Genomic DNA, 72,089 nt, shown 5'->3' on the forward strand with positions numbered 1-72,089 from the left:
GTTTTCTTGTTGAGCCTTGGCTCACGGGTGCTATGTGGTGCAGGTAAAGGAAAAGAAAAGCTTACCCAGCCATAAGTGGAGAGCTTAGGTGGCGACGTGTACATATGCGGCCACTTGACCACCACGGCCAAGGTTTCTCAGAGGAACTAGGGTTAAACCCTATTTTTGTGGCTTAGGTCAGAAGATTGTAACTTTTGAGTTGTAATGACCATTTTTTAAATGTAAACATTATTATAGGATCCCATGTATAGTTTAACATTTTTAATAAAATATCCTTTCCTTTTGACCAAGATTTTAAACTTGGCCCAATAATTATATTTAGACGCACGTTTATGGCCTAAGGACCCGTTTAGTGGGCTAAGCACTATTTAAAATACACAGTGTGACGGTCTTGGATAACCAGGGCGTTACAACCTTGCTTCGAGGTTTATAGTTATTCATATAGTCATGTTCAAGGAAGATCGAATTTGTGGAAACAAATACCTTTTGATCCTTGGGACTATAGAAATAACCACCTCTTGTTTCTATAGCATAGCCAAAAAAAATGCACAGTTCCCATTTTGATTCAATTTTCCCTGATTTAGGTTTAAGAACATAAGTAGGACAGCCCCAAATGCAGAAATGGTGCAAACTAGGTTTGTTTCCATTCCACAGTTCCAGTGTCATTTTGCTAATGGTCTTAGATGGGACTACATTCAAAATGTACGTCGTCGTTTGAAGTGTATATCCCCAGAATGAGAGAGGAAGTAAAGAGTAGCTTAATATAGACCTAACCATGTCCAACAGGGTCCTATTTCTTCTTTTAGAAACACCATTTTGTTGTAGCGTTCCTGGTGCTGTGAGTTGGGATAGAATACAATGCTCCAACAAGAAATCTTTGTATTCTAAATCCAAATATTATCCACCTCGATCAGATCGAAGTGTCTTTAGAGTCTTACCTAACTGCTTCTCAGCCTCAACTTTGAATTCTTGAAACTTATCAAAGGTTTTAGATTTCCTAAGCATAAGGTAAGTATGACCATATCTTGAGTAATCGTCAATAAAAGTGACGAAATACTCATACCACCTCTTGGTTGTACATTTATTGGACCATAAACATCGTTGTGTACAAGCTTCAAAGGTTCTTTGGCTCTATTGTCTTTCGCTGAGAAAGGACGTTTGGTCATTTTTCCTTCTAGACAAGAATCACAAACCGAAAGAGTTTCAACTCTTAGTTCTCTCAAAGGTCCATCTTTTGTTAACCAGTTTGTCCTATCTAGACCTATATTACCAAGTCTAAGATGCAAAAGATATGTGTCATCCTCGTTTGAATTTTTTGTCTTTTGTTACCTTGTGATTTTTCTACTTTATATAATTATGAATTATAGAGCGTTCGTTCATTTAGTTTGAGCGTATACAATCTGTTATTATGTTTTGCATGACATATTTTGAAATCAATCTTTGAAATAACAATCACATTATTACTAAAAGAAATATCAAAAAATTGTTCATGAAACATAGATAAAGAAACTAAGTTTCTAGAAAATCTAGGAATAAAATAAACATTGTTCAAAACTAAATAATTGTTCCCAAAATTTAAACAAACTATTCCCTTTGCTCTTGCTGAAACGAGTGCTCCACTTCCAACTCACATGGTTACCTTGCCATCTGCCAGCTCCCTTGATGACTCAAGTATCTGCATGGAAGAACAAATATGGTTAGTGGCTACTGAATCTAAAACCCAGGATGACATATCATCTTCCACTACACAAGCTTCAAATACAAGCAAATCAAATTTACCTTTCTTTTTCAGCTCAGAGAGATACTTCTTCCAGTTTCTCTTCCAGTGACCTTCAACTCCACGGTGGAAACATTTTCCTTTTGGTTTATTCTTCTTGTAGTTGTTGTCACTTTTGTTTTCCTTGGCTTTGGGTGCCTTCTTTCCTTTATTGGACTCTTTTCCCTTTCCTTTGTCCTTATTATGGTTCTTCTTTTTCTTCTTGGATTTCTCCTCAAAGTCTTAAGGTTTCTCCTCCACCACATTTTCTTTAGTCTCTTTTGTAATGGATTTGTTAAGAGACTCAAATGTCTGTAGTTCATTCAACAGCTAGGTCATGTTGAATTCCAACTTATTCATAATATAGTTAGTGCTGAACACAGAAAAGACAAGAGTGAGTGATTCCAATATGATGCTTACTTGTGTATGCTCATCAATGATGGCCCCATGTATTTCTGCTTCATGCATCACATTAATCATGTGTAAAACATGTTCACGTATAGAAACACCATTCTACATCTTAGTAGTAAGAGCTGCCTGAACCCCATAGAAGCTTGAAACCTTCAAGCTTCCCCAAATCCCAATACAATAGACTTGTGGACTAGGGTTAATTAATAACCTGAACCACATAAAATATGCGTCTTATTACTGCATTTTCTTTAAGTTCTTTTCATTAATTGATAGGGAAAAAGGCAGTCAACACTTTTGTGCTTTGATTGAGAGCTTGAAGAAAGCCTTGAAGATTCAACAATGGTGACCACCAGAAGAAATGCACATAATGATGTTCTTTTTCCCACTGTCGTTGAGGGATGAGAGCCTAGCCGACCACCTCCACCAGTAGACCCGAAAGTGGCCCAAGAAAATTACGACGAGAAGACCGCGTATGATGGCGATGATGGCAAATACTATGAGAATTAATACTCTTAGTCCTTTTACATGGAGGAGTCATGTAACGTCCCAAAACTCCTAATAAGGTTTAGTACCTTGGTTAGTGTGTCGGGAGGACATAATTGGAATTATGTCATTTTAATTGAGTATATGTGATGCCCCAAATTTCCTAATAAGGTTTAGGACCTTGATTAGGAGGTCGGGAGAGCCATAATTGATTTATTATGCTATTAAATGATAATATGCATGTTTAGGTGTATTAAATATGCATGTGAACCCATTTCTGATTAATTGGGTGATTTTCATATTTTGGCCATTTCGGGCATATTTGGCATATATGTGATATGTGTTGTTGGAAAAGCTTATACAGGATCTTTATTTATTTTCATGTATATCTAATATTAAACAAATTAATACGAGATAGCCTATTACATGTTTCTAAAATTGAATTCAAAAATAAACAAATAATATCATACTTACAGTATACGCAGCGGAATTAAGAGTCCTTCCTTCAGTTTCTCTAACTTTTGTATCATTTCTGTCGCAGAGTATTATCAAGATACTGAACCGATCTTCTATTTTCTTCACAATCTTCCAATGTATCCTTAGAACCACCTAGACTAGTGTGGGAAATTCTCAACACATGAGATAGATATAGAGAGAAGAAGAGAAAATAACAAAGAGGTTTAGAAAATGACTTGTGTTTAGAGAGAATCTAAAACTATCAGAAAATCTGACTTGAGACTTATCTGTCGTCTCTAAAATCTTCTCTCTAAGCATTCCTTTTATAGACTCAATTAGGCCATTTAATTTAATTAAAAAATCAATAAAATAACAGCCATTTTGAAGCCCTAGGTCGAAATTATCATGGGCTATAGGCCCGTGAACTTTTCCATTTGATTATAAGCCCATTGGACTTAAAATCAAGGCCTGTATTATTTTCTATTGATTTAATTAATTAAATAATTATTTAAATCCTTTATAAAATTAATTATTTATAATTTGAACCTTGATTTAAATTTATTTATTAATTTAGATACCAATTTATCTTAATTAATAAATCTGCCATAATTTCTCTTTTCTTCTCAAAATTACACAACTCTGTGAAACTATCCAAAATTGACCTGGTCAACTTTGATAATTCTAATTGATGATTAAATCAATTAATTGAGACTATCTAGATGATTTCATCCAAGGTACAATGGGGACCATGGGCCTATGAAATCAAGCTCCAATAAGTTATCATAAATCTAACAAATAAATTTACTAACTTATTAATTCCTCGTGACTCCACTATAGATTTGGAATTGCACTCTTGAATTCATAGAACGCTCTATAACAAATATAGATACGCTATTAATTATCCATTGTTACAACCATAATTGTCACTCAATCCTCTATAGACGGTCTACAATGAGATAGGACTAAAATACCATTTTACCACTCATTGTATTTTATCCTTAAAACACTTAGTTCCTTGTAAATGATATTTCAGTAAACTAATTTAATTACTGAAATGAGATCTCTATCATTTAACACCTTGAACCAAACTAAAAGGAAACCATCATTTCACTTCTTCATCAGAAGCTATAGATGTTCATATCTATGATTAACACTCCCACTCAATTGTACTACCGAGTTCCCAAGATGTAAGTATGGGCTAGTCCGTAGGGTAAGCTGGTAACGAACAAGTCAAAGAACTCAAATAATACAATCAGTTAGAATACTAACCACTCAGAATTGAGATTGAATTGACCTATGGTCAACTATATGATATGACTAGAATAGATAATAACGGTATGTTTACTTATCTTATCAATTGTCAATATCGGTCATGTCCGATGTAACAAATACATCCGATCTTATCTACTTTGCTAATGTTCTAGAAAGAACATAACACTGTAATGTGTAAGTAGATCATATCGTAGATTGGCAAGTCAGTGTAAATCCGGTGCACTAACTAATCTTAGGACTAACTTATTTTGAACATATAATCATATTTATATTCCACTGTGATTACGTCACTATAAATAAGATTAGCTATATGCTATGGATTTAATAGAAGTTTATATTAAACAAATAATCATGAAAATAAAACATATGAGCAAAGTGATCGACCAAGTCAAAAAATGATTTCTATTCTTTTATTGATAATAAAATGAGATTACAAAGAATTTGGGTTTTAATTAGGGCATAAAACCCCAACAAACTCCCACTTGCACTAATTGAAACTAATGCCTTAATTCTACTAATCCCATCTCCTTGATATGCTTATCAAATGTAGCTTTTGGTAGTGTCTTTGTAAACGGATCTGCAAGATTGTCTTCAGTTGCAATCTTCATAACCTTCACATTTCCCCTGGCCACATATTCTTGAATAATTCGATACTTCCTTTCTATATGCTTACTCCTCTTGTGACTTCGAGGTTCTTTTGAGTTGGCTATCGCTCCTGTATTGTCACAAAACAACACAAGCGGTTTATCCATTTCTGGAATAACACCAAGATCTGAATAGAACTTCTTTAGCCAGACTATTTCCTTAGTTGCTTCTGAAGCGGCTATGTACTCAGCCTCCATGGTGGACTCTGAGATTGCAGACTGCTTTACGCTTCTCCAAATCACAGCTCCACCCCCAAGAGTAAACACCATTCCAGAGGTAGACTTTCTGTCATCAACATCAGTCTGAAAATCTGAATCGGTGTAGCCTGCAGGGTTTAGAACACCACCCTTGTAGACTAACATACAATCCCTAGTCCGTCTCAAATACTTCAGGATTTGCTTAACTGTTATCCAATGTTCCGGTCCTGGGTTTGACCGATACCTGCTCACTACTCCCACTGCATAGCAGATATCTGGTCTAGTACACAACATGGCATACATCAGACTTCCAACTGCAGATGCGTAAGGAACTTTTCTCATTGCATCTTCCTCTTCAGGAGTCTAGGGAGACTGCTTCTTTGAAAGATGAATTCCATGGCGGAACGGTAGACGCCCTTTCTTGGAATTTGTCGTTGACAAACGTTCAAGCACTTTATCAATGTAAGCTGCTTGAGATAGAGCTAAAAGTTTGTTCTTTCTATCCCTGATGATCTGGGAAGCAACTTAATCGGAGGTAATTCAAGTTTTAAGTTCTAAGATTTTAAAGTTTTTAAGCTTGAATTGGACTTTGTGCTTTGATGAGTTTTTGATTGATTTGAGACTTGGGTTTTGTTGGTTTTGGATGATGGGGATGTTTGGGAAATTTGATTTTTGAGTTTGGAGAAGTTTGGATAGGCTTTTGGAAGGTTTTAAAAGAGGAAAATCGGGGTTATGGCAGGTTTCCCAGGTGGGGTCGCGGCCCTGTTCTTGGGCGCCGTGGCCCGAGCATGGTGCTGAGGGTGGTGGCCTTGTGAGTTTTGGGGGTCGCGGCACTGGGTAAGGTGCATCGTGGCATTTGCCCCTGGTGTTCCTGTTTTGGCTGGGAGCCGCAGCTCAGGGTTTTGGGGCCGCGGCTCTTGAGGGTTTTTTAGGCCAAATGAGTGTTTTGATCATGGGAACTCAAACCTTAGGCCTCGAGATCGTTCCTACTACTTGGTTTAGTGTGATTCGATGTTCTGGAGGCTAGGTCTTGGTTCTGGTATTGGTTTTAGAACATGAACTCATTGGATCATCGTTTATGGTTGTGACTAGGTTATCACTAGAGGCTTGGAATCAGGATCGTGCTTGTGGCTCGTTTATTGGTAACCTGTGCTTGGACCAGAGGTAAGAAAACTGCACCCCATATGTGACAAGCATGGTTATTATTGAGGCATGTCAAGTGATTAAATGTGATGCATGACAAACATGTGATTAGGGCATGCCATGAATGTTGAATATGAGATTGATCAGAGCTTGAGTCTCTGTGTTTGTGCGTGATCATAATTATGCTACAATTGTTAAGTAAGCATGCTAAATGCCCTACGTTTGGATATTTGACATATGATATATGCCTGGTAGCATTGCTTACTTGTGCGTGGCACTGACTCATTAGTCAAAATTGGCAATGGTGTCAGTATTAACTGTGAAGCTGTGACTCATTAGTCAAGTTCGGCAGTAGTACTAGGCACTGGTCACGTGGTATTGGCTCATAAGTCAGGAACGGTCTTAGTGTGTTTAACGCAAGCTGAAAAAGATTAGATCTAATCGACATCTGCATAGAATGACTCAAATGAGCATTAATGCTAGACCGACCTCAAGTTCGATGAAAACTAAAAGCGCTTGTCTAGTCTAAAGGCTAGTTATTCAAAGCCAGAGCCAGAAAGGCTAAGGTCACCTACAAGTCACATGGCTAAGAGAGTATGGGAGCTCCAGAGTATGACTCATTAGTCACTAATACAAAGTATGACTCATTAGTCACCTATACAGGGTATGACTCATTAGTCATCCACACAGAGATAGACTTATTAGTCATCTATCCAGAGTGTGACTCATTAGTCACCTATATAGAGTGAGACTCATTAGTCTTCTATACAGAGTGTGACTCATTAGTCACCTAGACAGAGATGGACTCATTAGTCATCTACACAGAGATAGACTCATTAGTCTTCTATACAGAGTGTGACTCATTAGTCACCTATACAGGGTATGATTCATTAGTCATCTATACAGAGTGTGACTCATTAGTCACCTATGCAGAGTGTGACTCATTAGTCACCCACTCCGAGATTGACTTACTAGTCATCTATTCAAGAAGCAGGTCCCCAGAGATTGACTCATTAGTCATCTATTCACATGCAGGACCCCATAATCATTTATTTGCACCTGGTTGCATATGTGATGAAGGCTATTACTGCTAGGCATGCACATAATGATTTGATGACATGTTATTACTGTTCATGAGCTTATTGAGTTTTCTTGCTGGGCTTCAACTCACGGATGCTATGTGGTGCAGGTAAAGGAAAAAGAAAGATGGACCATCCTTGAGTTGGAGAACTTAGGTGATGATGTGTACATATGCGGCTTCTCGACCACCACGTTCGAGGGTTGAAAGAGGAACTAGGGTTTAACCCTGTTTTGCCGCTTAGATCGGCTGGTTGTAAATATTTTCTTGTAATAGACCTTTAAATTATAATTTTGGGATCCCAATGTATACAATAAACATTCAAGTGAGAATTTATATCTTAACCAAAATATTTAATCCCTAAATTGCTAATCATACCTAGATACACGATTATGGCCGAATGACTCGATTAGTGAGTTTAGCACTGTTTAAAAGGCACATCGTAAGGGTCCCTGGAGTTTAGGGTGTTACAGTATATATGTGATTATGTGAATTATATGACTTATATTATGATATGATTGCCTATGCATGTTTACGTGTATTAAATGTGCTTAAAGACCCGCTTTTGTTAAAAATGGGCATTTTCGTAATTTTGACCCATTGAGGGTATAATTGTAATTTTATATGCTATGTGTTTGAGACCACAATATTATGTGGATATATTTGCATTATTCAGCATGAGTCGATCATTTTGAGAAAATTAGCAGAAAAGTCACAACAAGGGTTAATACTAGGCTCGGGGTGAGCCTAAGGGTATTTTGGTAATTTGGAAAATTACTAGGACTTATCGGTTAATGGAATTAATTGGGAGAAATATTTGGGTTTATTGGATTAATGGATCAAATTGGGAATTTGTAATGAAATTTATGGTTAGCGAGAATTTTGGCAAAAGACTAAAACGCTCTTGGGTTTGGTCAAGGGACACTTGGATAGCTAGGGGAAAATTGATATTTTTGACTTCTAGACTAAGCTAAGTAATCAATGTGATGATAACTCTAGGGGATTCACGTATACACTTGTCTCTCTCATACTTTTCCTTCTTGAAAGGGTTTTGAAGAAAAGAAAAACTAAGTTTGGAATTTACTCTTGAGTTTGAGGATTTGGGAGAGCTGAAGACTGCAGCTAAACAATCCATCTTGTAACGCCCTGGATAGCCAAGACCGTTACACTGTGTGTTTATAAAGTGCCAAACTTGCTAATCAAGTCATTTAGTTAAGAACGTGTTACTGAAGCTATAAAGGAACTAGGGTTAAAAAATGTTTTGGTCTCAAAAGTCGCATTTTAATTAAGAAACATTATCTGTTTACACGGGATCCCAAAAATAATAAGTTTAAAGACCGTTTACAAAAGTCATAAGGTTTAGACACAATAACAAGCCATATTAAGGCAAAACAAATAGTTAGGCAATCCTTGTCCTGATCCACTCCTCGACCGTGGTGATCGAGCAGCTGGCTATGTACATTCCACCTCGAAGCTCTCCATCTCAGGCTTGGTCCAACTTGCCCTTGCCTTTACCTACACCACGTAGCACCCGTGAGCCAAGGCCTAGCAAGAAAACACAACAACAGAGCATAAGCAATCAACAGACTATTCAATATCTCACGTTGCATCACAAGTTCTCAAACATATAATCATTCCGTATAACCACGTATTCAACATGCTAAACATACCAACTCATATCATATATCAATGCACAAATGATAACTAGGGCTAGCGCTCTCAGGTTGCTCCCTCCGTTATCCCACTGACTCCGACCCGCTTAAACCGAGCTCAGTGAATATTAAGCTGTCATCGGCTACCAGTGGCCAAGCCGCGCCCTGTGCGCAAGTATTACGTACGGCACTCTTAGGCCATTTTTTCATGTCCCATGGCATAATACCATCATTGACACGATACAAATATTGGGAGCACTTAGTCCCATCACAAACATATAACCAAGTGCAGGTTTCTTACCTTTCGATTTGCTAGCTCTGATCACTTGACTCCTTGAGCACGATCCCCCTCGAGCCCTAGTGCTCACCTAAACACAACCATAGGCCAAAGTCATCATCAATCCTCAAGTCCAAAACCTAGCCTCGGGGCTAATCCCGAGCCCCCGGGAAGTCCTAGTTCCACCAAACAAGGTGGTGGAATCAAACCCCAAACCCTAGGTCAAAAGCCCTTGCAAACAACCCTAAAATCCCCTTTAGAAGATAGGGTAGCGCTACAGCGCTCATGGGAGGACGCTACAGCACTACAAACAGAAGCAAAACCCCATCAGCAAGCTTGGCCTAGCGCTACAGCGCCCAAAGGCTAGCGCTGTAGCAGTAGTCACAGGCAGGCTAACACCAGTTTTTCCCTCCTGCGATTTCCTCGAACCAACCTCAACCAAAACTCCTCCAAATCTTTCCCAAACTCAAAAACAACCTTATGACCATACTCCACTCATCCCAAGCACCCCAAATACCTAGAACTCAAGCACATGCATCCCCAAACTTAAAATTCACCATAGCCACTTCTAGACATTAAAACTCAGCAAAAACCAGTTGAACATCAAAGTCAGAGCTTAGAATTTATACCTTTGGTGGAATTTCGACCTCAAGTTGTCTCTAGACCTCCTTGACTTGCTTCTCCTCAACCCTTGGCTCCAACTTCCCTAGAATTCCCCATCAACACAGCTTAGATATCTTTGCTAGGAACCAAAACCAGAGCTGAAGAAACTTACAGAATTTACCTCAAGTGTTGATGAATCCTTGCTAAACCTCTGCCAATTCCCCAAACTTAGCTTAGAATTCTTGATGCTTAGTTCATCCCAGCTCTCCTCTGAGCTTTGCTCCACAAATCCTCAAGAAACTGATGAAGGAAGCTTAAACCGACTTTAGAAAACTCTCTCTGTTTTTCTCTCTTTCTTTTCCTTCTTTTTCAGACTTCTACACTTCTCTACAATTTCCACTAACATAAAGTCTCAGTAATTCCCATATTTAGAAAGCCAAATGACCCTAATGCCCTCCCCTTTATTCCTAACCCTTTAATCCACTTAAGGGCATTCTAGTCATTTTACCCAATTCCCGCTAACTCCTCGAGTGTTTCTAATATTTCCCGCTTAACTCCCGATACCTAATTAATCACCAATAATATTCCTCAATTTCAAGATAGGCTCCAGTATATTCGCTAAATTCCCATTTATACCCCTAAGCTCACCCCGAGCCGGGTATAAATCCCCGCCATGACTTTTCCGCTACTTTGCTCACTAAGATCATCTCGAGTCACAGATCACAGATATATCCACATAATAATGTGGTCTCGAAAATTATCACATATATCAATACAGTTATGCCCATAATGGCCAAAATTACGATTATACCCTTCTAACCTAATCAGGGCCTACATGCACACTAATACACATAGTCATGCATCCCAAATATTCAAATAGTCATATAACATGCTTTAAATCATAATCATGCATCTTAATCATTAAAGTCACACATAATTCCCTTTATGCCCTCCAGGCACACTAATCAAGGCCCTTAAGCCTTATTAGCAAATTTGGGTCGCTACACATCTTCTCCTTAAGGGTTTTGAACTTGTGTAGCTGAGGTAAGGATTTCTCAACTATTTTTGTGTTCTTCATGTTCTTGAGGAAATGTGTGGGTCTTGACTGAATTTCTAAATTCTGGGCTTCTAGAGTGTTTGTGTAAGTATATTGGTGATAGAAACTGCTTAGGTTATTGATTTAAAGCTTATATTAGGTATGAATTTTGAGTTTGGCTATTGAATTTTTGAATTGGAGAAAAGCTTGAGTTTCAAAAAACTCAAAGTGATGATTCTTGTCATTTTTGGGTCTCTGAATGTTCTGATGTTTTTTTGTGTTCTTTGGCATTTGGGTAACTTATATTGGGCTCAAAATTGCTTTGAAATGTGGTTAGAAACTTGATTTGACAACTTTTAGAGGTCTTAGGTCGGTTATGGGCGGATTTAGGTCAGAGAAATCGCATAAAAAGAAACCCAGAACTATGTGTTTGCATTGTGGCGCCCCTACGCTGAAACAAAGGATTTGAGGGCTCCTCTATTGCTTATGAGCGCAGCAACGGTAGGGGGTGGTTATAACACCCTACTACCCTAGAGCTATTATTATGTGGTTTTAAAATGTGTATTTGGCTCGCTAATCGAGGTGTTAGACCCAAAAATGTGATTAAATTAAAATAAAGACTCATTTAATAAAATTTCCATAAAAAGCTTTAAACATTCATTAAGATCATAGAAAAGTTACAGTGGGATCTCAAAACGTTGTTAAGACATACTTACAACTCAAAAGTCATTGTACAGTCGACCTAGGCGACAAAATCAGACATTTACACTGTGTTTCTCAAAACTTCCCCAGTCGTAGCGGCCAGGTAGGCCAAACATGTACACACAACTCCATGCCCTCCAACTCATGCTTGGTTAGCCTTTCCCTTGCCCTTACCTGCACCATAGAGCACATGTGAGCCAAGGCCCAGCAAGAAAACTTCACCAGCATAGCATATAACAATTCACTTCAATAAGTGCATAACTAAACAAACACAACAAAAAATCCGCACGCATCCATTACAATTTACAATAGCGGCCTAAGCCGATCAAGGTGCATTACCAGGCACCAATTTCACGGTCCTAACCAAGCGGGCGAGTACAACACCCTTAGATGGTCATGCCATGGCGACCTACATTAAACATGCTTATTCCCGATTCTGGCCCTTGCCGATCCCGACCCTTGCCGCTCAGTCACAACAAATATATAACATAATAGTTACAAACATCTACACATAACACTAAGCACAATACAAGCACAGATAATCGGGTCATGCCCTGCTCTATGTGCACAGATAGTTTTCTTACCTGAACTCCACAAGCTCTGGGTAAGCGGCCTAGATAAGATCCCCATCAAATACACGGATTAGCCCTAAGTCACAGTAATATGGAACCTTCATCAATCTTAGGTAAATAAAGACTTCCAAACCTAGTTCTAGCCCTCGGGGCCTCGAATTCTACTAAACCGGGTGGTAGGATCCTTCCCGAGCCCCTAAGTTTGAGTTCCCAAGCTTAAAATCCCTAATTGGAAAACATTCTCTATTTGAGTCGCGGCGCTCCACAGAGGCCCCGCAACCCTATACAAGTCAGAGAGCATTCCTAGGCATTTCCCTGGACACATGCCGCAATGTGCCCTACCCAGCGCCGCAGAGCTAAGGCGGTTCAGCGAACCCCCTTAGGCCTCTGAGTTCATGAGGGTCGTGATGCTCAAGATCAGCTCCGTGGCGCAACCCCGCGAACGTAGAATCCCTAGCTCTCTTCCTACATTTTCCCCTAGCTAAAATCACCAAAATTCAACTTAAACATGAATCCAACCTAAAATTGAGTCTAGGACCCTCATCAACACAACTGAAGCATCACAGTAACCCCATAAATTATTCCATACCCTCACCAAAACTCAGAATCATAACTAAAGTTTTGAACCTAAAAAAAGCACTTAAACCATAGCAGAAATCCATTAAAACTATACCAAAAAACCATACCTCAATATGAACACGACCTTCAGCTGCCTCTAATGTAACGCCCTAGATAACCAAGACCAGTACACTGTGTGTTTAAAATTGTGAAAGACTTGCTAATCAAGCCATTTAAATAAAAATGTGAATCTAAAGTCATAAACAGATTAGGTTTAAAAGATTTTGGTCATAAACAAATAATTTTCATTAAAATAAATGTTCGGTACATGGGATCCCAAATCACGGTTTAAATGACATATTTACAAGATTTCCAAAAGTTATAAATAATCAAGGCCACTCTATTGGAAAAATACACATTTTAGGTTTCCATCCCTGTACAATCCCTCGACCGTGGCGGCCGAGCAGCTGACAATGTACATCTCACCCCCAGAGCTCTCCAACCCATGGTCAATTCATCTTACCCTTGCCTTTACCTACACCACGTAGCACCCGTGAGTCGAGGCCTAGCAAGAAAACTATAACATCATAGCACAATCAATATTGATAACTAAATAATTCACAAAGCACAACCAAATGATTTACAAGACATTAATCAATTATCCGGCAATCCATAGCATTCACTTAATCAGTAATAACAGTCGATAAATCAACAATCTAACATCCATATACTCAATATATCATATTCATCAAGTTAACATCAGTACACATATCATACAATAACTAGGGTCGATGCCCTTAGGCCGCACCCTCTATTTAATCCACTGCCTTTGGCTCACTTAGGCCAAGCCCAGTGTTCAACCCACTAACTCTGGACCGTTTAAACCGAGCTCAATGATTATTAAGCTGTCCTCGGCTACCAGTGGCCGAGTCGTGTCCTGTGTGCCAATATTAATTTTAACACTCTTAGGTCGTTTATTTCATGTTCACATGGCATAATACTATCATACAATAATGCTTACAAGTACAGGGAACCCTTAGTCCTAACATAGTCACACAACCGGGTGTAGTTTTCTTACCTTTAATTCCAAGTGCTATGATTAAGAAAGACGACCCTCAGCACGATCTTGTCCTGAGCCCTAGCGTTACGATAAAGGATTCCATCAATAATAAGAGAATAAGGTTTCCAGACCAAGTTCTAGCCTTCAAGACATCGAATTCTACCAAACACGGTAGTGGAATCGATCCCGAGCACCCTAGGTTAAGTTCCTGCACCTAAAACCTCCTCAAGGACAAAAATTCCCTTAAGAGCCGCGGCCCTAAGCCCTCCATGCTGCGGCCCACCTCCCACCAGAGGCCCAGCCTCCCCACTCAGCAGACACGTGCCACGGCCCTACACTCCCCATGTCGCGACCCGCCCTTCTTTTTGGCTCCCATTTGTTCTAGAGGGCTACGTCACAGCAAGAAAAGAGCTGCGGCCCGACCCCTTCGAACCCAGAAAAATCTTCATTTTCATCCATCAAATCTCAACCAAACTAACCCAAAGTCATCCCAACAACATAATTTAACTATCACAATAATTCTAATATGTTCCCAGCAATAAAACCTAACAGAAAGCTAGCTCAAAACCTCATCCAAACTCTAATTCAACCTTTAACTTCAAAGACCCAAGAACACTTAAAACTCAAAATTTAAATGCTAAAACCATAATTCAAAGCTTACCTCAAACTCTGCTTGAATCCACCAGCTAATACTGAACTAATCTTTAAGTCTAGAGCTCCAATTCTTGTGAACCTAGCCCAAAAATCCCTTGGTTCAATGGCTAGCTTGAAGGGACTTCTTGAGAGGAAAGAGAGAGTAATTGGGGAGGAAGAGTCGGTTCAGGCAGGGCTTCTAAGCATTTCCTACCTTTTGTCTTATCTAACTTAAGTCACTTAGGTCAATCCCAAGGCTAAGGGTACCAAAAACGTCCCCAGGGGCAAAATTGTAAATTTCCCTGATATTCCCTCCTACACTCTCTAACTTTAAATATATGTCCAATTATTTATTTTCATAACCCAATAACCCAAATAAATGTCTATTACCCAAAATACCCCTTGACTCGCCCCGAGTCGGGTATCAGGTCCCGTTGTGACTTTCTCACTAACTTGCTCCCTAGGATCGCCTCGTGCCATATGCTGCAAATATATCCACATAATAATGTGGTCTCAATAGTTTATCACAAATAATTACATGTATGCCCTCAAAAGGAAAAAATTACAATTATGCCCTTACAAGCTAAACGGGGCCCACATGCTTATCTAATACTCATAAACATGCATTTCACATATCCACATAATCATAGGATCATGCATATCACATAACTACCAATTATGCCCTCCCGACACACTAATCATGGCCCTTAAGCATTAATAGTAATTTTTGGTTGTTACATCTAATCTACTCCTAGCTTTGATTTCCCCCAATTCACGGCCTCAAATCTCACACCTTCCTCTTCAAAATCCCAAAGCCTCAACCAAGTTAAAAGATAGAGAGAGAGAGAAAGAGAGAAAAAAAAAACTAACGTGAGAGAGAGAGAGAGAATAACTGAGCTGAGTATGTTTTGGGTGTTTTTAGTTATTTCCTAAGGGCTTTCAAAAATCTATCCCTTGGCACCAAAATGATCAAAGTGCCCCTAGGTCAACTCTTGCTCTTTAACGCCCCCAAGGGCAAAGTGGTCATTAGCCACGTTTCCCACTAATTCCTCAAGTAGTCCTATAAATCCCCAATTAATCCCGGCATACCCAAATAATCGCCAAATAACTACCTGTTACCCGATCAACCACAAATACGCGCTACGTTCCCAAAACACCCTTAGGCTCACCCCAACCTGAGTATTTGACCCCGTTGTGACTATTCCGCTAATCCGCTCACTAGGATCGCCTCAAGCCCAATATCGCAAATACATCCACATAATAATGTGGTCTCAGTCATAACACACACATAATTACATTTATGCCATTAACTGGCCAAAATTACAAATATGTCCTTATTAACCAGAACGAGTCCACGTGCATATTTAATATACCTAAACATGCATATCTAGTCATATTATAATATAACTCAAGCATTCAAATAATGATACACATATATCATAATTAAATCACACAATAATGCAAGTAAATCATTTATTGCCCTCCCGGCACACTAATCTTACCTAATAGCTCGGGATACCAATCCCGCATATTTAACTCGAGCTCCCAGGTTGCCTCTTCTACCTTGGTGTTTCTCCACATCACTTTCACTAAGGCAATGGTCTTGCTCCGCAAGACTTTATCCTTTCTGTCTAAAATCTGAACCGGTTACTCATCATAAGATAAATCCTTATCCAATTTCTGTTTAAAATGCACACCGTAACGGTCCCTGGAGTTTAGAGCGTTACATTCGTCGTACCCGGACGCAGGGAATAAGGAGTGGTATGAAACTCATCCAGAATCTCTCGCCTAATACCAGAATCCATTAGAACGCAAATCTGATTTTTATACGTCAATATATCTGCCTCTGAAATAGAAAAGTCTCTAGTCAATCTAGCTAAGACATTCTCCCTATGTTTCTTCATCTGAGGATCCTCCTACTGCGCTTCTCTGATTCTCTCAAGAAATGTGGACTGAAGAGTAATGTTGGCTAGTTGACCAACTACCAATTCAATTCGCGCTCTCATCATTTTTTCAGCTAACTTTTCTGATATCTGTTTTGAACAGGACAATTGTCCTACAACCCTCCGACTCAATGGGACAAATCTTACCTCTGTTGAACCGTTTTTTTTTATTATTATTATTAATAAATAAATAATAAAAGAAAAAAATCGGTTTGGAGTAAAGGAGAAAAAGTAAAAATAAATATCCCCATTATTCTCTCCACCTTCCCACTTCCCATTCTGACCACTCCCCACTTTCTCCACTTTATTTTTACTTTAACGTAAAAATTAAGTCTACAAAAGAGGGGAAAAAAAAAGAGAGAGACATTTTTGCATCAGGAAAGAAACAGAGAGAAAAAAATCAAGTCACAATATTTCTTCAAATCGCTCAAGTTTCAGAGGTAAATATCTATCCCTAAATTTCTTTTTTCTTCCTGGGCTTTCTCTTGCTCTATGATGGGAATGCACAAATTTCTTTCTCTTCATCTAACACGGAATGCACCCATTCCACCCTCAAAAAAATTGACGGATGCACTCATCCAGAAATCTATGGAATGCACTCATTCCGCCTAAAAAATAAAAATTTAATGGATGCACTCATCCAAAAATCTATGGAATGCACTCATTCCATTACAATTCTATGGAATATACCTATTCTCCTTAAATCTAAGGAATGCACTCATTCCACCACAAATCCTTGGAATGCACTCATTCTGCCCAAAAAAAAATCAATGGATGCACTCATCCTTAAATCTAAGGAATGCATTCATTCCACTACAAATCTATGGGATACACTCATTCCATTCAAAATCTATAAAATGCACTTATTCTGCTCTTAATTTTATTGGACTATTATGCTATCAAAATTATTACAAAAAATCTTAATTTTGATTAAGAAGCAGTAAAGTGAGATTGGTGATCAAATTTAATACCTCATGGGAAAGCACCAAATTGAAAAGTCCCGAAAGATTTCTCAGGAAGATTCAAAACAAAAAAAATCATAATATATAAAATCTGTCAATATCATGTTTGCAATGAAAATAAATAAAAAAATCAAATCAATTCATATATAAGAGGGTGGGTATATATATTAAGTATTTGAAATATGCGTAGAGATCTGGGCATATACAAGGGTGGGTATGTTTATATGCATATGTATATATATATATATATGTTTGTAAAAATGGCCACGGAATTTTGGGTAGAAATTTGTATATAATATCAATTTTTCTTTGACTTTCTACCCACACCCATTTATCAATATACATATATGTGATAAAAAAAATCAAATATATATGTGATGATATATAAAGAGACGTGAAAGTAAAGTCATGATTATGGAGGTGTGATTTTGGGTCCCAGTCAAGAGAAAAAAATATGGACTGTGGTGTTGGTGTTGGGTTCCTAAATCAGTTCGCATGCATATATATTCTCATATATATATATATATATATACTTAATCAAAGCAAAAAAAAAAATTCCCAATTGTTGTATACGAATATATATATATCAGACAGAAAGGCAGTATATATATCACAGTATATACATATGTGTCTTGTTATATATAAAGAAAAAAAATAAAAAGATAGTGGGTCTTACGATATGAGAAAGAAAATGATTGTACGTGCTCTGTCAAAAAATGGCAGCACTAGCTTCCCCTCACTTTATCTCTATGAAGTTATTAAATGAACTCAAATATATAATTAATAATCAAATAATATATAATAAAAATATCTTGAATTCGAAACCAAATTTAAATTCAAACTTTAAAATATTTATATTATTTGACAAATTCAAAACATAAAACAGTCAGATTTTATCTCAAAATTTTAAATTCAAATTTAAAAAAAATAAAATAAAATTTGAATTTTAAAATAATGATATTACCTGATATAAAATTTTAAATTATTCCCCATAAATTTTAGAATAATCAATTAAAATATCAGTTAAACAATTCTTTTATTTTATAAAATATAATAAGAGAATTTTAAAACTCAATTTATCACAAAACGTGATAAAATTTTAAAACCAAAATGGTACAAAATCCCAAGTGAGCTCACAAAAATCAATTCAAATGATGAAATATCATTCTGAAATTTCAAAGAGGTCATTAACCTCACAAAATCTCAAAAATGGTAATTTTACCTCAAAATTAAAAGTGCACTAAAATTCAAAGCCATAGTAAATGGTATTCCAAAAAGAGGTCATTCACTTCTTAACTTTCAAAGCATCACAAACAAACACCGGAACTACGTTTGACTTGATTCCTAAAAAATGATACGTAGGCAACTTAGTTGCTAAGACTAAGTGCAGTCGCCGATACCGCAAAATGGTATAAAAACACAAATCTCAAAATTCCATAAAAGGTCATCCACCTAGGAATTTTTCCAAATTTTCAAATGGCAAAGAATTCTTGAAAATTGTCATATACCGGAATTCTTATATTCAAATTCTAAAATATCTCAATTTGAACTACGTTGGGCTTGATTCCTCTAAAGGATACATAGGCAACTTAGTCATTAAAACTAAGTGCAGTCACATGAACTAGAAATCCCCAAAATTCTCAGTTATCAAACACAGCATTCAAAATTCCATAAAAGGTCATTCACCTCGGAATTTTTCATAACTTCCAAAACATTAAATGATTCCATGATATGGTCATCTACCGGAATTTCATAAATTTCTAAAAAAATACCATGAATTCCTATGAATGGTCATTTACCGGAATTCCTCCGCTCATTTCCCAAAAAATCTAACTAGAACTACAAGTGGCTTGATCCTTCATAAAGAAGGTATGTAGGCAGCTCAGTCAATCAAATTTACTGAGTGCAGTCGCAATTCCAAATTCCTCAAAATTTTCCCAAAATTATACATGTACTTAATATCATCATAATTGGAATAAAAAAGTTTTCATTTAAATAAAAATGGTAGTAATTAAGAGGTTATTTTTATAATCTTGGATGGGTCGAACTTAAATTAATAAACTCTTATGCTATAAAATTGGCATAGGTGAAATTGTGTTTGGCATTAATTTTAATATATTAAATTTGAAATTTTTGTCTAACATAATTTTTGGCACACCCAGTGGGACCCATTCTCCTTTTCATCTCTAACTATGATGACTATTCTTGAACTTTAAAATTTTGGTGCTAATTTTGTTTACCCTTTTCAGGAAAAAAATGGCACCACAAGTGACAATTTACTTCCACAAGTTACCAAAGACCTCTTCTAACCAAGGAGAGAAAAAGAATCGCTTCCTGTCGGCATTCTCTATTGATCGGGTACCCATTTCATGTAGTGTGCCCAAACCTGTAGAGGATGTGAAGAAAGCTACACCAGCTAGAAAGGCTGGAAAAGGACAAGTTGTGAAAGATGTCTCTAAGACTCAGCAAGCCTTCAGAGGTAAAGCTGCGAAAGGCTTTAAAAAGAGGCAAACCCGGTCAATGAAGAGGTCAATTTCAAAGGCTGTTAAGGCAGAAGGGAAGCCAACAACGAATGGTTGTCCCATAACTACCCAGAGGGAATGGGGCCAGCAATGTATCATGATTGGTTCTATCCCAATTTTCTTGCCCACTCTTGCTTCAGTGATGGTTATTTCCACAAAGGAAACCGAAGCAACACCAGCGTCTCAAACTCTGAGAGGCAGGAAGGCAACGAGAGGCAGGAAGGGGAGAACAACATCACCCTCACCAAATCCTCTTGAAACACGAGAATTGATAAGGGATATGCCGATCAAGCCCACGATCGTGATACCTGTCAACCGCCAAAGCCAACAAGGGGCATCTATTGAGAACAACGAACACCCTTTATTACGTCTAAGACTAGATGAGGGGTGTATGACGCCTTTCGCCCTCTCAAAGAAGGCTAGAAGTGACAATGTACGGGTTCCCAAAGCAAACCCTAATCCGTTCCTAAAAGAACATGGTGAATGGATGTTCCTTCAGGGATATCGACCAACAAGAATCACTTCAAATGTCGAGCCTACATCCTATACGGGACTTGTAACTCGATTGAGAGCCCGTGCCATGCGTTCAATTCCCGTTCAGGAATCGGCGAACCCCCTTGTTCAAGAAGTTTAGGAAGAGAGGAGTTGCACATCTGAACACTCTCTAGAAGACACTCCCTTTGTCGAATAGAGTAAGGGGGTGTCCGGTGACCGCATTACTCAGTTTGAAGCACTAACCATTGGCAATGTAAAAATATGCCAGTATTAGTAACTGGGGCAATCAGTAGTGAAGAAAAGATCCTGGAACTTCAAAGACTACTGGCCGAGAGGGATGAAGAAGTAGCCCGACTCTCAACGCAATTAGCTCATCAAACTAACGTGAGACAAAAAGAGAGTGAGATTGGGCAAAATTCCTCGTCTTCAGCACCTCCCGTAGGCAATACACAACCATTACCGTCTGGTGTGCAACCACCACTAGCCGGTGTTCAACCTCAACAAGATCTAAAGGCTCTTATCATGGAGAGTATTCGAGAATACCAGGCTGCAACAAGTATGCCGATTATGGGATATCATAAGCCATACCCGGCTTACTATGACCAAATCCCGTTTCCACCAAACTATGTCAGACAAAAGTTCGAAAAGTTTGATGGAATTAACGGTTCTCCCCATGAGCATTTGGCATTTTTTACTTCTGCATGTGGTGAATCTGCCCAATCAGATGCACTGTTGATTAGACAATTCGTGCAATCGCTAAAAGAGGCAGCGTTCACCTGGTACACTCAATTGCCCCTAGGATCCATAAATACCTGGGACGACATGCAAAAAGCCTTTCTGGCACAGTTTGTGAGTTCAAAAAAGACCATAAGCATCCATGACCTGGTGGAAATGAAGCAACGAGCCAGTGAAAATGCTAATGAATTCATAACGAGATGGAGAAATCTTAACCTCCAATGTCCGGAAAGGTTATCAGAACAAGTTGCAGTTTCAATGTGTGCCAAAAACCTTAACCCTGAGGTGGCAACCTTCGTGGGCACAGCAGAGCCCAAAACTTTCAATGAGCTTGTCTCGAAGGCATGTAACATTGATATACAAATTGCTCGGCAAAAGGGTGGCAAACCCTTACCGATATTTGAAAACAGAAAGCCATTAAAGAAGGGAGAATCAATGGCCACTTTTATCAATACCAGCAACAATAAAGATAAAGGGAAGGCGCGAGAGCCGCAAAAGAAATTAACTCTCAAAGAAAGGAAAGAAGTCAAATATTCATTTGACGATGATGACGTTGACCAAATTTTCGACGAGTTATTAAAGGCTAAAGCAATAAGACTTTCTGAGCCTAAACGACCCAACGAGGTTGATATGAAAAATGACCCAAATCATTGCCGGTATCATCGAATTGTGAGCCATCCACTGACAGATTGCTACATCCTCAAAAAGATTATCGAAGGCATGATCAAGAGAAAATAAATTGAAATTGACTCTTCTCTTGGAAAAGCGACGACAAATACGACTTCCTTAATGGATAATGACCAAATACCAAACGATCCCACACAAAAGGACGTAATTTCTGTGGCATTTGAAGTTGATAAGGAAGTTACAATAGTTTAAGCTCACGCAGACATGCCGAAGCTAGGAAATCCAGATATTCCTACTTTGTATGAGCTCATGACAGATCCCAATTTAGAAATTTGGGATGATTGGTATGACAGTGAAGAGGATTCGAAAAGTACATGAAAGACATGTACTCGAAGAAAATCTACAAAAATTAAAAGTCCATCTCAGAAACCATCTGGAAACTATGGAGTCAAATTCTGGAGTACACCAGAAATAAAGAATCACAAGAATAAGAGAAGGACTAGAAAGCAAAAAATTGCTTTTAAAAGGAATGAACTGGAACAACCAATACGAAATCTAGTAACTCTGGAGGAGTTTTTACCAAAAGAGTTACGTGAAAAGGCGATTGTTGGTGACGACAGTGTGTCAGATTGCTGCAAGACTTTACTGGCAGAAGAAGGTCCTGAATCTACCTTGTCCGAAAGTGAAAAAGAGGTAGATGAAATTACCTTGCAAGATATGCGGCGGAAAATTGTTGCAAAGAAGGAAAAAGAAGCGAAAAAGCTTGAAAAGGCTAAACAAGACCTTCAAAAGCCTTCATCTTCGACCAACAAAGAATTCGCTAATGACGGTTGAAGAGACAAAAGCAATGGTGAAAATGAAATGACGCGAGAAAAGTATGATATATTGGCTCATCTAAAGCGCATCCCTGCTCTCTTGAGCGCTTATGATGCACTGCAAATGTCTCCTGAGCATAGAAATGCACTTGTTGTTGCATTAACAACTCCTGAATTTTATACGGAGAAGATAGAGCCAATAAAACCTACATCACTCGAGATGCATAACCTTTGATGATAAAGACCGTCAGTTGGGAGCCGCCTTGCATAATTGGCCTCTCTACGTGACGGGTATGGTTGCTAATGTTCACGTGAGCCGCATCATGTTGGATTGTGGATCAGCTGTGAATGTACTCCCCTTAAAAACCTTGAGAGATGTTGGTTTACACCCACGTCAATTGTCTCCTTCATCATTGACAATTCAAGGTTTTAACCAAGTTGGAGAAAAAGTAAGGGGAAGTATCACATTGAAAGTTGAAATAGGCGAACTTAATTCTGAAGCCTTATTTCATGTCATTGATTTAGACACATCCTATAATGTGTTGTTAGGGCGACCTTGGCTTCATGAATATGGGGTCATTCCTTCAACACTTCACCAATGCTTTAAATTTTTCAAGGAAGGCAAAGTCAGAAGTGTCAATGCAGACCCAAATCCCTTTTACGGGGAACAGGTGAATTACACTGATGCAAAATTTTACAAGTCGACTAATGTCACGATTTTGAAAGAGAAACTTGAGGAGGGAAAATGTCATGAAAGCTCAACCTCACAGAAATCCCTGCGAGTTAAGTAACTATCCCTTGTGAAATCTCCTCAGCCTAAAGAGGAGGACTTGAAGGTATCTAATCAAAAGCGAACCTTCAAGTACATCCCTAAAAGTCAACGAGGAGTGGGGCAAAAAGCTTTGACGCCGATTGAAGATTCGATGATAGCCCTTATGACGAGCTTTACTTTACCGCTAAGGAAAATTGATCAGTCACTACCCAAAGGTAAAATGCAAATTTCAATTACTTTTGGTGAAAATAGCAGGAAAAATAAAAGGGTTGTTAATCTTAATAAAAAAGCTTCAACTTCTGTAACTCTGAAAGCCTTCAAAGTGGAAAAGAAAAAGTTTCATGTCAAGAAGCAAAAAGGAATCACAATCCATCAAAATAATGATTGTTTAAAAGCTTCTTTTGAACCAGATGAGTTAACAGAAGAGGAACAAAAAAAATTTCGCAATGACGATGTACCCACACCTTCCCCTCAGGTGTTGGTGTTTGACAGACTTGAAGCAAGCACATCTACCCCACGAGTGTCAGCATTCGAAAGGCTTATTTTCCCAAGTGCTCCACAGCCAAAGGGAACAAAAAAGCAAAAGCAGTGGGTGCCAAAACAAAAGAAACCCTTGATAATTACTATTCTTCAGGGGCATGAAACACAAGAAGATGAAGAAAATATTACTCAAGTCAATTACCTCTCTTTAGAAGAAAGTTTGACCATAGAAGATGAAGGCTCGAGCTCAAACCCTTCGGAAGATTTTATAGACATTTTTCAACCAGCACCTCAAGAATTCGAAGACGGAGGACAAGCAACAGTGGATGATTTAATAGAGATCAACCTTGGGACCGAGGATGATCCAAAGCCTGTATTTGTTAGTGCTTTATTAACCGAAGAAGAATTACCACAGTACAAACAAGTCCTTCGTGAAAACAAAGATGTATTTGCTTGGGGATATCAAGACATGCCAGGATTGGATCCAAAGGTGGCCGTACATATTTACTCTCACATCCTGTGACTTTAGTGTCAAAAGCTGACCCCTAAAGATATATTCTATCAAAGCCCATGTTGTCTGGACGACTGGCCAAATGGCCTATGATTTTGTCAAAATTTGAAATCAACTTTGTCCCACAAAAAGCAATAAAAGGGCAAGCATTGGCAGATTTTCTGGCAGCACACCCAATTCCAGACGATGTGGAGTTGCGAGAAGATCTTCCAGACGAAGAAGTTTTCACGGTTGATACTTCATCATGGCAATTATACTTTGATGGGGCAGCAAAAAATAGTGGAGCAGGTGCTGGAATTGTCTTTGTGACACCATCAGGAGGGCTGATACCTTACTCTTTCCATATTCTAGCTATATGCACCAATAATGTAGCAGAATACGAAGCGTTAGTTATCGACCTCGAAGTTGCACTCGAAATGAAAATACAATCATTGGAAGTATTTGGCGATTCTCTCTTGGTCATTAAACAAATGAGTGGTGAATTTGCAGTCAAGCACGATAATTTAATCCCTTACCATGAGAAGGCTAAATATTTGCTTGGTCAATTTCAAGATATAACTCTAAACCATATCCCTAGATCAAAAAATGGTAAAGCTGATGCGTTAGCTAATTTAGTTGCTTTGCTAACACTTCCTGAAGAAAGGGATATCCAAATTACCATAGGGGGAGCGCTATGTACTATCCCAATCCACGGAAAGAGTTGAAGAAGAAAATACAGTCAACTTGATAACTTTCCTGGACAACGCAAATGAAAACGACTGACATCAACCAATCAAAGACTACATCCAAAAAGGAGTCTTGCCAAAAGACTTGAAGAAAAGAGTGGATGTAAGAAGAAGAGCGCCTCGATTTTTGGTCTTTAATGACACATTGTACAAGCGTTCATTCGATGGGATATTGTTGAGATGTCTCTCGAAAGAGGAGGCAGCACATGCACTTAAAGAAACTCATGCCGGTACATGTGGCACCCATCAAGCTGGCCTAAAACTGTCAGCTCAATTAAAGCGGTTGGATTACTATTGGCCTAAAAGGTTCAAGATGCGATTAATTTCGCTAAATGTTGTAAGTTGTGCCAATTACATGGAGATTTCATCCACCAACCCCCTCAACCACTCCATCCTTCTATACTATCATGGCCTTTCGAAACATGGGGAATGGACGTTATTGGTTCCTTTACACCACCTTCTTCCAAAGCCCACAAATACATCCTGGCCATTACAGATTACTTCTCCAAATGGGCCGAAACTATACATTTAAAAGAAGTACGAGTAGAGGATGTCGCGGATTTTATAAGGACTCACGTAATTTATCGATACGGGGTTCCTTCAAAAATTATCTCCGACAATGCCCTTTATTTCAAATGTAAGGCAATGGTCAAATTGATGGACAAGTACAAATTTAAGCACAGTTTTTTAGCTAGTTATAACCCGTCTTCAAATGGTCAAGCAGAAGCATTTAATAAGGTGTTATGCAAAATCATGAAGAAGACAGTGACAAAGAATAAAAGGGATTGGTACGAGCACCTCCCAGAAGCTTTGTGGGCTTATAGAACTACTGTAAGAACTGCGATTGGTTGTACACCTTATAACTTGGTGTTTGGGTCTGAAGCAGTTTTACCTTTGGAGGTTCAAATACCTTCATTAAGAATTGCTACTCAACTAACGACCCCAGATGAAAATGTGCAAGTCCGTCTAGCTGAGCTTGAAGCATTAGATGAAAAACGACTTGCTGTTCAACAAAAACTCAAAATTTACCAAGCCCAGGTAGCTGAGGCATTCAACAAGAAAGTTAAATTCCAATCTTTTTCAGTTGGAGACCTAGTGCTTACTGTAAAAAGACCTGTTGTCATAACTAGAAGGATGAAAGGCAAATTTGAGGCAAAATGGGAAGGACCGTATGTTGTCACTATGGTCTTCCTAAGAGGGGCATATGAACTTTCTGATTCAGAACGCTGACGCATCTACCCATGTGTAAACGGAAAGTTCATCAAGAAGTTCTACACTTAAACAAAAGGTTCTCACCTACTGTGTAGACCGCACACTTAAAAAAAAAGGGTGTGCAATGAACTACGAAAGGCTTGATCCCACTTTGGGTACATAGGCAATCTAGTTTATAACTAGGCCCAGCCACAAAAATAAAACAACTCATATTCCCCTTAAAAAAAAAGAACTACGGAAGGCTTGATCCCATTTTGGGTACGTAGACAATCTAAAAATATTATACATAGATGCAGCCACAAAATCAAAATAACAAAAACATCCCTTTCCAAATGAAAATGTTAATGTTCACATCAAAATAACAAAGCTACTATCGGTCTCTAATACTGATTAAAAAAAAAGAAACAAAAGAAGATTATAAACAAAAAAATGATGATGACTAAGGTCTTTAATCTGACTTGAGGAATAAAGTCATAGCATTGTGGACTTTATGGAACTCTTCTTGTTGAATCTTGATTGTGTCATTCGCTCTTTCAATTTCATAGAATCGTTCCATGTCAACATCGAGTTTGGATCGCTTAATGTCTTCGTCAATCTGCAGATGAGCCTTCAAGGAGGTTTTAAGACTAGAAAGGTCTTTTTCAATGGATGCCTTTTCAATCTCATAATCAGTCCTTCTTCGTTGTAACTCTAATTCAGTGGCGATAATATCTGCTTCCTTGGCCTTAAGATTCTCCAAAGCTTTTTGCTTGTTCGATACAGACATAGACAAGCTGTCCATGGTAGCCAAATTTTCTTCGTTGCGACGAATTATATCATGGATGAGAGAGGAGTCGATATCTTTTCCATCTTCAATTACCTTGGTAGCTTCTAAACATTTTTCATTTAATCCAAATGAATTATGGACAGAACTGATAAACCAAGCAATTTCTGGTGGCTCAAAATCCATTAACTTACAAACATAACTCAATACATCAAGCTCCTTAATCACTTTAGCACTATGCTTCAAAATATCTTGTGTCGACTGAGAAGGAGATAGCAAGTGAAGTATGGTCCTCATGATACCAATTATAAAGACTTTGGTATGTTCTTCTAAGTTCGAGGTGGTGATCGCCGAAATACACATAGATGAGATAGAATTGGGTGGAGCATCATTCTCATCAGGTGCTACTTCTTCAGAAAATCCAACATTGGCATGATCAGCGGATTCGTTAAAATCAACAGGAGGTGCATCAATGTCAATATCAACATTATGAGGTCCGGTCTGAGAATTATGAGAGATCGGAAAAGTTACATCTTCGTAATGACTAGTTTCATCATGTCTGGCACGTTTTTTCTTTCTTTTAAAATGAACCTCTGAAGTATTGTCGCTATCTGATTCTACATCAGTGTAATTAGTGCCGACAAAATCATCAACCTGAGGAGTACTCTTCACAAAACTGCTTCCAGGGAAGAATAAACTTCACAGATGTCTTTGATCACATATTTCGATTCATCTTCCCTATAAGGTTGATTTGACAACATTGTATGGATATCTTTCACAGATCTTTCTAAATACGGAAGACAACTTCTCACCCACCAACGACAATACCACCACGTACATTGACCCATACAAGTAACCTTAGGGATATGAAAACGAATGCCAGTATTTCTCCTTAAAATCAAAACCCAAGCTTTGGAAATATCGCCTATCTCACATGGTGCCTCCCTGCGGATGCTTAAACAAAAGTTATCTGATGGAACACCTTGGTCAAAACCAAATTGGCGAGCAAATCTATTTGGATAGTATGGTTCCATATACATGTCATTTCCTACTCTCACAGGTAATAAAGAAGAGCGCATTGATATCAATAGCTCAAACCTTTCGTCAGAAAAATCTGCATCATCCAAATAGTCTTGATCTTCTTCTGCCGGAAAAGAGTATGGTCGATGGATAACATAGTCTTCCTCTCTCAAAATACGCCTAGCTCCATTCAATGTTCGATGTTCAGCAGGAATGCCAGCGTACTTGCTTAAATGAGGAAAATCTGCTATGAGCCCCCAGCCGTTATAAAGATCACGAAAATGCTCAGCCAACCAACCTATCACATAATGCATAGGTAGAAAACTTTGACCCTCTTCTTGACAATGTACGGCTGAATTGTGAAAAGCACGGTAAATATAACCAAGAACTAAAGGCGCAAGTGAAACTTTAGTTCCACGTGCCATTAATGAAGCCATATAAAAATTTTCGGGTCTAATTTTATAACCTGGGGTACGAAAAACAAAACAACTCAACCATAAAGATAAAAATGTTGCAAGACCACACTCTTTTGATACATTCAGAGGAAGAGAATGAAGGTCGAACCCTTTGTCATTTTTCTCTTGGCCAAATTTTTTAGGGGGTTCAGAATTCAAGCTCTCTTTAATGCCTTCAAAAATCTTCGGCCCTCGATAAAAATATTCAATCCATTGACCCCAGGATACATCCAAAGTCTCTGAACAGTCATATACACCCTTACCCTTCAAATAGTCACAGATTTGAGCGTGGGTCCTCAAAAGTTCAGAAATGGTAGAACAATATGAATCACCCTTCGTTAACTTCTCATTGAGAGGGATAAACTCCTCATAAGGTATACCTAAAATGGGCAAGCCCAACGATCATGCTCGACTTGCATAGAGTAGTAGCAATATTAACTTTTAAAAATCCCACCTGGGAGGTTGCCAACTATTATTGATAGACCACTTTGACTACTGCATTTATATCCCAGAGAACATGGCCATACAACCATTTATACCTTTTAGTCTAGATTCTCCAAAAAAATTGTAACGAGGGTCCCTGCTCCAACTGGTTATGAATCTCCAGTAACACTTCATGAAACTCCATTGAAGGGGTAAATGTATTAAAAGTAAAAAAGTCACATGGAAAATATACAACAAAAAAAAATACAATACTCCTATAAATAAAAGAGTTCGTTTATAATACTAATTGATTGTAAGATAAAACCCTAATCTTAACCCAATCGCTTTTTACATCCCATTATAGCCATTTATTTTCAAGTTTCAGTCCATTGCTGCTTGAATTGATTGGTTGCGTGCATTTACCGATTCATTGAGAAGTTGAAGAGTAAGAAATATGAAAAAAAAAAATATTTAAACTAAGAACTTAAAATCTTAATATATTTTTTTCTCCTTTCTAGAAAGAAATAGAAGTAGAAGCTGTACCAAACAATCTCTTTATTTTATTAATTTTTTAAGAAACGATTCAAAGGAAGATTGATGAATATATTGGTGATAACAAAGTCACATCAGTCATCACTGCCTGAAGCTTCATCGAGGCATATGCCTAACTTTATTGATTTTGTTTGATTCCCTGTCGCCTAAATCACGTGATAAATACGTGTATTAATATTATTAAAATCAAATTTTATTAATTCTTTTTAGCTTTTATAAATAAATTAATTATTATTCTAAAAAAGATGCTAGTTTTTAATCGCTGAAAATACACACCCTTTTACTATAAAAACAAAGCTACACTGTGTAACAATTCTGCCCTTGTTTTAGCCTTAAACTCCTCTGGTTTATTTGGATTAATAATCATTCTGGGTATTTTTTTTCCTCTTTAACGGACAAAAATGGCAGAAGCTATACCAGAGAAGGGTATCCTCAAATCCCCAGCCCTTCTGAAGGTACGTATTTTCTATATAATATTTAATTTATTTGTGTATATTTATTAATTTACTATTGCTTCAAAAGTAATGTTTTTGGTTTAGTATTTATGGTATGATTTTGCATGCAGTACATCTTTGAAACATATTGTTATCCAAAAGAACATGAGCAGTTGAAGGAGCTGAGGGAAGCCACCCTCAAGCACTATAAACTATGGTTTTTTTTTCTTAAATATTTATAATTATAATTTTATGAACTAAATTAATTAATAATAATATTTTATTTAATTTAATTTAATTTTTTCTCTTTATATATCTATTTATAATGGCAGGAGTCCGATGAGTGTGCCAATGGATGAAGGTCAGCTTATATCGATGTTTCTGAAAGTGATGAATGCTAAGAAGACAATTGAAGTTGGAGTGTTTACTGGTTATTCTCTTCTTACAACTGCTCTTGCTCTTCCTCAAGATGCCAAAGTAGGATTTTTTCTATGATTATAAGTAATATTGATTTTAAATAATATGGGGTTACTTATAAATATTGATTAATTGTGTTGTCATCAAGAGTTTTTAAATAAATTTTAAATCCAATTATATAATCATGAGTTTTGGGTTAATTTGTAGATAACAGCCATTGATCTAAATAGAGAAGCATATGAAGTTGGATTACCCTTCATTCGGAAAGCTGGTGTTGACCACAAAATTAATTTCATTGAGTCTCAGGCTTCATCCGCACTTAATGATCTCATTAACAATGTAAGTAATCTCATTTTGCATGTGTTGTTGTTGTTATTATTATTATTATTATAACACAAACTTAGATTATTTTTATGATGAGAGATAGTGTAATATTGGGTATTTAAAACTTTTATTTAAAAAAAATTGTTGTTGTTTATAATGTATGAATATTTTTCATCATTATTTATTAATTATGTTTTAATTGTAAGTGCAACTCCCACTATACTAGCGAATTCTTATTTTCTATCTAAAATAGGTAGAAAGTAACTTAATTATTTTGTATTTTTTATCACTGGAAAAAGTTATTTTAACTTTTACTTATTTTACTTTTCAAATGTAAAGAGCATGCTAGCTAAATTATATTTTTATTATTATTATTATTATTTGATTTTTTTTAACATACTTCCATAAAAAATAATAAATTATTGAGATATTGAGTTAAAAATGGCTCATAAAATATAACGCAAGATCCGAGTTGCTCTAAGTCTTGTTTGAAAAAAAAAAAAAAAAACCAAAATAGATAATTATTTTTAAAATTGTATTTTAATATGAGCACGAGACTAAAAAGCAAACTATTTATTGAATATTGTTTATTAAAAAGATACTGGTCAACTTTAATTATTCTCACAATATCTTTATACATTATAATAAGAATCCACTAAAGTGGAATATAATTCTAGTATACTCTATTTATGATAATATATATAAATTTTTAAATAAAAAAGACTAGCTAATTAATAAATTATACTACAATATTGGGCAGGAGAAAGAAGTAGGGAGTTTTGATTTTGCATTTGTGGATGCCAACAAGGATGGGTACATAGAATATCATGAGAAACTTATGAAGCTTGTTAAGATTGGAGGAGTGATCGCATACGACAATACCCTATGGTATGGATCTGTAGGACTTTCTGATGAAGACGAAATGGACGATTTTATTAAGACTACCAGAAAAATCATAAGAGAGGTCAATATTTTTTTAGCCAATGATTCTCGTATTGAGACATCTATTGTTTCTGTTGGGGATGGACTCACTCTTTGTAGACGACTCTATTGACTTTGATCACATACCTCTTAACTGAGTAATTATATAGGTGTGATTGAACAATTGTCTTATTTTATATTAATAATTAATAATGCAAGCCAAATAAATGGCTGATGCTCTCTCGAGTTTGAATGATTAAATAGTAGTTAATAAGAGTGATATATTAATTTGAATTATTTATTTGGTCATTATTACTTTTTATTTTTTTAAAAAGTGATGAAACTTCATTAAAATAATCAAGACGTTTCAGATTGGTAATACAACTAGCAATGTCATCATAAGATAAACAATAACAATCAAAGTTTTGTTAACGTATGAGCCACTTGATTTCCCTCACGGGAATAAAGACACAAAACCAACATTGTGAATAGGTAAAAAAAATAATTGCTAAGAAGCACCACTCGTGTCTCACACTGAGGTGTTGGCATTAGTGTAATTTAATATTGAGTCTTACTTATTTGAATTTAAGAAGAATTATGGAGTATCATTAATTAATCATAGAGTGTCATCTTATGTGGTATTGGACACCTCAAGATATCAAATAACAACACTCATAAAAAAAAATGTTCACTAATGATTAATATGCCCTCATAGTCATAGATAGCAAGGATAACAATTCTACAATCACACCATTTGAAATTTGATCACTAATTTCTTAAGTCTTATGTTTTATTAGCTCGTTTAATTATTACACCATTTGAAATTTGATCATTAAATTCTTAAGTTTTATATTTTATTAGTTCGTTTAACTATTTTGTTTCGGATTTACAGTCGCTAATCACTATACATATTGGCTATCCAATTTTTTATGAATAACCCTTTAAAAAAAATTATTAAAAGAACCAAAAAAATACTGTCGACCCAATTAATTCAAGCCAACTACTGGGCTTGAAAATTCAATATTGCTGAACATGATTTTTGTCACTAATTAATTTCTGGATTCTTTGTTATAAATTAGGCGGCACTTGACTCCAAGCTATGAATTTATTGATTATATTGAGTGTTTTTATATAAAGGCTGTTTCTATTTGACAATTCAGTTCTTAAGTATATTATTTATTTACTTATTTATTTTACAATCAAGTACTTTAATTATAAAAAGCAATAACAATAAAGTCTTTCTAGTTAATTTTTTTTAGTGAAATTCTATGCTTTTTTATGAACAAGTGGTATTTTATGCATATTTACACCTTCAAATTTTTTGGGCATTACATTTTCACTTTTAGTTAATGGAAAATGAGTGTGTACACAACGCATGTCATCTAATGACTACTATTCAGGTTAGATGCTTAAAGAGAAAAGGCACAAATGACTTGAAAGATTATGGCCTTTAAAAAGAGGCATACAGAGATAAAAAAATAATAATAATAATTACTATAGCTGTACACCGTATCATTTTCACAAAACTTTATTCTATGTTCTTAACCTTTATTGTGTATATATATATACATATGTATAGTAATTTTGATGTAAATTTTATTTCCATTTTGTCATTCGAGGGTCATTCAATAAAGAAATAAAGAATAAAGATCAAATCTAAATATAGTATTTTATAAGTTAAAATGGTAAATTATTATCCCAAAAGACAAGCAAACGACAACAACAATCAATAAAGTGACCATCAAGTCAAAACCACCATGATCCTTACTATAAGTTATACTATCCAAAATAATAAGCAAATAAACAACCTTAAAGTACTTACTACCAACCTCACACAAAGCAACAATCTAGAAACAAATTAAGAAATAACTAAGGGTTGTTCGGTAACCCTTTTAAAATTAGTTTTATCATTAAATAATTAAAAATGTGAAAATAAAATATGTTCGGTAATCTATTTTTATTTTTTATTTTTTTTATAATTTATTAATATAAATTTGATGCTTTTAAATAAATTTAAAAATACATTTTTTATTTTTTACTCTCGTCTTTTTCACGCACCATAGTCCTCATCACTTAGCACATCAATGGCTATTTCTTCTTCAAACTCTCCACTTTGATTTCTTCAGATAAATTTATTATCTCATTCTCTTATCTTTGTAATCTATTTTTCAATCTTTCTCTTCATCTTTCATGTCTCTAAGATCTGTTTCTCTCCCTCATTTTCAATTTTAGATTTGTGCAAGAATAATGTTATAACCGAAATAAAAAGATTTTCTGCTATTAAAGTATGATTCTAATATTTAAATATTTTAGTTTGTATGAATATTTATGATTTTTGAAGGTCACTGGAATTGTTTTTCGTACTTCTTTGTTAATGTTTATTTTTTGTTGGTTAATCAATTTATTCTTTGATTTTTGGGCTTATATCTGTATATGTTCGCGTGCTTATTAATTGAATTTGAGTAGATCTGTGATTTTTTAAATTGGCTGAATTTGTTTACAATGTTTAGCAAACATAATTTTTTAGGCTTAAACTTGTTCATCAATATAAGTTTTACTTGATGATTATCTTAAATTTCGTTGCACTATGAGATATCGATCTCCAAAATTGAGTAGAATTGTAGCTCTTTAAGAAAATATTGAGCTTAGATACATAGGTATTCCTCATAATAATGAAAATAGGAGGCTATGTGAAGTTTATAAATTAGTGGTAATATAGATCCAATCAAAGAGTGTCTCATCTCCATAGGCTGCTAGTCTGTAATATATATAGTTTATAGCTTTTGTTTTTTGTGCTACTGAACCATACCATCTTTGCAAGGCTGGAAACTCTAGCATATTACTAATACTAAGGCTGGAAACTCTAGCATATTACTAATACTAAGGGACAAGCTAAATTCTAAGTAGGTTGCCATGAGAACCTGAACCCAGAAGCCAGAACTCATAGGAGCAAATCGTGGACTTGGAACAGCTTAAATTTTGATTCAAATAGGAATCGCGCAACAAATTTTTAGTTTTCCTTTTGAATCTGTCAGTGATGAGAAATAATATACGATTAAATTATAAGGATGTGCATTTAAGTTGCACATGTTTAAGAGTAAAGAGCAAGTTCACTTAGCAAGGTCATGGTAGTCATTGATCTATAGGTTGTAGTTAGAGATTTTTTTGGAGAAGTTTAGACAAAGTTAATAGACCCTTAGATTGTCTATTAGACAAGTTGTGAGTTCAGTGATCCAGCATGATGGATGATTTCTTATAAGTTAGTTGTTCATTGATCTAGAGGTTGTAGTTGGAGAAATTGTCTCTTTGTTGGAAGTTTTGGTTTTTTAGTTCAATAATCTTGGATGTTGATTTTGAGTGTATTATTCAGAAAGCCAAATTATAGATACTATTTTTTTATGATCGGATTGTGTTTTATGAATTTCACAATTTCCAACTTTTATAAATTGGCACTAGTGGTCTAACTGAGCATTTTCCAACTTTTGAAAATTGGTTTGTAATTTTGTCGTTCTAGTGTCTTGATCTGTAATTTTTAGAAATCTAGTTGGATGATGTGCTGATAATTCCTCCGTTATATTGCTCATAAGTTAACTAAAGCACCTCTGCTCACTGCTTTGTTTAATTGGTCAAGATAATATAGCTAAACATTAATGGTCTGAAATAAAAGAAAAGTTATGAGCTAGTATGTTATTTAGAAGAAAGTTGTAGTACTAAGACGCAAGCTTCTGGAAAACTGAAAGAGTGGTGTTTCTAAAATTAGTGCTTAGACCATTTTGTGCTTCAAACATCTTCCATTTAAGCTATATGTTACGATGAACTTAGAATTCTCCTTGCCCTGGATCTTAAGATGCATAGTCTAGGGCTTCAAAGTTATGATTTATAGTTTTTATGCAAGTACTTCATCCTTTCCAGTGATGTTGGTCTAGTAATCATCATGAAACTAAATAAACAATATAAATTAGTCTTGGAAAGTATTTTATTGGTCTAGTCTTGAATATATTATACAATCTATTCTTCGTACACATTAGAGGGATAATAATCAATCTACTTTGATTATTGGTTTAGCCTTCTTAATTTTAAATCTAATTCAATACATTCTTTTAGCTAGTTTAGTTAAATTGCTTGGTCTCGAGTTGATTGTCTCAGTTTGTTAGCTTGATCTTTTTGGTTTTTGGGACACCATTGTAATGAGAATGACCTATTTCTTAAAAAAAAAAAGGTATAGTTCCCCAATAATGAAGATTGACAACTAGCCTAACTGAGCAATTTCCAACTTTTTAAAATTGGTACTAGTAGTTTTTATCCTAACTGATATGAATTATGTTGTCTCTACATATAACTTGGCTTGCAAGAACAGGGGACCTGATATGCCAAGATATTGTTTAAGTGGTATTTTTGGTTTCATATGCTTTACGTGTTTTTTGACCTGTGATGGAAAAACTCATTGTGGGAAGCAGTTCTATGTTACAACATTCATATGAACTTTTCTGAATATTATTAGTGTTTTTTTTTTATTAAATGTGATTTTTGTATTTGTTTATTTATTTTAGCTGGAAAGGATAATGCATGCAATACTGTCTAAAACTTGTCCACATAGCCATACCATTACTAATAAAATAGAACTTAAAATAAGAAAATAAAGCTAAAATGCATAAAAGGAAGCATCAATTTTCCATTTCGAGGCATGCATGATCTTTCCATCTAATGGTTTTCCTTTTGTGTTGAAAAGTGAAAGAGCTAAACTCATTTTGTGTATAGCTTGGTAAAAAATTTGGAGGGAGTCTAATTCCCCCCATTTTCTTGTTGTAATGATTTTCCATCTGGTTAGTTTTCGGTATTGTTTTTGGATAGCAAATATATGGCATAAATCTAATTTCTTATTGTTGTTCTTGAAATGGTTGTATCTTTAAGAATAGTCTTGTATTTGCATTTAGAATTCTTATTGAATCCTTAAGTCTTACCTAGATGGCAGGTGTTGATAATGAAGTTCTTATTATTGAGAATAATGATGAAACTTCTGTTTGGACTAAAGAAATTATCATTAAACTTATGGAAGAAGAAGTTTCAAAGGGAAATAAGAATACCACAACCTTTACAAAGCAATCATGAAAATATATAAATGAAGAGCTTTGTGCACGAGCAAAAATAAATTATAGTGATATGCAACTAAGGAATAAATACAATCAATTAAAGCAAAAGCATAAGGATTTAAGTCTTTACTGAAAGAGACTGGTATGGGATACAATGTAGTGATTGGAGAAGTTAGTGCGACTGGTGAAGTTTGGGATAAACTTATTCAGGTAAAAATTATTTAAATCGGATTTTATGGTTATTTTTTTTAATAGGTATTGGTATATTTTATTAATATAATTTCATTTCATGAAGGTTAACAAGTCTGCTAAAAGTTTTAGAAATAAATGTTGTAAGTTTTATGAAAAATTATGCACTATCTTTGGTGATAATACTGCAACCGGTTCCAATGCTCATCCTTCAACTCGAAGTCCTTCTAATGATGGAGATAATAATGATGATGATGCAACATCGATAAGTCCTTCTACTAGGAATGAAGAAAGTGGTTTTGATGAGGATGGTAGCAAAAGAAGAGGTAAATCAACAGGCACTTCGAACTCTCGATTAGTAAAAAGAGAAAAGTTCTCATCAGCTTTGGCAGATGCACTGGCAACATTTAATGAAACTACAAAGCGAAAGACAGAATTGATAGAGAGATCAATGGCAACATCTACATCACACTACTTATTGGATGAGAGTGTTGAAGCTCTTAATCAAATTGATGGAAATAGTGGAGAAGTATACGTAAAAGCTATTGAGAAGTTTGAGAATGAGGTGTCCAGAGCAATGTTTCTAAAGATGTCAGAGCATAGAGAATAGATTGGTTGCTGAATTGGAAGTGAAAATGTTAGACTTTGTTTAGCTATGAACAAGATGACTTTGTTTAGCTATTAACTTTTGTTTTGTTTAGCTATTGACTGGATGACTTTGTTAGCTATTGACTAGATGAATTTGTTTAGCTATTGACAGGATGACTTTGTTTAGCTATTAACTGGATGACTTATTTTGCTTATTTTGTTTTATGGTTTGACTTTGACTTTGAGTGTTTACATACTTTTATATATTGAATGTAAAATTTAAAAGTTTTTTTCAACTATCAGGATAAAATGTCTTTAAACGATGCTCGGTTCAACAAGGATAATTTACTGGACGATTCAGATGATGAGTTTAGAGATATTTTGCTATATTTTGCTTGCGGGGAATATAATTAATTATATCTATCTAAGCAACCTTTTAGAAATTCAGCTCTTTCAGGCCATGAATATATTATGGAGGTGTTGCACGACCATTGGAGTAGGTGTTATGATTTGTTCAGAATGAACAAAGATGTCTTCAAACTATTTTGTGGTGTTCTAAAGGAAAAAAAAAGTTATTGAAGAACTCACGATATCTGTCTATTGAAGAATAAATGGCTATATTCTTATTTGTGATTGGCCATGAACAACATCGTGTGGTTTGTTGAACGATTTCAACACTCCACCTCAACCACATCTCATTATTTTAGGAAGGTTTTGAAGGCAATATGTCATCTATCCAAAGAACTAATTACTCCACCTTCATTTGATGTAACTCCTCCACAAATTCGATTCGATCCAAGATACTATCCAATTTTTAAGGTACAAAAATTTGAATTATTTTTTTCCTTTCTTTCAATATCCAATAAAAATAAATCTAATCATTTAATTTGTATTTTAGAATTGTGTTGGAGTTATAGATGGGACTCATATTTCTGCGCATGTTCCAACTGATGAACAAATACCATATTGAGGTCGAAAAGTAGATACAACTCAGAATGTTATTTGTGTATGTTCATTGGATGGGAAGGATTAGCTAATGATGCACAGATTCTTCTAGAATGTGTCATAAACTCAGATTATGGATTTCCAATGTCGTCCCAAGGTAAGTGTTTATCAAACCTATTATGTTGATTGACATTAATTTATATTAAATATCTATATGTAAAAACTAACATGAATTATCGGTAGATCAGGAAAATATTATCTTGTTGATTCTGGCTATACAAACATGACTGGTTTTCTTTCGCCATATCGAGGGGAAAGGTATCATTTTGGCCAGTACACAGATCTTAATCCCATAGGAAAAAAATGAGCTTTTCAATTATCGACACTTTCCTTGAGAAATGTCATTGAGCGGTGTTTCGGCGTCTTGAAGGCTCGCTTTCCAATCCTAAAACAAATGTCTTCATATGATCTAAGAATACAAAAGTACATTGTCATTGCTTGTTGTGGGATTCACAATTTTATAAGGACAAATGCATAAACGGGTGTATATTTTGATGGAGGTGAAGGAAATTCTGAAGTATATGTCACTACTTTACAAAGCACGTATGAAACTTTGACTGATAGTGTAGAGTTCAGTATTTCTAGAACTCATATACGTGAAATGACTTATGTTCGTGATGAAATTGCTGATCATATATAGAGAGCTAGTCGACGATAATGCGATTGAGTAAAGACATTAGTTGATTATTATGACTCGTTTAATACTTTACTTTAAGTTTGGACACTTATCAGATGAGACATTTTTATTTTACTATGTAAACTTTATTGATTTTGTGCTTTCTCATGGATAAATATTAAGTTTTGAAATTTAAAATTTCTTAGATATTATTAATATAATATTTTTTTACTATAATTTTCTTATTTTTTATTTAAAAATAATAAATAGTGGTCATAAAAAATATTTATATTTTTTACTTCAAAAAATAAAAATAAAAAATAAACATTTAAAAAAAATGTTTACCAAATATGTTTTTTTTTAAAAACAAAAAATAAAAATAAAAGTTACTAAATGCATTTTAAAAAAAAACAAAAATATTTACCAAATGCATTTTTATTTTATAAAAATAAAAAAATATAAAACAAAAAAATATTTTTATTTTTGTGTTTAAAAGATTTAAAAACAAAAATTTTACCAAAGTGAATCTAAGATAACAAAGCAAGCATTTACAGGTTTTTTCCACTTTGTTTTATCGTGCTATGTTTCGTTTTGGTTGGCTACATGCATTTTCAGGTTCATTGAATTTTGTTCTAATTCATAGATGCCCCAAAGGGAAAACAACAAATTTCATAGAATAATTATAGTAAGAACTAAAATATTCTGAAGATAATTGCCAAGTTGAGAAGAATGATGCAAAAAACTACATCAAGAATGACTTGCTACGATAAGAGCAATTTTTCTTTAATAAAAATGATGTATTTAGTTTTTTAATAGAAAAAATATGACTGACATCCTGTGTACAATTGAAAATACAAAAATATACATATATATTTTTAATGTTGTTTTCTTATAAGTTTTAAAAAATGCTTACAAAAACTCTGCTATTATGAGTGCCAAAATTTTGTAATAAACCCTTCTAAAGGCCTGACGTCGGAATTGTTTTTTCAAACATAAAAGCATTTAGAAAAATAGATGGTTTGGGCGTTTGGAAAGCGAATATGTAAATGGAATTGTGAGATTGGACGTGTTTGTGGTATTATATAATTACTCAGTAATTATGTTATTTGAAATAATTGAGGGGTCCAATTATACTCTCTAATTATCATAATCTCGTAAAAATTGAGTGTAATTAGACTGTTTAATTACTAATTGATATTAATTTTAAATAGTATTTATTACATAATATATATTTTTTTTATGTAATTACTAACTGTTTTATCAAACATGACAATAAGAATTCATAAGTAATTGTCATTTGACATCCAAACACACTTTATATTTTAAAATATAATGTAATTACTCAAATATATAATTATTAACCTAATAATTACACGAACTAGTAACTATACAATTGTTTCCAAATACGTTCTTAGTGTCTGAAATTATTTAAATTAGTGAAATTTACAAAATTATGGTAAATTTAAACTTAGTTTTTTTTATAAATATGGAGAAAAAACTGATGTTATCAAAATATAGCTTTTCAGATTTTCTAACATTTGTATTTTTATGGATTTTATTTCCCATATTTTGATAATATTATTTTTCTTTTTCTTTTTTTTTACGATGAACAGTTACTAATGTTGAATTACTTATTTTAAAAATTAATGTGGTAGTAACTGATTATCACTATTAAAATAGTCTTATTTTTGTAATAATCAATTAGCACTATCCATTTTTTTAGTTTATTAGTGATACAGAGGTAACTATTTACCACTATAAAATTAGTTTTAAAAAAATCTATTTTGATGGTGGTAACCAGTTACTAATATCAAAATTGTTATTTAAAAATAAATAAATACTTATTTGGTACCTTATGTTTTATCAAAATACATACTTGGTACCCTATGTTTTCAATAATGTTCATTTGGTACCCCTGTAATTTAAAATCGTACATATTTAGTACCTTAGACTCAAATTTGATCAATAAAATTTTATCAATATGATCAAACTGCTCTCAATTATATGAGTTTCTAATTCAAATTTAATTACTTAATTACATATAATTTATAACAATTTGGTCATATTGATAAAATTTTATTATTCACATTTGAGTTTAGGATACCAAATATGTACTATTTTGAAATTAAAAGTATCATATGAGTATTATTGAAAATAAAAAGTATCATATTTGTATTTTGATAAAAACACAATATACCAAATAATTATATACCCTATTAAAAATTAATACAGTAGTAACCAATTACTATATAAAAAAAAATTATGGAAAAAAAAACCATAAAAATGTATAAAAAAAAAAAGAAAAAATCATAAAATATACACAAAATTGAAAGCTCCATATTTATCCAGTTTATAATAAATACCATATTTCATAAAATTTCCATCTTAAATTAACAAGTTCAAAAAGATGATGGCATATGAAACAGGGGATGTTATCCAAGTTTGATGCTAGTTATAGTTCGGATAGGCGCATCAAATGGCTGATTTTTTTAAAAAGTAACATACTTTATACATAATTTTTTTTAAATTATTATATATATATATTATTTTGAGTAATACCATCCACTCTCTCATTTCATCATAAAATTTACACACTATAATGTGTTATTAATATCAGTTATTTTATATTTTTCGGTTGCTCCCTCATATTTTACAATATATGGTTACAAACAATAACACATCGTAACATATAAATTGAAAATATATCTAGTAGGGGTGAGCATCTAAACCGGCAAACCGCGGCGACCGACCGCACCGCACCACACTACACCGCAAACTGCGATGTCAAAAGTGGAATGGTTCGGTATGATTTGTATCTTAGCTAAACTGCGTGGTGCAGTGCGGTGCGTAGTTTGACGGTTTGAAATTTTGGTTTGCACCACACCGCACCATATACTTATAAATATGTTAAAAAAAATTAAACTTTACATATATACTATTTTTTAGTAACACAATCTAAAACTATGAGTCCACTTAAATTAGGAGTTCACTTAAATTAGGGTATAACATTATTTTCTAACACATCATACACGATAACAACTTCTTCCTCTCTTATCTCATTTGCGCCTCCTCCCTATCACCTCTCTATCTCACACATATTTTTTAACACACTTACACCGTGAAAAACCACCCAAACCACACCGCAAAAAATGGTTTGGTTTGGTCGGTTTGGTGCAACGAAATCACACCGCACGGTGTGTTCTAACTACCACACCGCACTTGTGGCGTGGTGTATTAAAAAGTGTTCAAACCACATCGTGCACACCCTTAATATCTAGCATTACTCTCCAATGAGTGGCACATCTGATTCAGCAGTGCCATCAAAAACCACTTTATGTTGGTAGAAGCCAATTAGCCGAGGTATCCCGGCCTCCCGGGGACTCGGTAACTGGGCTCCAACTCCAACTCCAACTAACGTTGTTTTATTTTAGGTTGGCTTCCAATTTTTCGTGCCGACACCGGCATCACGTGCTCGCACATGGGTCTTGAAAAGCATAGCAAACCAGTAAACGAGGGGAAAGAGACAAAAGAAGAAGAAAAAAAAAGTGAAAATGACATGTTATATAAGATTTTGAATAGATTGTACAAAAATATGTTTTTTTTTTAAGAAAAGTTAATTTATAGCTTTTTTTTTTTAAATTTCACTTTTATGGGTTTAGTTTCTCATATTTTTGTATAAAAGTTTGATTGTGTCATAGTTTTAATCTTAATCAAGTTTTATTAATTTGTAAGGGTATGTTTGTAATTCGATTATTTTTTTTAGCTTATTTGATTTTTTTTATATTAATTTTATATAACTATTTTTATATTAAATTTTTCCATGGTTGTTTTGCAAATTTTTTATTAATTTTTTTTTTGTAATATGAATTGTGTTTATTATTATTTTTATTTATTATAAACTTTTTTTTCCTTTTTTTTTCAAAACTTGGGTAAGGTAACCAATTACTTAATTGATTTTTCAAAGTTACGTAAAAAAAATCCTACAGCTAGGTTAAATAACATTTATCTAGAGGGGCAACTAGTTACTTTTTTTATTTTTCACAGTTATGTAAAAAATAGTCTTAGAGGTTAAGTAACATATATCAGAATGGGTAACCAATTACAATGAGATTAGTAACTTACTGCCATAAAATGGGTAACCAGCTACCATAAGAGGGGTGACGAGTCACTCATACTAGAAATGAAAAGAAGCATCACATTTCAAGGAAAAGAAAAGGAAGAGTAAGTATGATTTAGTAACCTAGGTAACCAGTTACCATAAAGAACCCACAAATATACACACAAAGAACGTGAAGGTAATCAGTTACCACAGATCTGAAGATAGAAAAAAAAAATAGATCTGACCACGAACCAACCTTCTCCCTCACCTCCGACCACCACCAGAAACCCCCATCCCCTGCGCGCAAAACCCCGTTGCAAACCTAGCCATCCCTGTCATTTTGCGCAGCTCCGACCACCACGAATCGCACTCAGCCCAGGTGCCACCCTTCTTCCTCGCCTTCGACCACCACCAGCACATCCCTCACCTCAGCCTATCCCCGTCATTTTGGATTTGGGGGCTCGCGAATGGAATCGCGTAGAGATGCGTGGATTGAGGTTGTGTTCGTCGATGGTGCGATTGAGGTGTTCTTGGCTGGGTTTCACGGAGGTGTGTGCCTAAGGTGGTGAGGGTGGCTGGGTTTCACGGAGGTGCGGCTGGGGTGTTCTTGGCAGGTGGTAAGGGTGGGTGGCCGGAGATGATGGTGGAGATGGTGAGGCAGGCGAGTGGAGGACAGGGAGGTGGCGACTAGGGCAAAATGAAAGAGAATATGTGGCTTGGCTGAATGAGTTTTGACTATGTTAATTACTATAATACCCCTCTTTTTGTTGATTTTTTTTGTTTAATATTGATTTGTAATGGGACTAGTTTTTCTATAAACTAAGTTTTTGTTAATTAAATTTTTCCATATAAATTAAGAAAAATTTAACTCTCATATTTTTGCAGATTGACGGCTAAAAACCCATATTTTTTAAAAATTCTAAAAAAAAAAACTGCTTGGTCTGAAAACGACTTTATCACTTTTCTCTATTGGTCCATTTAGCCTAAAAGTGGACCCATATCACCTTGGGCCAATGAGCCAAGAAGCCCATAAGTAAAGTTGTTTTAGGTGTGTTAATTACCCCACTGCCACCTGGCATTCATATCTATAAGAGTGGCGAAACTGAGAGAAAAGGACCAAAAGGAGAGGGACATAACGAATACAAACAAACAATACTCCAAAAACCCTTAATTTTTTTCTTATTAGGCTTTTGCCGTTTTGTATTCAGACTTTTTCTTTCTTTGTCAGATCACTAATTAAATTGCACTACAGCCCGGGGCCGATATTCATTCCTTATTTACAATACCACTCAATCACCACCACCATTTGCTACAAATAGAATCCAATCTTCATCATTTTCAAAAGAAGAAAAAAAGAATCCAATCCTCACTTCAAAATTAAAGACATCTTCCTCCCATACCATTTATTATTATTATTAAACAGCAATAATTACACAAATTTGTCCATAAATATTTTACTCACTCTTTGAACAATTTTATTTTTTATTACTAATAATAAAATCATATTTCTTAATACATGTAGTAAATCACAAATATATTATTAATATTAATTTTTTTTTTACAAATATGAAAATTGAACATATTATAATTTTACTAATGGTTTTTATTTGTTTCTATTTTATGTTTAAGATAATAAAAATCTAATTCCTATTGTGGGGTATCAATAATTTTATTTTTTAATATAATAAAGTATAAAGGTGTAAAATATTGTTTTTTTAATTTCTTTACAAATAAGTAATTTTGTATCCAATAAAAATTAAAAAGTGTAAAAATTTAATGTGTATTTAAAATTTAATTTTAAAAAATGTGAAAAATAAAATAAAATAAAAATGTGTATAGAACTAATATTTGTCACATTAAGAACTTTCTCCAAAAGAATTTTTTTGTAAGACTGTAAAATTAATACTATGATTCGATTGTCCAAACCAACAAATCCTGTAAATTGAATGAAAATATTTTGATTAAAGAGCTACTTTAATTAAAAGAATATTATTATAATATTAAGATTAATGTGATTGCCGAAAAGGTTTTATTTTAATGTTATTTTGAATAGAGAGGAGCGCGTGGTTGTAGTAGTATTATCTGATGACGTGGCCGTGGTTTCTATTTGAGGGGCGGCTGCCATGTGGACTCTGTTCAAGCTGTTGGTGACTCTTGTCATTTGTCAACCAAAGAACCAACTTCATGTCCCTTCACTTTACTTTTCCCTGTCTTCTTCTGTTTTTTTATTTTAAAAAAAAACTATAATAATCATAAAGTCTATCCTTTGAGAGTCGAGACATTAATTTTCATTTATTGTAATTAAAAATATATATTAAATATTAATCTCCCCTAAATAAATGTTTAAGAGTTCTTGCTCCTATTTTAATTTGTTAATATTTTTAGGCTAAATTCATATGTAATTTTGTTTGGAACTATGTATAGATAAGACCTTAGAGCAGCTTTAACTTAAATTTTACAAAAATCACTCCAACCAAAATGCATTTCTTATTGTATAAATATAATCATTTACACTGTCTTATTATATGTGGTAGGACGCTAGAGATGTCAATTTTACCGCATGAAACAGTGCACTATGGTGATCTGACCTTAATATGGTGGTTTTTCACCGGGGCAAGGACTACTCATTTAATATTTAAGCGGAGAAGAATTGGAATGAGTATGCCACCACAATTATTACAGAAAATTATAATTTCTAGAAATTAATTTTTATATTTTTTTATAATAGTAAAACCTAAAATTTATTTGTATTAGGTTACATTGTGTCTCATTATTTAAGATTTGATGTTTTAGTTTAATTATTTAGGATAATACTATTTTGTTTCTAAGACAATTTTAAAGTATTTTTTTATTTAATATCTTATTATTTGTGTATTTATTTATTTTATATATAAATAATTTTTTAATATATAAAATAATAATTCTAAATGGGGAATTCGATGCCCAATGGAGAACTTGATACCCGATAAGAATTTATTGAAAATGTCTTGTCATAAATTATGTGGTGAATGGTGTGGGATTGGTATAGTGTGGTAAATGAAAAACTAACAACGCACTACACCATTCACATCGCTATACCTTTTAGCGAAATAATTTTTTTTTGTGTTACATTTTAGTGATTGGAATTGAAAATATATATATAGTGTAAAATTAATATTATTTTTGTGTTCAATCAACACAAAAGATTGGTGATGTAATTAGCACCAAATAATCTAATTATTTTTTCTTTTCTTCTTTTTTAAGTATAAAAATTATTCGACATTTTAATGAAGTGGGCAACCTACTTGATTTCCAAATGAATAAATAATTTATAGAAAAAATAATATCTTTCTCAAGGGTAAATAGATTTCTATGTGTAATTGACAGGTGTAAGTTTGACATTTTTAACATAACCTATTACTCCCATAGTCCCACGTCTCCAGTGGCCACTGAGCTCACAAAAGCTCCGAAGCACTCTTTCTCTCTCCTTCTCTTTCTCTAAACAGTAGGAGTAGTAAGGAATCTCTGGAACGAAAGAACCGATTGGAGAAGCAGCTGTTCGGTTGGGATTAGAGATGAGCGCGGTTCGGACTCAGAGATGCTTTGCCCATATCCGTACACTTTCTCCTTCCTCGTCATCTTCTTCTTCTTCCATTTCTCGTTGCGTCGGTCACGACGACTCTGCTTCTTCAGGTTTTTCTCTCTCATAATCTCTGCCATTCATCACCTATATATGTAAATCTATATGTTCATATTTGTTTCACGATCTCGATCTGAGTTCCTTATGAGAAAGAGAAAAGAATCGAATCGAATGCTTGATTCGTTTTCCATTGATTTTCTAGTCGATCGGTGATTGAAATTATAATGTATTGGTTAAATCGCTGTTATAGTAGCCCTGATCGCTCTGCCATAGTTTCTCCATGATAGATAGTTATATATGTATGTCGGAATAATGTAATCGACGATTACAAATGTTGGGGGAGGGTGGAGGAAAGAGTTGACGGTGCCGGAGTAAGTTGATGGAAGTTTAGGGTATTATTCGGTGTGTTTAACGGCGCCGTTCAATCAAATCATTGACTACCAATACAAGAATGGTCCCATCACATGAGGACGGTCTCTGCTGATTGGACTGGTCATGGTCAAACTTTAATGGGATTTTATGAATACCCACATGTTACGACTAACCCAACACAACCTGCAAACCTAATAGACTCCATGTCCATATACTTTTTTTTTGTAATTTACTAATTGGGGTTTACTTTTTAATTAGTATTATAATTAAAAATATTTTTGCAATGTTGGACGGTGCTTATATATATACATCTTGCAGTACTATCATTGTTAAATGAGAGCTTGGGAGGGAACAGAGTCACTGTTATGAGAAATTGAACTTTTTTGAGATAAAAATATCAACTTTTTATAATATATTTTATAAAGTTGTATGTAATATTTTTAAGCGCGTGCATTATTTATTTCCCGACCAGATTGGATCAGGTGCCCACATGCAATGGCTAAACAAATCAAATATGCATGTATATAAATTTATTTTGGCCATCCTAAAATCATAAACTAAAAACTTGACCCTTATACATAAATCCTGGTTCGGTCATTTGCCCATATGAAAAGGGATAGGCAATTAGCCATAAGATATGATCCACATTTGGTTGGACGTCATATTGTGTTTCCCACAGCGCGTGAAACCCTCTATATATATAAATTATATTTTAGAAGTATATGCATGATTGTTTCAATGCATGTCGTATTTGTCTACGTATATACAAGACAGAACGTATTTATGTTTTGGATGGAGTATATATAAGATAAATATTATATCTAATACGACAATACCACAGCTATACACACAATATACTCATTTGAGGCCTTGAATTATCTAGAACAACGTGCCGTCTCCTCTATAATGTCATTCGGATAACAAGGAAGGCTATACTGTCTCGGCATTCCTCAAATAATTAGAGCATTGGGCCATTTTGGTTGAGGCAGTTGGCGTTTGGTTAGAGAGTTTATACCTTATAAAGTTGGTACACATTCCATGACAACTTTCTTAGTTGAGACATCATATTCTTGAATATTATTTCACTCTTTTCTATATGCAAGATTTTTGTACACATGCAAAATCTGGTGTGTCATTTGTATTATATGTGATTGATATCGTAAAAAAAACTTACTTATTGATAATCAAATATTTTGTATGTGTATATTTTCTTTAGTTTTGTTAACTATTTTTATTTAGCAATAAAACTATCTCATGTGAAACAGAAATCCACTATTTGGAGAGGCTGCAAAATCAGTGGTAAATCACCTAGCTGTTATGAAATGCTTTGGTGTTGCTCTTGTTTCAGGTCACTAAAGATTTTGTGAACTCTGCTTCTTTTTGTGTCAAAATTGTGGTAGTTTAATAGCTGATATTAGAGGTGAAATGCATATTGATTTTTTATTGTTTTGTAAATGATTTTACTGTATTGGCTGAGACTAGGCGTTTCATTGGTTGAAATCACTATGCAGATGATAATGCAACTTGTGTTTCGCCGACATGGATTGGAAAAGGCCTCACTTGTGTTTGCTTCAAGAGAAAGGGACATTATGAACGAATATGCGTCAACTTGACACCCCAACAGGTAACTAATTCAATAGTCAAAACTTTGATGATGACATTAAGAAATAAGGAACTGGGATGCACATAATCTTCTATTTTGATTCTTCAGTGGTTATATACTTAAATATGTTGTCATATCAATATGATTTTTATCAATGTTGGGGCTACAACTAAAGATTTACCCCCATAGTATTCGGGGGGATCTACCTAATCTTAGATTTAAGCTAGTAATTCAAAACTTTATGTGCAAATGTTTGTTTTAGCCAGATTTGGTGAATGAATCAGATGGTTTTGTAATTGATTCCCTGCTTTGGTGTCAGTACTTAACATTTTTTTTCATGCTTCCATTGTTGAGTTATTTCATAACTTGCAGGAGGAGAAGCTGAAACGGCTAAAGCACCGAATGAAGGTTTATTTTGATGCTTCTAGGCCAGATCATCAGGTATATTTTCATGCTCTTAAATTTGATCTGCAACTATATTTCATAACCTTTTAAAACTAGACACTTCCTATAAGAACAATAACCTTATGACCATCAGTAGACTAAGATTGCTCTGTTGTCTGTTCACAAATACTTTATGTTAAAGGAGACATGAACTTTTTCCATGTATACGATTTACTTTGAACTATTCCTCTGTATCTACTCACTAAGAAAATTTTGTGAGAACAGGAAGCATTGAGAGCTCTTTGGGCTGCTACTTACCCTAATCAGGAGCTTCATGGCTTGATATCTGATCAATGGAAAGAAATGGGTTGGCAGGGTAAAGATCCATCAACCGATTTCAGGTTAAATTTTCCTTGAGTTACTGCGGCTTTGTTTTACTCCTTTTCTATCATTCTTTGTTTTATAAATCTCTAACTTAATTCTCATGAATATTTTACTTGGAGCAGAGGAGCTGGATTTATTTCATTGGAGAACCTGTTGTTCTTTGCCAAGACATTTTCAGTAAGATAAAAAATATATATGAGAAATATTAAAATATATACGAGAGAACTTGTGATTTCAATTATGTTATAAACCAAATTTGCATGGTCACTAATTTTGTATTTAATTTTGTACTGCGTATTGTTGCAGACATCTTTTCAGCTTCTACTAAAGAGGCAGGGAGGGAAGCCAGCTGCTTGGGAGTATCCATTTGCTGTGGCTGGAGTAAATATCACGTTTATGATCATGCAAATGCTTGACCTTGACACCAGTAAGTTTAAACAAGCAATATGTCTTCAGAATTTGATTGGTTTAACTCATGTAAACGTCTATTAAGTTTCAGAGTTTCTCACAAGAGACCAATAGTAACACCATTAATTTTATTGGCATGAAACTTATAGATGTTATAATTTTTTAATTTCAGTAAAGCCAAGGACTTTTGTTAGACCTGTTTTCTTGCAGATGTTGTCAGGTAAGATTGTGAAATCAATTAACTTCTATTGACTCGATGAATGGAATTGTTTACCCGAGATGTTAACATTGTCATTACAAATATGTGCTCTCAGAAAATGAGTGGGCCTTTGACTTGCTCTATTGCGTGGCTTTCATGGTTATGGACAAGCAATGGCTTGAGAGAAATGCCACATACATGGAGTTTAATGTGAGAAACCAAGTTTCTGCCATTCTCTTTTACTTGTTAATAAATCATCGAGTAGTTCTTTTAATCTGTATTTTGTTGTAGGAGGTTTTAAAATCTACTCGGGCACAATTAGAGAGGGAGCTTTTAATGGATGATGTTATGCGAATCGAAGACATGCCATCTTACAGCCTTCTTTCTTGATTCATAAACAACTAAAAATATTGATGAAGATAGACCATAAAGAGTTTCGCATTTTGATATCTACCAATGACCCTGGAATTGTACAATCTCTACCTTCTGTTCACATATGGCGGCTTCCCACTTGGTTGATTCACTTTAAACTCGCCCTATGACTCCTCAGATTGATCAAATTTGAAGGAGATACTACCCAATGTTTTAACCACCAATGGGAAAATTGAGTATCTATGAGCATTGCAGATTTTGTTTCCGACAGTCTAGGACAGGAAAGTCATTGGCAATTTGTGACGCTTTCAGCTTGTAATGAAGTTTGTGTGAGTAACCAAATGTTACTCGGGTACAAAAGTTTGATTAATGAGGTTGGAGCAACGACTAAATTATGTGCTGTGCACTAAGTTCAAAAGCAATACCTAAATTATAAAGAAATATTTGCCTATCATAACTGGTGTCTAATGCATTTTATTGGAAAATTCATTGATACCCTCTGGAGTTGAACTACAATTAGTTGCAAATACAGAGAAGAGTACTGAAAAAGAAGAAACTAATACTAATATCTAGCTGAGGTTGTAAATTAGAACTCGGTCCGTTTGATATTGATACATTTAAAGGGAGTTACCACAAGATTTACTGCTCACTATCAGACATAATACTAATGACATTATAATAACACTGGCTTTGTAAATGAGTGAAATAGCAAGGAAGACTGCCAAATCTTGGGAGAAAATGATAAACTTCAGAATATTAAAAGTATTCTACCATTTCTGGATTTAAGCATGTGGTCTTTATCATGGTAATGTTTAAAATTAAAATAGCGGAAGAACTAAAATTGTAAAAGTTAAAAAAAAAAATTTGGACCATTTCTCGATTTGTGCGTGTCATCCTTGCGCAGGGGCCATGCTAATCTTCTCTGTATCGTTCCAATTTTATCGGATGTCCCCGAAGGGACAACGGGCATGCTAGCAGTTCTATTATATAAAGTTATTCAACAAGTCATAAATAGTTGATGTGGGACTATTTCTTTGACAGAGGTTAGTTTAGCGCTACTTTTGCCAGCTGCGTCATTACACTTAAGGAAGCAAGCGATTGACACGTGAACTTTTCTACTTGGTTTATGGTTTAGATTTTAGAACTGGAAAATCGCTCCTATTTTATAAAATTATTCGACTTGTAATGAAATTTGAATGATTAAGGATGAGTTGTAATCGGCAGATTTAACTCAACTCATGGTCTAATCCAATTTTTTGTTATTGTGTGATGAATCGACTAAGGGTCCAAGGCAGGCCATGTTATATTTATATGATACATATAAATACTTGTACTTGAAACAAGAGGATGAAAATGATGTTATATCCTCTCCATCCTTTTCCTTATTGGCCCGTCGGATTATCTCACTAGTAACACGTCCATGGAATGGCTTAGATGTAGTTTTCAAATCTCCTTTCTCATATTAACTCTACCTGTCTAAGCAATTGAAGCTTTGAATAGAAAATAATGTATTTCTGTTTTTAGTGTGTTATTTGCAATTGCAATGGGTATACAACAATTATGCATTCTACATAGGTTCCTGAAATTTTACTAAACAAAATTTCAATTTTTTTTCCTTTTTTCTTTTCCTATAGATAAAATACCAACAGTAGGCATTTTCGAATGCAGCGTGTGGAACAAAGCAAACCATCATTTCTTCACAATAGGTGGCCCAAATTCTTGGGTTGCAATCTTCGTTTGAGTGCAAAATCGTAGTGCACCCTGATTCTGATTATCTGAGTCGATTTTCCTTTTACTTGGCAAGTTCTGGGAAATGGTAACATACTCAGTTTAATTTTGTACTTTATACTCTGACATTAGATCACTGCACTCATGGTATCTAATCGATAAACCGTCACTCTCTCCTTATCAGTTTCCACACACAACATATTCATGTGCAAGACTTTGATTGCTCAAATCGACCATAATTATATATGGGAAAGGTGAATAAAGTATGTTGCTTTATTGCAAATACACCGGATTAAGCCGTAATCACGTCATAATGACACCCAAGAAATTGGACCTTAAAACAAAAGAATATTATCGTGAAACATTTTCATCATCCATCTAGAAAGAAAAGTGCTACCAGCTCCTTTTATTTTTTGGTATGTGGATATAAAGGAAAACATATATTAATTTAATAAAAAATGGACTTTTGTAGTAATTGATGAGCTAATCATAAAGAATTATGATGAGCTGTCACTTAATTAAAAAAATTGTGATTTGGTTGGTGATCATCACCCGATCAAATGGTTCTTATTCTCCAGCAAAAACTGTGGCCCATCTTTGACACTGTTTATATCATAGATTAGATTACAGGCAACTCAAGTACTCAACCATAAAAAACAGGTGTACATTCTAAATTGAGCGCAGAACTTCTTTACCAAAGGCATATGTTGCTTAGAATTTACGTCCTGCTAAGGCTAGTCAATATAGGTACTAAACAAGTAAACAAATCTCTGAATGAGAGACTTTAGCTTAATGAGTTGAGAGAGTTCCACATTAGCTCATTATTTTCAGTTCAAATATTAAGGAGAGGGAAAGAGAGATGACTGCAAATTCATAACTTGGTGATTCTTGAACCCAAAGCTTAGAGGTACCAACCTGTCAGTCACCCTTGTCTTTAAAGCAAAACTCACAACCAAAGCTCCACTAAATCTGACTCTCTTATACTTTTTTTTCTTCCCTGCCCCTCATTCCTTAGCTGCCAATCAAGGAACTTGACCCCCTTTTGGCCAAAAATAAGTTCTCAGAGATCTGCATATAGAGCAAGCAGCATCCCATGAGTTCATTTCAAACATCGATAGGAACACGAAGTTCAACAATGATAGAAACTTCATGTGGATATCTACTACAAGAATTGCAGGCAAGAACTTTAGTTCATCGCTAAATATTTATAAATGAATATAGATATAGAAATGGTTTGTATCATGATACTCATTTTGATTTTACTTTTTCCTTGAACTGAAATTTGACAGATGATATGGAATGAAGTAGGAGAAGATCAGTTTGAAAGAGAAAAGGTCTTGCTAGATTTGGAACAAGAGTGTGTGGGGGTCTACAGAAGAAAAGTTGATGCAGCAAATACGTCGAGAACTCGCCTGCATCAGGAGCTGGCAGAAGCTGAGGCTGAATTTACTCATCTTCTTTTATCACTTGGTGAACGATCATTCCCTGGACGGGTAGTTCAACTAAAACCCTGTCAAGTCAAATAATATGATAAAGGGCATGCCTTTTAGTATCAGGATCTAAGTTCATGATTTTGGAATCATTAGACATATTCTTTTAGTGTCACTTCGATGAACTAATTTATATGCATCATCTTATCAGCCAGATAGAATGGCAGGAACACTGAAAGAGCAGCTTGACTCAATCACACCAGCTCTGCAGGAGATGAAGTCGAGGAAAGAAGAGAGGATGAACCAGTTCCGAGCTGTGCAAGGCCAAATTCAGAAAATTTCTGCAGAAATAGCAGGTAAATCAGAATGTAGTGACTCTACATTGGACCTTAAAGTAAACGATAATGATCTATCATTGAAGAAACTGGAGGAGTATCAAATTGAGCTACAAAGACTCCATAATGAGAAGGTACTGTATCATGTTCGCAATTATTTCAAGGATATTCAAACAGTTTAATTCTGAATCAATTCATATCAATTTCTTATACCTTTGAATTGCTTACTTTAAAAGAATGAAAGGCTCCAGAAAGTGGAACATTATATAGATACAGTCCACAAGCTGTCTACAATATTAGGACTGGATTCAACCAATATCATTGGTGAAGTTCACCCAAGCTTAAATGATCTGTGTGGGATTTCAAAAAACATAAGCAACCATGTCTTGGTTAAACTCAACAGCACGGTGAATTCCCTCGAGCAAGAAAAGCAAAAGCGGCTTGACAAGGTGAAATCTGATATTGCATGTTCTGTTGAATTTGTCTTCAATTAAACGAACTAATTAGTGCCCCCTGCATTGCAGCAAAACATAATTTAGTTGCAAAGTATTAAAATTTGAAAAAGTAGATATAAGAGCAGAAAAAACCAGCAACTTAAAAATGACTATGAAAATCCAAATCTTGGTGAAAGCAAATAAAAGTCCAGCAGATGCAAAGATAATAGAGGACTAGATAAATCCAAATTCTACTTTTTGAATTTTTCAACTCTGCTTCAGCCACTTTTCCCTTATCTTCCAAAGGTAGACTTTGGTGAAGCAAAGCACAATCATGATATATTTCTGAATATTCTTATTGCAGCTTCACCTGTTAGGTAAAGAGTTAACAAACTTATGGAATCTTATGGACACAGCCTATGAAGACCGTCGATTGTTTTCCCATGTTATTCGATTGTTGTCTGTGTCATCAGCAGAGGTATCAGATCCAGGAAGCCTTACCCAAAGTATACTCCTGCAGGTAAATAAAGTTCATTGTACATAAAAAGTTTAATGAACTATAAGGAAATAATAATTTTAATTCTTTTCAAGACTGAGGCTGAAGTCAAGAGACTGGATCAGTTAAAAGCAAGTAAGATGAAGGAACTGTTCCTCAAAAAACAGAATGAGCTTAAGGAGACATGCAATCAGTCGCATATGGAGATTCCTTCACGAGCAGAAATGAATAACATAATCAACCTCATTAACTCAGGTGGGCGTACCGATAAATATCCTTTTGTGAAAAAATATCAATTATCTTTTTCCAAAGATTTAAGTAACCCAGAATCTGATCTAAATTTATGTACAATAATAGGAGAGATTGACTATGCTGATCTCCTCGTCAGTATGGACGAACAGATATCAAAAGCCAAAGAAGAAGCTTCCAGCAGAAAGGCTATAATGGAGAAGGCAGAAAGATGGATGCTAGCACGTGATGAAGAACGATGGTTGGAAGAGTATAGCAGGGTTTGTTTCCTCTATCATTGTTTTCATTAATTGCTTCCGACACAATAAAGTGAATCCTACATACAAGTTTATTAAACATGCATTAGGAACTATGTACAATCTACATTATGTATGTGCCTGTGACATTTCCTTACTGATTTATTCTTTCAGGACGAGAACAGATACTCAGTAAGCAGAGGTGCTCATAGAAACCTAAAACGAGCAGAACGTGCCAGAATAACAGTCAACAAAATCCCAGGTAAGATAAAATAAAATATGAATACCAGTCAAAGGTCTATACTAAAAAACATTAAAGCACACAACTGAAAATTACTGGTACTATTGATGATCAGGAAAATCTCAACCAAAGAAAATGTATTAGAACTCTGATTAAGATGGCTCTCTCTATGCATTGTTTTGACCTGCAGCTCTAATGGATTCATTGATAGAAAAGACTAGAATCTGGGAAGAAGAAAGAAATAAGGTTTTCCTGTATGATGAGGTATGATGAACAACCTTTTATAATTTTATGTCAATAAAATTTTGTTAAAGTATGTGAATCCGTCTTTTCAAAGCATCATCTGAAAATGCGAATTAGATTTATCATGTTTGACTTTCGTGAATCTAGAGAGTATACATTCATATATAATAAAGCTTAAGACACATCAACAAAAAACTCCAGACATGTAGCTTACTCGTACATATCACTTAGACTAAAGTCAATTACTGAAGAATGATTCTAATAGCTAGGAAACTTACCTTTTGTGACAGACATCATATAAGCAACCAAAAATAATTCATAAACACAATAATACTGAATTTCTCAACTGTTACATTTTAAACAGAGTTAAATTCACTAATTAAATTACATCAGCCAAATAAGGCTTCTGATGACAATGAATCATTAAAAAACTGCTGCAAAATCCTACTATAGTTTAAAGCTATCCAATATTGATTTTTGTCATCACACCTGACCAGCAAAATGCAAATATAAAATTCAGGCCATACAAACCTAAAAATAATTCTTATACAGGTACCACTGCTGGCAATGTTGGAAGAATATAATGTATTTAGGCAGGAAAGGGAGGAGGAGAAGCATAAACAAAGGGTAAGCTTTATTATAAGTATGCACTGGAATGTTCAAATAAAAACTCAGACATAATGACAATACGTTATAACTCTCGCTGGTGTTTGACATCCTGAAATTTGTGTGTAGTTTTTATTATCACAGGAAAAGAAGAAGGTGCAGAACCAAGTAGTGGTCCAACTAGAAAATCCATTTGGGTCAGGGCCAAGGCCAAGCACTAGTAGTAGGCGAATATCAGACAGGAGCCTGAATGGAGGTTTTACCAGTCCTGTGCCTTTAAACAGAAGGATATCTCTTGGGATTCAGCAATTTGGATCAAACAATATCAGCTCAACCACTCAAGGTATATCCTTTATAAAGGAAGGAAAGAAAGTACAAAGACAAAAGATGGTTTCACGTCCCGGCTTTGTTCCAACTGTTAGGGATGAAACAGCTTCAGAGGTATCAACATTTTCCGGTCCATTTTCTCCTTGAATAATGAATCTGTTTCCCATCTGCTTATCATATCACAGAAAATTCCAATCCCTTTTACCAGCAACAAGCCATGTACCAGAACAGGATTGTTGGTGAAAACTGAAAATAAGACTTAGGAGTAAATAAAATTTAGGATTGCCGATTTTTTTACTGTCACGGGTACAATAGAGTGTGCAGTTACTAAGTTCGAAGCTAAATAAAATTTGTTTCCAGTATGTATTTTTCTGCAAACTTTAAAATAAATCACGAATTGAGCAATATATGATTGCCAACATGTCCATATCAACAGCATATTGTATCATACTTGTGTTAACTAATTTTATTCCAGGCTCCGGCTACATGTATTGCTTTGTATAGGTGCAATCAAATTTAAAAACAGTACATAAACAATTTGATTGGTGTTACCGTGCTCAGATCAGCAGCCATAACCCAAAAAGTGTATTCATATAACTCTGACATAGATGCCTCTAGTGCTCCTTCAGTACTACATGAGATAAAGACAGATTAGTTAGTGGTTTAATCGTGTAAACAACACATTGTTTTGCATGAATTAAGAAAGCGTCAAGTAAATTCAACAGACATATTGGTGATAAAATCATAATTTAGGTCTGAATTTATAGTAAATAATCACCTGGAATGGAACCCAGGAATAGAAGCTTTCGCTTATTCCTGAAATTCTCCAATATTCCATATCAAAGCAGAATTTTAACAAAAACGAGTCATAGTCTTAACCTGTGATAGAACTTTTGGTATATAGAAATAAGAAAGAACCATAACGGTAGTAATAGACAACTACTCAACTTCACCAGAATAATTCCAAAACTAAAAATTGATAAATGTAGCAGGGCCATTAGAATTATGACATCTTACGAACACTAGCGTTAATATTTCCATTACAACCAAAACTATCAAATCAAGCAAACTCTAATCATAATCAGCTGAAATTCACACCATCAGTTCAAGGCTCACAAGGAAACGAGACCTAAGACTCGTTGATCTCCATTGGGGCTTCATTTTCATTTTCTGACTTGCTAAAGAAATCATCGATCCGGCGAGTTCCGACCGGGACCAGCTTTTCAGCAACATTGCGAGAGTGGTTCCGATCTGATGGTTGGTTATCGGACCGCTGAGTAGGCAGAGGAAGTGAATCGAGGAGGAAATCGCTGGTAGGTTGGTGCCTCTTGACGGCCGCCCTTATGTGTTCAAGCTTGACGATCTTGCGCTTCTTCTCGATCGCAACCTCCGCAGACCTCTCGGCGAGGAATCTGAGAAAGAGCTCCGTGGAGCACGAGATGAGAAATAGAGCTTCTGCGTTTACCTTCTTGATGTCCTTATCGAGCTTCATGATCTTCTTGACCCGGCCGGTTGGGATTTCAGGCCGAATCGTCTCCTCTTTCTCCTCGTCCATCATGGCTAAGCTTTTTTTTTTTTTTTTCCCCTGTGTTGGGGAGGGGGAATTTCATGATAATAGAAATGGCGGGAAAATTAGGTCCCAGTCACAACGGTGAAACGACATGTAACTTGTATATAAAACGACGTGTATGTACGCTGATAGAAAGATCCCATGTCATTGCTAAAACAAATCTTGCGTATAAAATGACCCGTTTGTAGTAGGGCTGCACAAATAAACCCCAAATCTGTTACTACAGCTTAACCTATCAAAATTCGCCCGCTTTGAACATTCTTGTATAAAAAATACTTTGAAATTGGGTTCGGCTGGGTTCGGCTGAACCCAACCCACCACAAGATGGATTGTGTACGAAACACAATAATATAAGGAATGTTCAACCCGCACCAGCTACTTTATTTTTTATTTTTTATATACATTTTTATTAATAATTTAAATCTAAAAATACAACTCATAAATAGTTCATTAAAAATGATAAATTCCACCATTTTAATATGTTTGATGAAAATATTTGATTTTGGGATGTGAATGGGTATATTCTTTATATGTACATATATACATATATGGTAGTCCAAAGATTTAGGGAGAGATTGGTTCAACAATCAAATACAACTTTAAGTTTTAATACTAAAATATAAATGAGCCCACATAATTCTTGATTGGTAGGCCATTTCCAAAACTAAATTCAAAACAACTTTTTAAAAATGAATAACAATTATACATGCAAATAGAAAACAACAATTTATTGTTTTCTACAAATCCTCAAAATTTATACTAAAATAAATGGGTCTCACAACTATTTAAAATACAATATCACAAACCAATCAATAACTGCAAAAGCTAAAATATCATTTTCAAATAGTTCTTTTCAAATTAAATTCAAAATCCAAATATTTTATTTTCAAATCATAAACCAATCACACCCTTAACTTTTTTTAATGAAAGATTGCGTTGCTATGAGATTAATGGTGATAAAACTTAGGAATTGTCTAAGAAAAATAAATGAAAAAAGAAATAGTATTACTTGTATTGATGGTTTAATATTAATGAAATTTTTCATAACAATACTTAAATTGTTGAAATTATTAATATGTGGATAAGGAAAAATACCAGTTTGGCCCCTGTATTTTTTTCGAATACGTGAACGACCCCTATGTTTTGTTAAATGACAATTCAGACCCTGTGTTTTACAAAATTGATCAAAATAGTACCTTATACCCAATTTTGGTAAAAAAAAATTCAAATATAATCTTTCAACTCCTCGACCACTTTCTCCGCTTCTCTGAAACTATCGCATCGCTAACGAGTCAATAATTGATCTTATAATTGAAAATATTTTGACTAAAATCGGGTCTAAGGTACTATTTTGATCCATTTTGTAAAACACAGGATCTGAATTGTCATTTAACAGAACACATGCGTCGATCATGTATTAGGAAAAAACACAGGGGCCAAAATAGTATTTTCCCTTTAGATAATTATTATAATTTTTTTTGTAAAGTTTTAGATTCAAGTTTGAGATACTATAATGTTACACTCAAAATTCAAGATTAAATAAATAGCATTGAAATGTAGGCTCGTAAAGAGTAAGCTCGAGAATAACAAGTGTTAGCAATACACTTGTATAAGTTAACAAATGGTTCTCGATCTGTTATCAGCGTTCGAGCATGAGTTGTAGGCTCGAAGATACCAACTTTCTTCGAGGAATGAGTTCAACCGAATTAGTGAATGAGGAGGAGGCAACAAGATTAATAGATAGTGGAGAATCATGGAATTAATAAATAAGATTATTAGATTAAAGTGTTTAATTAATAATCTGGTTTATTGGAGCTTCGTATTATAGGTCTATGGTCTCCAGATCACCTCTGTCCTACATTGTCAATGGTAAAGATGTTGAAAGAAAGATTTGTAAAGAGAAATGACTAAATTGCAAAGGAATTAATTTTCCAGGACAAGGAAATAATTATGTGATAATTATGGGTAATTGATTAATTGTGAATTAATTAATTAATTAACTATATAGTTTTTATTTTGAAAAACTATAGGTTCAAATTAATATTAATCTTGTTTTGATTAATATGAAGAGAGAGAATAATAAATATCTTATTTATAATATGATATTTATTTATTTAATTTAAAACTGATATTTTAAGATAAAATTAATTTTGAATTAACAGATATTTATGTTGGGATATATTGCCTTAAAGATTGATTAAACAAACAAATGAGAAAATTAGGAAAACCCTGATTAGGTTGGGCGACACACACTGTGTGGTGCCTAACTCAGAGATTTTTATCATTGGGATTTGAATTTTGAATTTCAAATAATTTTGTTTAATCAGTTATTTAATTATTTTTTTAAATATGATTTAAATAAATAATTAAATGTAAACATCTGATCAGTTGATTAGTGCTCAAAAATGTCAATTTATTAGTTTTAAAACGTAAAATAAATTAAGTTTTAATTAATATTTTCATGAATTTATTGTAATATTTTTTTTAATTGAAAATATTAATTTTTAATTTAATTTATGTTTAATTTCCAGGAAATAATTTGTATTTGGACAATAATAAAAAGATAGAAGAAAGAAATAGTTAAAATTGAAAAAAGAAAATGAAGAAAATGACATTTTGAAGAAGTTTGGCCCAGTCCCGACGGCCCAAAACCGTAGGCCCAGTCCCCTCTCCTCCTTTCTCCCCGCGCCAGGTGGCGTGCACACAACGTGCCACGCGTCCCAGCCCTTGCTTCCTTCAGCACCCAGCGACCCGATTGGCGACCCGCACTCGACCTAGCGACCAGCGACCTCCTCTCAGAAATCCAGCCTAGCAACCGCCTCCAACCCGACCCAGCAACCCGGTTTGGCCCCCTTTCTTCCCCAGCCAGCGCCTACATGGCGCGCTCCCATTGACTGGGAATGGGTCAAATTTCCAGCTGCAATAGTCATTCCAGTCCAACCTTTTATGCACCTTGGGCCATGCACATTGCTATTTTGAGCTTCAAAGCTCATTCTTTTTGGTGTTTTAGAAAAAGATCAAATTGACCATTCACCAAAATAGCTAGGTTAATATTAATAATAAGATTTGATTTTTCAAAATCATATTTTATTATTAATATTTCAAATTTATTGTGTAACCCCCATTTGTTGTTTAATTTCTTTTTAGTCATTTTCTCTCCCTATAAATAGGCACTATTTCTTTCACATGGACATGTAATTTTTAGAGTAAAGAAACTATAGAAAAAGTTCTACTCACTTTCTTCTCATATTTTCTTCTTAGAATTTTGTGAGAATCATGAGCATAATGGCCTAATCTTCATAGGAAAGTTAGGGATGATTCCATACGCTAGTGATGTTATTTTGCTACTTTGAGTTACTATATTTTTAATGTAATGTATTTGAGTTATTTATGTTCTTTCATCCTCATTTTCTATCTTGTTATCTTTATTTACTTGTGCTAATAGTATATAGGATTAGTCATGTTCTTTCTATGTGCTTCTAATTAGTAAAAGTAATATTGATACAAAATATTATGTCTAATCTTCTATTGCATTATTGCTCTTGTATATTTTGTCATTTTTAAATTTTTCATAAGATTAACATTGTGTTTTTAAAGTAAAAAACTTTATAACTCAAATGAATTTTTGTTAGAAAAGAATATGGACTTTAATGTTAGATTTTCCAAGTAAATGTTGGGATGTGAACTATTTACTTATGCATTCTTGTAAATCAAGTAACCAAGTAATTAAACAAGCATATGGATGATTCTTGAAACCTTTCCATTTCTCAAACTCTTGATTTCCCTTACTTTTGTTTCACTACCTCATTTTATCATTTCATTAAAAAGAAACTACCAAAATCTCAATTCTCTCTTCATTTCCATCATTTTTATTTATTTTTTGTTACTAACTTTTTGTGTTATTTGCTTCTAATCTTTTGATTTTAGGTTACCTCATTGTGGATCGACCGCCTGATTATACTACAACCACCGCTTAATGCTTGTCACGATTTTGGCGTTAAACATCAGTTTTAATTTGAGTTATATTTTTAATAAATTAAAGATTGTTTAATTATATTAAATATTTTTATATAAGTGTGATAGTATGTGACTTTTATAATAAGCTTTAATTTTATGTTGAGAATAAACATATAGACTTTCTCTCTAAAGCGATAGTTTTCTCAAAACCTAAAAAGTATTCTAAACTTTCTCTCTGTCAAACCTCTCTAGATCTCATGTGTTGAGTACATCTATAGAGTCACATAAATCAACATTTTGAATCCTACGTGCCCACACACGTCTTTGTGTGTTTGAGGATTGGTCTGGAAGATCAGAGTGTGAGCTTTCAGATTGCTGGATTGGAAAATCGTTGATTTTATACAAAAAGATTCAAAGGCACTTGATAGGCTACAAGAGATAATCCCTTATATGTTTTGTATGTGATTTAATATTTATATATATATATATATGTGTGTGTATGATCCTGAATGGTATTAATATTTATTAAAATGGGTCTATATATTCCGCTGCGTACCTTTGATTTGATCATTTAATACCAACAATTGGTATCAGAGCATTCTATACATATATATATTAAATACTGTGTGGATTTCTTGCATTTGTTATATGTATGTTGATATGTATATTGAATGTATGGATATGTTTTTTGAATGTATGGTTGGATGATTGATTATTTTTTGAGTTACCAAGTTTATATGAATTATTTTAGAAAAACCAATTGTATGTAAACTACTAAGTATTAAATTAGTTAAAACTTGGTAACTCACACCATAATAAATCCAATAGATTTTATAGGCCTTTAAGATAACCAACTTTATATAAAAAAAATGTTTTAGTAAAGTTAGATAAATGTAATAGGTAATTATCTAGATCACATTAATTATAGAAACAAGTCATTTTATAATTATAAATATATTTTATAATTAATTACATTCATAGGGTTATTAATAAACTATAATTAATTTAGAATTAATTGATTAGTTTAATAAAACACATTTAATCTAAAATAGTAAGTGTGAGAATGTGAACATCTCAATGTGACATATGGTCTCCATTATTAGTACAACACTGTGAGCTATGAATAGGATCTCGAGGCGGCTTTGTTTCCGTCTCCCTAAGGAAGGTTTCTAGACATATTAATACCAAGGTTGGCTTCTTACGAAGATAGGAAGGAGTGATGTATTTTAGGCTTGACCAACCATAAGGCGACACTCTTTAAGTTAAGTCATGAATTCTGAAATAATGGGTTACACTTACAAAGATGCAATTAAGTTTTGCGGTGGATAATTGAATCTTGACCAAACTAGCCGTACTTTATATTTAAAAGAGAAAATAAAGAGTTATTTTAAGTTTTAAATTATAAAGATAAAATTGTCTTAACTTGACCGACCCTAAGGCAATACTTTATTTGTTGGGTAGTTTTATGGCGGAAAAGTAAATGTTAATTTATGTGTTTTAATTGTTTCATTCATGCATCATGTTTACTTTCCAAAACATTGATATTTTTTTTAAAATGATAATATTATTGTGTTTTATTTATTTCAGTAATGTTGAACGGTGGCAATCCAATAAATGATTTACTATGACTTGAAAAAATTAATGGTGAAAATTTTATTAGATGGAAATCAAATCTAAATCTTATGTTAATCTGTGAGAACCACAAATTTGTCCTAATTTAGGAATGTTCTAAAGAGCCCGCTACCACTGCCCCGAAGAATGGTCGGGACAAGTATGATGTAACGCCCTGGTTACCCCAGAACCGTTACGGTGAACCGAAAATTTGACCCGCTACCCGAGTCCTTTGGTTAAAAACGTGTTCTAAGTGTTATTAACAGGCTAAGGTGAAAAACAAACAAAAGGAAAGGACATGTTTTATTTAATACATAAAATTGTTCATGGGTCCACAAGGACATTTACAAGTTATTTACAACTCGAAAAGGTCATTACTGTTTCAAAATTACTAACCCCGCCGACCTAAGCGAGAAAAATAGGGTAAACTCCCTAATTCCCCTAAGAACTCCTTGGCCATGGTGGTCAAGCGGCCGCATATGTACACATCACCACCTAAGCTCTCCACTCAAGGCTGGGTGAGCTTTTCTTTCCCTTTACCTGCACCACATAGCACCCATGAGCCAAAGCCCAGCAAGAAAACACATTAATGTACACAAACATTATCATTATAATCACACAGAGCTTATAGCTCTTAAACAGATGAGTGAATATCACTTGAGGTTCTAGAAAACCATACTGAGTGACTGACAAGCAAGTCACTAATTTAAACGGATGAGTGGCTGCTAGGTAAGCCATTAGCCTTGAACAGATGAGAGACTGATAGGTAAGTCTCTAACTTAACAGATGAGTGACTGATAGGTAAGTCACACAAGCGCTTATAATATTCATCGAACTTGAGGTCGGTCCGGCATTAATGCTCTTTGAGTCATCCAATGCAGATATCGATCAGATCTAATCTTTATTGGCTTGCGTTGAACACGCTAATGCCGTCCTGACTTATGAGTCAACACAGTGTGACTAGTGCCCAGTACCACTGCCGAACCTGACTAATGAGTCACAGCTTCACAGTTGATACTGACACCTATACCAATTCTGACTAATGAGTCAGTGCCATGCACAAGTAAGCAAGATTTGCTAAGTATTCAATAATCAATCCATGTCCACATTTACACAATCAACATGCCTCATGAATAACCATGCATGTCACATATGAGGTGCAGTTCTCTTACCTCTGGTTCGAGCGAGAAATAATAATAAGAACAACTCCTGAGAACGATCGACCTTTGATTCCTTAGCGGTCACCTAATCACAACCAATAATAACCTCCATTAATGGAATTCAACAATGAAAGCGTCTTAACCTAAGCACCACTCTCGGGACCTCGAAACATGCCCACACGGTGAGTAGATTCGATCCCGGGCCTTAAGGATTGAAACCCCAAGTCAAAAACCCTTAAAAACACTCAAAACGGGACTTTAAAGGAACAGAGTAGCGCTACAGTGCTGATCCCTAGCGCCCCAGCGCTAAACTCAGAACCCCCAACATGCCTAGAAGGCCCCTGTGTAGCGCTGTAGCGAGATCTAAAACTATAAAAAAAAACCAGTGATTAAACTTATGTTTTGACTTCTCTCTAAGCACTCCTTTTATAGACTCAATTAGGTCATTTAATTTAATTAAAAAATCAATAAAATAATAGCCATTTTGAAGCCCTAGGTCAAAATTATCATGGGCTTTAGGCCTATGAAATTTCTCATTTGATTATAAGCCCATTGGACTTAAAATCAAGACCTGTATTATTTTCTATTGATTTAATTAATTAAATAATTATTTAAATCATTTATCAAATTAATTATTTATAATTTGAACCTTGATTTAAACTTATTTATTAATTTAGATACCAATATATCTTAATTAATAAATCTGCCATAATTTCTCTTTTCTTCTCAAAATTACACAACTTTGTGAAACTATCCAAAATTGATCTGATCAACTTTGATAATTCTAATTGATGATTAAATCAATTAATTGAGACTATCTAGATGATTTTATCCAAGGTACAATGGGGACCATGGGCCTATGAAATCAAGCTCCAATAAGTTATCATAAATCTAACAAATAAATTTACTAACTTATTAATTCCTCGTGACTCCACTATAGACTTGGAATTGCACTCTTGAATTCATAGAACGCTCTATAACAAATATAGATACGCTATTAATTATACATTGTTACAACCATAATTGTCACTCAACCCTCTATAGACGGTCTACAATGAGATAGGACTAAAATATTGTTTTACCCCTCGTTGTATTTTATCCTTAAAACACTTAGTTCCTTGTAAATGATATTTCAGTAAACTAATTTAATTACTGAAATTAGATCTCTATCATTTAACACCTTGAACCAAACTAAAAGGAAACCAGCGTTTCACTTCTTCATCAGAAGCTATAGATGTTCATATCTATGATTAACACTCCCACTCAATTATACTACCGAGTTCCCAAGATGTAAGTATGGGCTAGTCCGTAGGGTAAGCTGGTAACGAACAAGTCAAAGAACTCAAATAATACAATCAGTTAGAATACTAACCACTCAGAATTGAGATTGAATTGACCTATGGTCAACTATATGATATGACTAGAATAGATAATAACGGTATGTTTACTTATCTTATCAACTGTCAATATCGGTCATGTCCGATGTAACAAATACATCCGATCTTATCTACTTTGCTAATGTTCTGGCACTGTAATGTGTAAGTAGATCATATCATAGATTGGCAAGTCAGTGTAAATCATGTGCATTGACTAATATTAGGACTAACTTATTTTGAACATATAATCATATTTATATTCCACTGTGATTATGTCACTATAAATAAGATTAGCTATATGCCCGGGATTTAATAGAAGTTTATATTAAACAAATAATCATGAAAATAAAACATGTGAGCAAAGTGATTAACCAAATCAAAAAATGATTTCTATTCTTTTATTGATAATAAAATGAGATTACAAAGAATTTGGGTTTTAATTAGGGCATAAAACCCCAACAAACTCCCACTTGCACTAATTGAAACTAATGCCTTAATTCTACTAATCCCATTTCCTTGATATGCTTATCAAATGTAGCTTCTGGTAGTGTCTTTGTAACGAATCCGCAAGATTGTCTTCAGTTGCAATCTTCATAACCTTCACATCTCCCTTGGCCATATATTCTCAAATAATGTGATACTTCCTTTCTATATGCTTACTCCTCTTGTGACATCGAGGTTCTTTCAAGTTGGCTATCGCTCATGTATTGTCACAAAATAACACAAGCGGTTTATCCATTTCTGGAATAACACCAAGATCTGAATATAACTTCTTTAGCCAGACTATTTCCTTAGCTGCTTCTGACGCGGCTATGTACTCAGCCTCCATGGTGGAATCTGAGATTGCAGACTGCTTTATGCTTCTCCAAATCACAGCTCCACCCCAAGAGTAAACACCATTCCTGAAGTAGACTTCCTGTCATCGACATCAATCTGAAAATTTGAATCGGTGTAGCTTACAGGGTTCAGAACACAACCCTTGTAGACTAACATATAATCCCTAGTCCGTCTCAAATACTTCAGGATATGCTTAACTGCTATCCAATGTTCCGGTCCTGGGTTTGACTAATACCTGCTCACTACTCCCACTGCATAGCATATATCTGGTCTAGTACACAACATGGCATACATTAGACTTCCAACTGCAGATGCGTAAGGAGCTTTTCTCATTGCATCTTCCTCTTCAGGAGTCTGGGGAGACTGCTTCTTTGAAAGATGAATTCCATGGCGGGATGGTAGACGCCCTTTCTTGGAATTTTTCATTGAGAAACGTTCAAGCACTTTATCTATGTAAGCTGCTTGAGATAGAGCTAAGAGTTTGTTCTTTCTATCCCTGATGATCTGGATACCTAGAACATAACTTGCTTCACCCAAATCCTTCATCTGGAATTGAGTGCTCAGCCAATTCTTCACTTCTAATAATTTCTTAGCATTGTTTCCAATGAGTAAGATATTGTTATCCCCAAAATTTGAAAATGATGACATGGCAATAGAAGTGACAAATGGCAAGGAATGGTTGGGTAATCTGGCTTAGGAGTGACCCGGTGGACCAGTGAAGATTTTTGACTGGCCAGTCAAGTGTCATGACCGACCAGTCATGACCTTGGCCGACCAGTCACATGCTTGTCCGCCCAGGCATGACCTTGGTCGACCAGTCACATGCTTGTCCGCCCAGGCATGACTTTGGCCGACCAGTCATGACCTTGGCCGACCAGACAGGTGCATGTCCGCCTAGTCAGGTGCAGGTCCGCCCAGCAAGGTGTTTGTCCGACCAGTGAAGGTTTGGGCGACCAGTGAGGAATTTTGGCCCTTCAGTTTTCCTCCTGAGTGTGATATGAATCGACTAGACAGAGCAGGGCTACGCAAAATATCCCAGAAACAGCTTCAACAAGAATCAGTCTTACCTGCGCGGGAATCTATCAGATTATCCCATAAATATAGTGTATCGTTGTATTTTGAATATTATTGTTAATTAAATATAGTGAGAATAATAAAATATCCCGATTATGGGGGATATCATCTGTACGATCCTAAGCCTATAAATACAAGGCTCATGGCATCATAAAAGGGGCCGATTTCAATTTTCCAGAGAGAGAGTAATTGTATCTTGAGAGAACTCTTATATTCTTGTAATTTGCACTGAAGAAACTCAGTTGACTCAGGTTCATCTAATCTTGAGTGTAGATCTATAATCATAACTCTAAGTGGATTAGGCTATTACCAACACATTGGGGATGAACCATTATAAAAATTGCTTGTGTCGTATATTTCTCTTGAAGGTTTTTTTCGTTTTGACGTCTACACGTCGTTGGCCAAAAAAGCGGTCAACATTTTGGTGCTTTCATTGAGAGCCTGAAGAGAAAGACAGACGATCCCTGTAGCATTATGGCGCCTAAGAACACCAATGCGCCCTCCAAGAAGTCAGGCTCCTCTAGAGAGCCCGCTAGATCAGAAGGTCCTGGCCCTCAAGACCATGAGACTGAACCTAGAGTCATGCTCAAGGACGTGACTCCAGAGGTTGAACAACTCCAGGAAGCCATGGGGGCTTTCCAGGAGGAAATGGTACAATTCAATGCCAGACATGAGGCGTTCGCTGAAGAAATCGCAAGGCTGCACTCGCTTTGGAGGCAGCCACGCAGCTGGCCCAGGCCAATGCCCAAGCTGCAGGACGAGGAGCAGCCACCCCAGGTGCAAGGACCACAGAAGCTAGTCGCAAAAACACTGATAGACCCAATTCTTGAGGGCCAAACAGGAGTGGCAGTAACCCACCTGGTCGGGAAGAAGATGGGGTCCGATCGGGCATTGCCTCAACCTAAAGGGGAACTCCAGAACCCCTTCAAGGAGCCACCGATCAGAGACTTCCAGATCCGGAAGTCACAAATCAGGCAGAAAACTCCACCTAAGCAGGAGCAAAATAGGGCTCCTCGAGGTAAAGAAACTTCACACTTCAAAGACGGGCATGGTCGTGATGAAGCCGATAGTCATCACACTAATCAGTCGAAGGAGAAGAATGACAGCAACCATCGAGGAGGAAAAAACCGCCCAGCGCAGACAGTGTTATATTATTTCATATAATATAATATTAGATTAAATAATGTGACAAAATGTGATTTGTCACACCTTGTAACATATTATTGAGAGTCACAAAATTGGACTAATGTGTGTGCCCAAATGTGACATATTTTGGAGTTACAAAATCAGTTACAAATTTGTAACTCCCAAATATTACCCAATAATGTGTATATTATATGTTACACATTTGAGATTGGATTTCATAAAGTCATGATGATATATGACTGTTGGAGACATGTTTTTAACTCCCAATAGGTGTTTGGAGGTTACAAAATCATGTGGGAAAGGATTTGGGACGTTTTGGAACGTTTTGGAAAAATGACTTTTTTGTGCTGAAAATGGCCTGTGGCCGCGGCCACTGACTTTCAGTGGCCGCGGCCTGGGGGACAGAAGCTAGTGGCCGCGGCCACTGAAAAGTCGTGGCCGCGGCCAGTGAGGCTGATAACCTATGTGAATTTTCAGTTTTTTCCAAATTGAACGGTTCTAACATCCCAAATAACTCCCAAATCTCCATTTTAATTCCATAAACATCCAATTAAACATTGGTAGCAGCCATGGGGGTTGGTGGAATTTGAAATTCAAAGGAGTATCTCAAACTCTATAAATAGGAGCCTAATGCTCACTTGTATGAAAACACCATTTTTCATCCACAAAGCACTTGGCTGAAAAATACACCAAAAGGCTTGATAATTCTAGAGAGCTATTTCCTTGAGAGATCCCTTAGTGCTTAGAGAATAGGGGGAAATAAGCTTTTGGACAAAGGTCTTGAACCTTGTTCAAGTTGGTGATCCCCACTACTCTACACTTTGGTTGAGTGTGAGAGTTTGTTTGTGTTTTCATTCTTTTGTTCTTCTTATTTACTTGTATTGTTATAGTATTGAGTTTGTAATCTTCTTCTTCTACATCTTTCTATTTACTTGTATTTTGAGCAATTGAGTTGTAATATTTATTTAATCAATATTATCTTGTCCATTGTATTTTTGCATAGAGTTGTATTTGGTTTTTCCATAATTCCATTGAGCAACAATATATATTCTCTAACAATCAAAAGCTTATATTCATTTTCAATGGAAGGAGAAGCCATAGAGATCTTGTGAGGATTCAACCTTGAAAATATGGTAAGATAAGGTAATGTTCTTCTTTGATTTTCTTAGAAGATCTAGTAGTTTTCATATAGTGATAGATATGAGAAGAAGAAAATTTTATAAATGAGGTTCATTGTTTTCTAATATCTTTTGTTTTCAAATATAGTGGTTAGATTAGAAGATAATTCAACATCTTGAGTTTTATGATATGTGATTAATATGTAAATAATCTAGTAGATTATTGGGTAATATGCTTCCATGTCATAGAATTGTCCTATTTTGTGTTAATGAGAAATTATTAGAATGACAACTATATGAAAGTGAGTCCCTCACTTTCACTGAAGATGATGCTCGACACGTGAGATATCCTCATAATGACCCTCTCGTCGTGACAGTCCAAATAGCAAATATGAAGGTGAAGAGATGCTTGGTCGACACAGGGAGTTCTGTGAACACTATCTACAAATCATCATTTGAAAGGATGAAGCTATTTATCAATGACTTGAAGCCATGCTCTCAAGTCATTTATGGATTTATTGGAGAAGGGTTGTCACCAGCTGGAAGGATCAATTTACCACTCACAACGGGGGATGCTCCCAAGCATGAGACAATCATGACAGAGTTTTTGATAGTCGACTGCCCGTCCGCCTACAATGTGGTTATTGGTCGACCACTACTCACAACCCTGCATGCGACAATCTCTATATGGCACCTTTCTATGAAGTTCCCGACCAGTGCAGGCATAGGCTGCGTCCAAGGAGACTAGAGAGAGTCTAGAAGACCCTTCCCTAATTACTTGGGGAGCATATGTCCTGGATATAATTAGGTCGTCCTAAAACCTTAGAAGTTAGTCCAAATTGATTGATCAGTGTTTTTCTTAAAAAGCACGAGATATCGATAAAGGATTAACGCGAACTAAGTTGTACCCTGGATATAACCAGGCCGTCCTAAAAACTTAGAAGTTAGTTCAAATTGATTGATCAATGTTTTTCTTAAAAAGCATGAGATATCGACAAAGAATTGACGCGAACTAAGTTTTCAAATTAATATCTTGGATATAACCAAGTCCTAAAACTTAGAAGTTAGTTCAAATTGATTGATCGATGTTTTTCTTAAAAAACACGAGATATCGATAAAGAATTGACGCGAACTAAGTTTTCAAATTAATGTCCTGGACACAACCAGGTCCTAAAACATAGAAGTTATTTCAAATTGGTTGATTGGTGTTTTTCTTAAAAAGCACGAGATATCGATAAAGGATTAACACGAACTAAGTTTTCAAATTAATGTCCTGGATACAACCAGGTCCTAGATCTTAGAAGTTGGTTCAAATTGATTTAACAGATGTTTTTCCTAAAAAGCA

General features: G+C 35.0%; 5 protein-coding genes, 1 long non-coding RNA gene and 1 other non-coding gene across 8 annotated transcripts; 4 read left to right on the plus strand and 3 right to left on the minus strand.

The window, feature by feature from the left end:
• Positions 1–24,455: 24,455 nt before the first annotated feature.
• On the plus strand, positions 24,456–25,100 carry LOC133823818 (uncharacterized). The gene has a single exon (XM_062256667.1). The coding sequence runs from the start codon at positions 24,456–24,458 to the stop codon at positions 25,098–25,100; it is 645 nt and encodes a 214-aa protein (XP_062112651.1).
• Positions 25,101–29,844: 4,744 nt separating this feature from the next.
• On the plus strand, positions 29,845–31,939 carry LOC133822370 (flavonoid 3',5'-methyltransferase-like). Its single transcript, XM_062254677.1, has 5 exons — positions 29,845–30,001; positions 30,112–30,197; positions 30,313–30,457; positions 30,605–30,736; positions 31,482–31,939. The coding sequence occupies exons 1-5, from the start codon at positions 29,948–29,950 to the stop codon at positions 31,773–31,775; spliced, it is 711 nt and encodes a 236-aa protein (XP_062110661.1). The 5' UTR covers positions 29,845–29,947; the 3' UTR covers positions 31,776–31,939.
• A 14,702-nt stretch (positions 31,940–46,641) lies between these two features.
• LOC133822371 (uncharacterized) lies at positions 46,642–51,027 on the plus strand. Of its 2 annotated transcripts, XM_062254678.1 has the most exons (10): positions 46,642–46,901; positions 48,486–48,568; positions 48,732–48,844; positions 49,196–49,264; positions 49,493–49,608; positions 49,714–49,768; positions 49,898–50,018; positions 50,172–50,219; positions 50,314–50,408; positions 50,490–51,027. In XM_062254678.1, the coding sequence occupies exons 1-10, from the start codon at positions 46,807–46,809 to the stop codon at positions 50,586–50,588; spliced, it is 894 nt and encodes a 297-aa protein (XP_062110662.1). In that variant the 5' UTR covers positions 46,642–46,806; the 3' UTR covers positions 50,589–51,027. The 2 variants fall into 2 exon arrangements, with proteins under 2 accessions (XP_062110662.1, XP_062110663.1); XM_062254679.1 differs by lacking the exon at positions 48,486–48,568.
• Positions 51,028–51,428: 401 nt separating this feature from the next.
• Positions 51,429–51,531, minus strand: LOC133827650 (U6 spliceosomal RNA). The gene has a single exon (XR_009890301.1). It is a non-coding gene; the product is annotated as a U6 spliceosomal RNA (small nuclear RNA).
• A 1,651-nt stretch (positions 51,532–53,182) lies between these two features.
• LOC133822372 (65-kDa microtubule-associated protein 8) lies at positions 53,183–57,396 on the plus strand. Its single transcript, XM_062254680.1, has 11 exons — positions 53,183–53,475; positions 53,588–53,791; positions 53,940–54,197; positions 54,300–54,512; positions 54,862–55,017; positions 55,089–55,248; positions 55,351–55,502; positions 55,653–55,740; positions 55,910–55,983; positions 56,515–56,589; positions 56,698–57,396. Exons 1-11 carry the CDS (start codon positions 53,392–53,394, stop codon positions 57,040–57,042), a joined length of 1,809 nt encoding a protein of 602 aa, XP_062110664.1. The 5' UTR covers positions 53,183–53,391; the 3' UTR covers positions 57,043–57,396.
• LOC133822374 (uncharacterized) lies at positions 53,932–57,665 on the minus strand. Its single transcript, XR_009887867.1, has 3 exons — positions 57,448–57,665; positions 54,277–55,011; positions 53,932–54,069 (listed from the first exon to the last, which is right to left on the minus strand). It is a non-coding gene; the product is annotated as an uncharacterized LOC133822374 (long non-coding RNA).
• Positions 57,666–57,843: 178 nt separating this feature from the next.
• On the minus strand, positions 57,844–58,503 carry LOC133822373 (DNA polymerase II subunit B3-1). Its single transcript, XM_062254681.1, has one exon. It carries the CDS (start codon positions 58,451–58,453, stop codon positions 58,025–58,027), a length of 429 nt encoding a protein of 142 aa, XP_062110665.1. The 5' UTR covers positions 58,454–58,503; the 3' UTR covers positions 57,844–58,024.
• Positions 58,504–72,089: the final 13,586 nt, after the last annotated feature.

This window comes from Humulus lupulus, chromosome 3 (assembly GCF_963169125.1).
Source record: "Humulus lupulus chromosome 3, drHumLupu1.1, whole genome shotgun sequence".
In the NCBI taxonomy this organism is placed as follows: domain Eukaryota; kingdom Viridiplantae; phylum Streptophyta; class Magnoliopsida; order Rosales; family Cannabaceae; genus Humulus; species Humulus lupulus.

What these genes read in the sequence shown, in the direction of transcription:
- LOC133822371 (XM_062254678.1), top strand. Translation starts at nt 46,807, where the DNA reads ATGCTTTGCCCATATCCGTACACTTTCTCCTTCCTCGTCATCTTCTTC. An exon ending in TGGTGTTGCTCTTGTTTCAG is followed by an intron (nt 48,569 to 48,731) that starts GTCACTAAAGAT and finishes ATCACTATGCAG; the next exon opens with ATGATAATGCAACTTGTGTT. An exon ending in GATCCATCAACCGATTTCAG is followed by an intron (nt 49,609 to 49,713) that starts GTTAAATTTTCC and finishes TACTTGGAGCAG; the next exon opens with AGGAGCTGGATTTATTTCAT.
- LOC133823818 (XM_062256667.1), top strand. Translation starts at nt 24,456, where the DNA reads ATGTTGTCTGGACGACTGGCCAAATGGCCTATGATTTTGTCAAAATTT.
- LOC133822370 (XM_062254677.1), top strand. Translation starts at nt 29,948, where the DNA reads ATGGCAGAAGCTATACCAGAGAAGGGTATCCTCAAATCCCCAGCCCTT. An exon ending in CTCAAGCACTATAAACTATG is followed by an intron (nt 30,198 to 30,312) that starts GTTTTTTTTTCT and finishes TTATAATGGCAG; the next exon opens with GAGTCCGATGAGTGTGCCAA. An exon ending in TTAATGATCTCATTAACAAT is followed by an intron (nt 30,737 to 31,481) that starts GTAAGTAATCTC and finishes AATATTGGGCAG; the next exon opens with GAGAAAGAAGTAGGGAGTTT.
- LOC133822372 (XM_062254680.1), top strand. Translation starts at nt 53,392, where the DNA reads ATGAGTTCATTTCAAACATCGATAGGAACACGAAGTTCAACAATGATA. An exon ending in CCCAAAGTATACTCCTGCAG is followed by an intron (nt 55,018 to 55,088) that starts GTAAATAAAGTT and finishes ATTCTTTTCAAG; the next exon opens with ACTGAGGCTGAAGTCAAGAG. An exon ending in AGGTTTTCCTGTATGATGAG is followed by an intron (nt 55,984 to 56,514) that starts GTATGATGAACA and finishes ATTCTTATACAG; the next exon opens with GTACCACTGCTGGCAATGTT.
- LOC133822373 (XM_062254681.1), bottom strand. Translation starts at nt 58,453, where the DNA reads ATGATGGACGAGGAGAAAGAGGAGACGATTCGGCCTGAAATCCCAACC.